Below are 72089 nucleotides of genomic sequence, written 5' to 3'. Positions count from 1 at the left end.
CATATCTATGGAATTTAGAAGGATGGTAACGATAACCCTGTATGCGAGAGAGGAAAGGAGACACAGATGTATTGAACAGTCTTTTGCACTCTGTGGTAGAGAGCGAGGGCAGGATGATATGGGAGAATGGCATTGAAACATGTAAATTATCATATGTGAAATGAATTGCCAGTCCAGGTTTGATGCATAATACAGGGTGCTCAGGGCTGGTGCACTGGGATGACCCAGTGGGATGAGATGGGGAGGAAGGTGGCAGGGGGTTCAGGATGGGGAACACATATACCCATGGTGGATACAAGTCAATGTATGGCAAAACCAATACAATATTGTAAAGTAAAGTAAATAAATTAATTTTAAAAAATTTAAAAAATAAAAATAAAGCATATGGGCTTCCTTAGCATTGGTATTAAAATCATATGTTGAGGAATAACATTTTAGTATTTGGTTATATATTACATTTTTCTAAGTAATCAGAAAAAGTAAAGGAAGTTTCAAAGAGGAACAGACCATACAGAATAGTCATAGGTAAAAAAGAAAGACTGAAAACCATACCAGGGACTGCTTGCTAGCCAACAAGATACACGGCGGATGGCTTCATATGAGATGAGGCAGGTGTCAGGAATAAAGTAAATGATGTAAACTTTAGGACTGAAGCAATTGATGCTGTATATGGAAAAAAAAATGTGGAATGGAATTGAGAACAGATGGCTTATTTTGAAATAATATGTCTCTGCAGGCCAAGGGAGGAAACTGCACCATCCAGAAATTCAATGGCTGCTTGAGATGGCTTCACTAATAGAAGAATTAAGTATTACAATTCAGTTGAATAACATATTGGCAAATTTTATGTATGAAGGTAAATGTGAGAGAGTCAGAGGGACTAGATCCAAATCTTTTGCTATTGCCTAAGATACTTTTCAGAGAAGGCAATGGCAACCCACTCCAGTACTCCTGCCTGGAAAATCCCATGGACAGAGGAGCCTGGTAGGCTGTAGTCCATGGGGTCACTAAGAGTCGGGCACGACTGAACGACTTCACTTTCACTTTTCACTTTCATGCATTGGAAAAGGAAATGGCAACCCACTCCAGAATTCTTGCCTGGAGAATCCCAGGGACAGAGGAGCCTTGTGGGCTGCAGTCTATGGGGTCGCACAGAGTCAGACACGACTGAAGTGACTTAGCAGCAGCAGCAGCAGCATACTTTTCTGGGGTAGTAGAGGCAGTTATATACCCATTATGAGTGAAAAATATATTATTTACTCAACACATTTATTGAGCACCTCAAGTTTGTTGCTATGTTGGCCCTAGAAAGCATCTAGTGAGATACACATATAGGTAAAATTTAAATATGCTGGGTAATTTGGTAAGGAAGGCAATCTTTGCTCTAGTTGCTCAGATTTAGAACCAGAAAGGCAGGAGAAAAAAAGAAAGTTTAGAAAGCAGAAACAATCAGCATAGCTTCTGATTATCTGTACAGACCCCTTTGCAAGGGAAAACAGCAGATAGACTATAAAATGGGAAAAAGACTCATCACATTGGTTAAGGATGAAAATGTGAGTTTGACAGAGTAACAGTGTGAGATAGAAGACACAATGTGATTGCAATTCAGAATGGTGGCAGGAGAAATGGAGAAAAAGAATTCGAGTGCAGGAGGAGGAGGAGGCAAATGCATGCCTGGGAACAGGTCAGGCTGTCTCCTACTCTAAAGGAGGGACTGTGGAGCGCCAGGTGACAGTTTCCAGGTTCTGGCTATTTGCCTAAAAGCAAAAAGTCCAAGGAAATGACCCATTCTACTCTCTCTTCACAATGAGGACTGTGTATGTGAAAGGCTGAATGAAATGTGAGATCCTAAACTTAGAAAGTCTGATGTTCCCACTAATTTGAGATAAAGACAAAATTGGAAAAAAATTAGAGGAAGTTTCATGACAGAGATTAAATGGAAAGAAAACAAATGAGCCAGAAGACTGGTTCATAAGGAACTTTGCCATCAAATGTGGATTTGTATATCATGGTCATTGGCCTTGATATTCAGTGATGGTCCCTATAACACTGCATTCTTTACTTTTTTCAGGGATTTTTTTTTTTTTTTTTATAAAACAAAGGTCAGTTGTTGAAAGAGGAAAGATAGGTAACTGTAGGGAATCAGATTAGGCACTATAAAGTCGATTTTGTGTGCTAAAGGGATTGGATTGGAGAACTTCTTCTCTTTCTCCAGGAAAGGATCTTGGTATATTTTTTATATTTTTCAAACAATAAAAAATAAGATCTCCAAGAATATTGGAAATAAAAGCAAAAATAAACAAATGGGACCTAATTAAACTTAAAAACTTCTGCACAACAAAGGAAACTATAAGCAAGGTGAAAAGACAGCCTTCAGAATGGGAGAAAATAATAGCAAATGAAGCAACCGACAAACAAATAATCTCAAAAATATACAAGCAACTCCTGCAGCTCAACTCCAGAAAAATAAACGACCCAAACAAAAAATGGGCCAAAGACCTAAATAGATATTTCTCCAAAGAAGACATACAGATGGCTAACAAACACATGAAAAGATGCTCAACATCACTCATTATCAGAGAAATGCAAATCAAAACCATAATGAGGTACCATTTCCCACCAGTCAGAATGGCTGCGATCCGAAAGTCTACAAGCAATGAATGCTGGAGAGGGTGTGGAGAAAAGGGAACCCTCTTACACTGTTGGTGGAAATGCAAACTAGTACAGCCACTATGGAGAACAGTGTGGAGATTCCTTAAAAAACTGGAAATAGAACAGCCTTGCTGCTGCTAAGTTGCTTCAGTCGTGTCCAACGCTGTGCGACCCCATAGACGGCAGCCCACCAGGCTCCCCCATCCCTGGGATTCTCCAGGCAATCCCACTGCTGGGCATACACACCGAGGAAACCAGAATTGAAAGAGACACGTGTACCCCAATGTTCATCATAGCACTGTTTATAATAGCCAGGACATGGAGGCAACTTAGATGTCCATCAGCAGATGAATGGATAAGAAAGCAGTGGTACATATACACAATGGAGTATTACTCAGCCATTAAAAGGAATTCATTTGAATCAGTTCTAATGAGGTGGATGAAACTGGAGCCTCTTATACAGAGTGAAGTAAGCCAGAAAGAAAAACACCAATACAGTATACTAACGCATATCTATAGAATTTAGAAAGATGGTAATGATAACCCTGTATGTGAGACAGCAAAAGAGACACTGATGTATAGAATAGTCTTTTGGACTCTGTGGGAGAGGGAGAGGGTGGGATGATTTGGGAGAATGGCATTGAAACATGTATAATATCATATATGAAACGAATCGCCAGTCCAGGTTCGATGCATGATACAGGGTGCTTGGGGCTGGTGCACTGGGATGACCCAGAGGGATGGTACGGTGAGGGAGGTGGGAGGGGGGTTCAGAATGGGGAACACGTGTACACCTGTGGTGGATTCATGTTGATGTATGGCAAAACCAATACAATATTGTAAAGTAATTAAGCTCCAATTAAAATAAATAAATTTATATTAAAAAAATAAGATCTCTAATGCTAATAATAATTCACATAAGAGGAAGGATAATTAAGAACAATTAAATTTTCTATTCCCAAAGTGAAAATCTACTTTAACACTAACTCTAGGTCTTTTTCTGTGCACTATAGTGTTAGGGATGTTCGGCGGGTAGATATTTATTTGTATTTGTTAAGAAAATAAAGATGGGGTAGAGTCTAGAATAAAAAAAAAATAGATGAATCATTTGGAAACATATATAAGGTGGTAGCAAATAATGCTGAGGTAAAGTCTGAAAGTAACATTTGCAGAATATTTGCTTTTCCTCCCAGTTATTGGTAATGAGAACATAAATTAGAAAGGATACATATAATAGATGAATTTGGTAGACTTTTCCAGATTAATTAGAGAAATTACATAAGGGTATGCTTTGAAACTAGAGATTAAGCTCTTCTAAAATTAACTAATTTGGCTGTGACTAAAATTCGAATACATATTAGCCTACAGATAATTTATTTAGCTTTAGATACACTGTAGCAAGAAGTTCAAGTGAATTGCATGATTATATGAAGAAACAAGATATAATTCAAAGTCAAGAAAAAATAACTCATAATAAATATAGGACAAATGGTTGATAGTTAACAAACCTGTACTTTAAGTTGCTGTATATGAAAATAATTTGTGAATTCTAAGCAATGTACTAAGAGAATATTGAATTCCTCTTTAGTGTCTAGATACTAGGATACAAAAATAAATAATATTTGGGTATTACCGGGAGCCAGCGTGAGGAACTCCGCCCATGGCAAAGGTCATGAGGAAGGAGGCTCGGCATACACAAAGGCGGGATAGAGCCTCAGGGGTCCCCCTGGAAATTCTTGAGCATCCACCCCCAAAACCAGAGTCTGCCTACTTTCTGCTTTGTGCTCTCACCTACACCTCTGACTTTACGGGGGGCTGTCCCCCACCACCTCTCTCTGAAAAAGAGTTAACTTACAGCTTCAGTTAACAAAGTTCCTGGGCGTGATAAGAGTGTTTAAACTGTCTAAATACAGATTCCTTTGTAACCTCAGATATGCAGATGACACCACCCTTATGGCAGAAAGTGAAGAGGAACTCAAAAGCCTCTTGATGAAAGTGAAAGTGGAGAGTGAAAAAGTTGGCTTAAAACTCAACATTCAGAAAACGAAGATCATGGCATCTGGTCCCACCACTTCATGGCAAATAGATGGGGAAACAGTGGAAACAGTGGCAGACTTTATTTTTCTGGGCTCCAAAATCACTGCAGATGGTGATTGTAGCCATGAAATTAAAAGACGCTTACTCCTTGGAAGGAAAGTTATGACCAACCTAGATAGCATATTGAAAAGCAGAGACATTACTTTGCCAACAAAGGTTCGTCTAGTCAAGGCTATGGTTTTTCCAGTAGTCATGTATGGATGTGAGAGTTGGACTGTGAAGAAGGCTGAGTGCCGAAGAATTGATGCTTTTGAACTGTGGTGTTGGAGAAGACTCTTGAGAGTCCCTTTGACTGCAGGGAGATCCAACCAGTCCATTCTGAAGGAGATCAGCCCTGGGATTTCTTTGGAAGGAATGATGCTAAAGCTGAACTCCAGTACTTTGGCCACCTCATGCGAAGAGTTGACTCATTGGAAAAGACTGTGATGCTGGGAGGGATTAGGGGCAGGAGTGGAAGGGGATGACAGAGGATGAGATGGTTGGATGGCATCACTGACTCGATGGACTCCGGGAGTTGGTGATGGACAGGGAGGCCTGCTCCGATTCATGGGATCACAAAGAGTTGGACATGACTGAGCGACTGATCTGATCTGATCTGATCTTGAGCAGTTAAAAGATTGATTAGAAATTGTATTGGTGAAGGGTTTTTCACTTGTTGGACCAATGTTTGCTGCTGTTTCCATATCCCTTACCTACTGTGTCCCTGGCAGTGTATTGATTAATATAATTGGTGTATAGGAATGTAAGTAGTAGCTTTAATGTTTGTAACCTTGGACCCTTGAATTAATTCTTTTTCTTGTTATAGCCCACCACACCTTTGCCCTGTAGGAATGCAACTTTATCTAATGCTTTTGGAGGGTGGCGCCTGAATAATCACCTTTAGAGAAAAATAAGTTTTCTGAAGGGTCTTAAAATGTTAACAGGCCTCTGGGCCAGAAGATGATGCAAATCACCTAAACTTTTGCATATGATTAAGTTTGCAGGAAGAAAGTCTGGCTTACTGCATGACTCTACCCCTTTCCCCATTATCCTCTATGCATAACTTAAGGTATAAAAACTACTTTGGAAAATAAAGTGTGGGCCTTGTTCACTGAAACTTGGTCTCCCCATGTCGTTCTTTCTCTCACCTTCTGGCTGAATTATTCAGCCTCTTTTCTCCACTGAATTTCCTCACTGAGCTATCCTTATTTAACCACTCTTTATATCCTTAATTAATGTTTAATTAAGCAATTGTTTCCTGATCCTCGGCGATGCCTTCCCTGCTTCGAATTCCCTGGATCCACCAGGGCTGGACCCTGGCAGGGTATCCCCTCAAGAATGTTATAATAACGTTGTTTCATTTTCCCAGAGTCTAGGTGTTACATTAAACGGAAACAAATTTTTGAGGCAGAAATATTTGACAGGGGCTTCCCTTGTGGCTCAGCAGTAAAGAATCCACCTGCCAATGCAGGAGATGCAGGAGACGCAGGTTCAATCCCTGGGTCGGGAAGATGCCCTGGAGAAGGGAATGCAACCCACACCAGTATTCTTGTCTGAGAAATTCCAAGGATAGAAGAGACTGGTGGGCTGCAGTCCATGGGGGTCACAAAAGAATTGCCCACAACTAAACAATAACAAAAATATCTGACAGAATGATAATCTGTAATTCAGTGTGTGCATGCTGAACTTAGTTTTATGCTTCAAATAGAGGGCTACATTACGTTAATGCTTCTCAAACATTGATGTGCTTATGAACCGTTTGGGGATCTTGTTAAAATGCAGATTCTGATTCAATAGGTCTGGGGCTAGGGCCTGATATTCTGCATTTCTAACCAGCTCCCAGGTGATGCTAGTGCTTCTAGTCTAAGGACCACAGTCTAAAAAGTAAGCTCTGATGTACCTTCTAAAGAAAGTAATTTGTTCCTATGAAGTTTCATTTATTCCAGTTACGGTACTTCACTACAAATAGTGGCAACATAACTCTGGTAATGTTAAGGGATTTATTAGAAGGGTGTCAATAACCTCAGATATGCAGATGACAACACCCTTATGGCAGAAAGCGAAGAGGAACTAAAAAGCCTCTTGATGAAAGTGAAAGAGGAGAGTGAAAAAGTTGGCTTAAAGCTCAACATTCAGAAAACGAAGATCATGGCATCCGGTCCCATCACTTCATGGCAAATAGATGGGGAAACAGTGGAAATAGTGTCAGACTTTATTTTTCTGGGCTCCAAAATCACTGTGGATGGTGATTGCAGTGATGAAATTAAAAGACGCTTACTCCTTGGAAGGAAAGTTATGACTAACCTAGATAGCATATTAAAAAGCAGAGACATTACTTTGTCAGCAAAGGTCTGTCTAGTCAAGGCCATGGTTTTTCCAGTGGTCATGTATGGATGTGAGAGTTGGACTGTGAAGAAAGCTGAGCACGAAGAATTGACGCTTTTGAACTGTGGTGTTGGAGAAGACTCTTGAGAGTCCCTTGGATTGCAAGGAGATCCAACCAGTCCATCCTAAAGGAGAAAGGTCCTGGGTGTTCATTGGAAGGACTGATGTTGAAGCTGAAACTCCAATACTTTGGCCACCTGATGTGAAGAGCTGACTCATTTGAAAAAGACCCTGATGCTGGGAAAGATTGAGGGCAGGAGGAGAAGGGGACGACAGAGGATGAGATGGCTGGATGGCATCACCGACTCAATGGACATGAGTTTGGGTGAACTCCAGGAGTTGGTGATGGACAGGGAGGCCTGGGGTGCTGCAGTTCATGGGGTCACAAAGAGTTGGACATGACTGAGTGACTGAACTGAACTGATCAGTGGAGATGCTAGGGAAATGTGTTCAAGAAAATGAGCAGGATTCAAAAAGGCACGGTCAAGATCATCTCAGGGACCATCTGCCCAGGACTGTGCTGCTAACACCAGCTCTGCTAGACTCTCCCCTTAGTGGTGTTGGATTCTTGGCTGTCATATATTGGGAAGATAACCTTTGGCTTTGAAACTTTGCCTTATTCTCTAAATAGGTTCAAAGTTGTAGGCTTGAGACATTGATTCACTGAGATAGGAATCCTTCCTCTTGTTGCTGAAAGTACCCTTCCTTCAAGGTTCTACTTGTCTTGGAATTCCCGACAACTAGGAGAGGTATTTGGATGTTGGTATTGGATAGTCCAAAATGGCAAGTGTCATTTACACTCTTAAGTCTTACATAGGTGATAGGCAACAAAAGGCCATATAGTTCAAAGATGCATCCTTGTGATAAATGAAAAATGTAAATTCCAGAGATGTTATTAAATTGGCTAAAGATTTCACATAAAGTTAGTGGGGAAAAAAATGTCTATTGTTTTCAGATTATTTCCAATTTCCACTGTGTCCCATCTCTAGAATCCCTTGAAGACTTTTCCTTCATTGACTTAATTCATGCTTTTTACAGATGTTTAAGTGAAAAGATGAACAGATGGTAGATTTTAAAAGCCAGTGCCATTTTATGGTTCATGTTATGGATGTGTGCATGCACTCAGTCACTCAGTTGTGTCTGACTCTTGGTGACCTCATGGACTGTAGACCCACCAGGCTCCTCAGTCTATAGAATTTCCCAGGCAAGAATACTGAATTGTGTTGCCATTTCCTATGCCAGAGGAATCTTCCTGACCCATGGATTGAACTCCTGTCTCTTGCATCTCTTGTATTAACTGGTGGTTTCTTTACACTGGGAAAGCCCACATTGTTAAGGATGCTATGCTATGCTAAGTCGCTTCAGTCGTGTCCGACTCTGTGTGACCCCATAGACGGCAGCCCACCAGGCTCCCCCCTCCCTGGGATTCTCCAGGCAAGAACACTGGAGTGGGTTGCCATTTCCTTCTCCAAAGCATGAAAGCGAAAAGTGAAACTGAAGTCGCTCAGTCGTGTCCGACTCTTAGCGACCTCATGGACTGCAGCCTTCCAGGCTCCTCCGTCCATGGATTTTTCAGGCAAGAGTACTGGAGTGGGGTGCCATTGCCTTCTCCAGTTGTTAAGGATACTACTAGATAAACAGTTTGTTTGTGTTACACAAAAGATAAGCTGTTGGCACAGAGCAGTGCGTTTAACTGCAAAAAAAGTAGCAATCTGTTTAATAAGTATATTTATGGAGAAGCTGGAAAAGAGAGAAATAGGTAAAGATATCACTATACTACACTGGATAGGTCAAGTATTTTAAATGAGTTCACCTTAATGGGGGTGAAATTTCAAGTTAAAAAGAACACAAATCAGAGGGAACATATTTTACAGTGTCTCTTTAAGAACTGTCAAATGAGTTTCTTTTTAAAGGTACATAAACACACACTCACACACAACTGTTTCCTTCATGCCTGTGTCTGAGAGATTCCAAGTTATTTTTGGTGCCAGATTTTAACCCAGAGGAAGTTTTATGGCTGAGTTAAAACCCCCTAAAAGCAAAGGTTACAATGGAAATGCTGACAGAGTCCGTGCCATGGCAACATTTGTGAGTCTAGTTTTATTAAAACAATAAACAACTTTTGTTCAAGTGCAAGTGAATGTAAAAACAACAGAAAAAGGGCCCCTTCCTGCGTCTAAGGCCTAATCTCTTTCTGTTATTTCCTTGCCAGGGCTCTGATCCTGAGCTTGCTGGGTCCCACATGCAATTAGTGGTCTGAAATCAACCTTTGCACCCCAGGTCCTTATAAAAAGACCAGTAAAACACCAGGAGAGGTAGCTTAGCTCTGTACTTGTTAAAGTGAATACCAACGTGTACACTCAAGCAGGGCATTGGGTATATTTAAAATGGGCACTGGAATCAGGTTTTTAATCTCCTAATTGACTTTGTATGTACTTCTGCGCCAGATTATTATCTAACATACGATATGTGTTTCCTCCTTTACTGCCAAGTATCACATCAAAGTCTAAATAATACCTCATGTGGTGTACTCTGTGCATGCTCAGATGGATGAAAACAGAGGGGCCAGAGGCTGACTTTCTTTCACAATGCTGTCCACACAACAGGCAGAGCTGGTTCATGCTTTTCATATTTGAAGTCTAGTGACCCTGGGAGGTGTGGGAAGGGGTGGGGGCCTGGAGAAAATAAGATTGCTCTGCTTCTTCTCCCCTTCTTCTCCCTAAAGCGATACTGTGCACAGTGTTAGCAAATGATCCGAATCTAGCAGAATAAGGACCGTCCAAGAAACACTTTTCAAAGAAAGAACACGAGGAAAAAACATATCAACGAAGCCAAACTAAAATGTGAAGGAAATCATATCAAATATGATGGTATTCTCCCCTAAGGCATGAAAAAGAACGTTTGCATGTACAGAAAGTTATTGGCTGTAACAAAAGGGAATGATATGTTTGAAAAGTAATGGCAGGCTGGAGGCAAAAGGGCAGTGGATTGGTGAGAAATTTTCCATTGCCCAGAGGACTGTTTGAACTCACCAGAACAAAGGAGTCTAAATTTGCTGTGCTAATTAAATTATAACGGGAAGCTCTGTGTTCACATCTTCCAGCTACCAAGTCCTATCAGTTTAGAACAGGCATTCTCAAGCCAAACTGAAGATGAGAACCACCTGGGGGTGAGGAGAGGTGGTTAAAAATCAAGGCACCTGATGGCCAGTGCACACCCCAGAACAATGAAATGCCAGCTTCGAGCGGCAGGGGGTGAGAGGTTAGCATTTTTTTTTTAAAGCTCCTAGGTGAATTCTGGGTACAGCTGGGACTCTGGACCATGGTCTTAGTGGAAGCTAGCAGCCCCAGAAATACTGACCTTTCAACTGAAGAAAAACTACAGATGTTTGTGGCAGGACATTTCCTCAAGGCAATTTATTGGGCCCCTTTGACTGTTAGCAGCATTCACAACTTAGTCCTCTGACTGGCAGCCCAACCAGTAAAATGTCTATAGCAGATGTCTGAATGATATTAACAAATAGAAGCTTCCACCCCTTTCCTTGTTTAACATGTAAACAGCAGGAACTTGTTTAAATAATACTCAGTGCCCGATCAAGTTTAATCCCCTTAAAAATTGCTACTTTTTCCTCTCTTCTATAAGCTAACTGCCTTCTGGAGGCACTAAGCCATTCACTGCAGACAGCAGCAAGTTGGTTTCAGAACTAACTGAGCTGTCAATAGAATTGCTATGCACCCCATCTTATTTAGTTATTAAGACTGAAATTATGGAAGGTGCTTGATTATTCCAGCGAATCAGGAGGAGTGTTCTAAACGAACTCAATTCTTTCTTCAGCAGTTATTCTCAGGGCCAAAACATTGAAGAGAAGGGATAACATTTGGAAAGTGGAATGGACACAGCCTTTTCTCATGTGCTTTTAATGTTTCACGTTTTAGTCACATTTTCATGATTATAAACTGTTATTTTGGGCAAAGAATTGTTTTTAAGTAGCCAATGAATTGCATATATATACACCGACTGGGTTACTCATTCATTTATGAGGAAACATCTCTCGGCCCACTAGCCTTTTGCTCCTCCCGCTGCTCCTAATTAGCATGTGTGCAGTGGAGGCATGCGCACTGGACACTGAGCCAGCCGCTGGCAGCCCTGGCTGCACCCTCGGTGTTTGGGCTGCTTGAGCCACCTTTGGAGGAATCGGAAGCAAAACCAAGAGCTCTTGAGGAGTGCTGGTGACCATTCGCCTGCAGCTGCACCATTGATACGTTGATCAGCAAATGCTGCTGTCTAGAGAAGAAGCTGTTCCTTTGCTGCTCTCCAGTCAAGACCTGGGGCTAATGAGACATAACCTTTTTAGTTTTCATTCTTCTTGGAGACAGCTCATAAAACTCAAACAGCTCCTCCCCTTTTCCTCTCCCTTCAGTCCCTTTAAAAGCTATCTATTTAACAATGTTCTCAGGGGAGAAGTTTTTAAAAACTGAAAATCCTGGTTTCCTTTTGAACTACTTTAATCTTTGAAGCATAATTTGACTGGAGCAATGGATGTGACAAGTCTATGTTTATCATGATTTATTGTTCTCAATATTTATTTTCTTGGGCTCCAAAATCACTGCAGATGGTGACTGCAGCCATGAAATTAAAAGACGCTTGCTCCTTGGAAGAAAAGCTAAGACAGCATGTTAAAAAGCAGACATTACTTTGTCAACAAAGGTCCATCTAGTCAAAGCTATGGTTTTTCCAGTAGTCATGTATGGATATGAGTTGGACTACAAAGAAAGCTGAGCACCAACGAATTGATGTTTTTGAACTGTGGTGTCAGAGAAGACACTTGAGTCCCTTGGACTGCAAGGAGAGCAAACCAGGCAATCCTAAAGGAAATCAGTCTTGAATATTCATTGGACGGACTGATGCTGAAGCTGAAACTCCAATACTTTAGCCACCTAATGCAAAGCACTGACTCATTGGAAAAGACCCTGGTGCTGGGAAGGATTGAAGGCAGGAGGAGAAGGGGATGACAGAGGATGAGATGGTTGGATGGCATCACTGACTGGATGGACATGAGTTTGAGCAAGCTCCTGGAATTGGTGAAGGACAGGGAAGACCGGTGTGCTGCAGTCCATGGGCTCGCAAAAAGTCAGACACGACTGAGCAACTGAACTGAATTGATTGTTCTCAAAGAATTTTATATATTATCATTTATTTCTCACAACTTGCTTTGTAAAGTTTCTGGAGCAGATTTTGCCAGTCCTTCTGTACAGATAGGAAACTGAGGCTTAGTGATATTAAGGGACTTGCCTTGGCAGTCAAATGCACTTTTAAATGTTTCACCAATTTTATGGAACTTTGTTATTAATATGTTTTGTTTTTAACAGCAGGAAACAGCTAGCATTGGGGATGTCAGGATACATTATCTTGTGCAAAAGAAGCCCAGGTAAAATATGACTTCATGACATGTAAATTCTTTACATAGTTATTTTTGAAGTTGAGTCTTCCTGTTTAGAAGCCTGGTTATAGCCCCTTGGCTAGTGGTTTTGATTGTATTTGTGCTATTATTCTGTGATCCCAAATCAGCCTCAGTCCTCAAAGATGTTCTAGTTATAACCTTTCAGGTTTTTTTTTTACAATGAGCCACCCATTCCTTGCTCCAGGGAATCTGGTGGGACAGGTCTCTAGATAGTTGGATGTTTTTAGGAACAGATTTTATGATCTCAATCCTTATATCTCCTCATATCTAAAGTGAAGTGAAGTCGCTCAGTCGTGTCTCACTCTTTGTGACCCCATGGACAGTAGCCTACCAGGCTCCGCCATCCATGGGATTTTCCAGGCAAGAATACTGGAGTGGGCTGCCATTTCCTTCTCCAGGGGATCTTCCCAACCCAGGGATCGAACCTGTGTCTCCTGCATCACAGACAGACGCTTTACTGTCTGAGCCATTTAGAGAAGCACTAAATCCCTTCAAGGTGACTTCCCTTCAGATCCTCACGACTAACAAAAACCTTTTGTAAAATGAGTATGTCATGGCACTGAACTCCCCCTTCACTAAAACCTTATATGTTGACTTTCCCCCACTGCTGCTTTGGAGCAGTCTCTCAGAGCTATCTGAGATGCTGCCTCCTAGGCTGCAGTCCTCATTTTGCTCCAAATAATACTTAACTCACAACTGTCAAGTTGTACATCTCTTTTTTAGTCAAGCTCTCAAATGAGGAGCTCGGTTTACATAGGGGTCCTAAGGGACTTCATTCACTTAAGCAAAAGGAAGCCAAGGTGGCAAACAGACAGTATCACACATACCCATGAGTGGGTAGTAAATATTGGCTAGTAGGTTTCCCCAAAAGCATGTGGTCAAATAGATCCTAAAAGAAAAATAAGCAAGGAAGCAGTACTAACAGGGGTGGTGAGGGAAGGCTCAGGGGAGAGGATCTGAGAGGGTTTTCTTGCTTGGCTCTAAGTTCTTAATATGTGTGAGCATAACATCTAATCTAGGGACCAAATATCATCTGTACCATCTAAAGAGATGCAAGTGCCGTGTGTCTTAGAAGGAAGAAAGTCAGCTGCAAAGGAATTCTAGAGAAGAGTAGGGTATAACTGGCAGTGGGTATCAGGTATCCCTTGTCATCTGGAATAGGGTGTTTCCAGGACTGGAAATAAGTAGGTAATCTCAAAGTTCCTCCTTAGGCTCTGCTTATAGCTGTCTACTTTAACTTATTTTGAACTAATCTACCTTAAAACATCTTAATTAAATTTATCCCCGGAGTTCCAGTAAAGGGGTGAAAAACATATTTTCATATTATCGGGGGATAATATGTACATATGTACAGTATGCTGTTGGAGGTGATATGCTATGGAACCATAAACATAACATTTTTGGTAATTATAAGACAAACAGATGAGAGAAATAATATTTTCAGTTATCTTGATAATTTGGAGAAGGCAATGGCACCCCATTCCAGTACTCTTGCCTGGAAAATCCCATGGACGGAGGAGCCTGGTAGGCTGCAGACCATGGGGTCACTAAAAGTCAGACACGACTAAGCGACTTCACTTTCACTTTCCTGCATTGGAGAAGGAAATGGAAATCCACTCCAGTGTTCTTGCCTGGAGAATCACAGGGATGGGGGAGCCTGGTGAGCTGCCGTCTATGGGGTCGCACAGAGTCAGACACGACTGAAGTGACTTAGCATTAGCATTAGCATTAGCATCTTGATAATTGTGTTAAGAAGTTCACTTTGGTGGGTTCTAGGCCTCCCAGATATTTATTTTAGTATTTAATATTTTTTCTTCTAATTCTTTGATAACATTTTCCTTGATTTAAATGAGAGAGATGACGAGGCATTAGAAACAAGAGGACATAAAATATATTTAGCCCAAACCCCTATTTTTCAGAGAGTAAACTGAGGATCAGAGAAGTTATGTGATTAGCTGAAAGTCCCATATCTAGAGTCAGATCTAGGACTTAAAGAAAATATGCAGTGGATTCTTATTCCTGTTTGTTCTCTTTTCTTGAGCATTTCCAAATAAACATGTTGAGTGGAAACCATTCATAAAGCAGGTAAAAAGTAAGACAGAAAATGGTGTTTGAAGTACAAGGTTTTCTCAGAATGCTAACTCAAAATCAATAATGGTCACCTCTGGCTGACCTTGATCTTCTCCAGATTTTCCTTTGGACATAATTTATAATCCTGGCTGCCATCTCTCTGATTTTTTTCATGCATCTTTAATTGTTAATTTAGAAATGTATGGACTGCTGCTGCTGCTGTTGTCGCTTCAGTCGTGTCCAACTCTGTGTGACCCCATGGACGACCCCCCACCAGGCTCCCCCATCCCTGGGATTCTCCAGGCAAGAATACTGGAGTGGGTTGCCATTTCCTCCTCCAGTGCACAAAAGTGAAAAGTGAAAGTGAAGTTCAGTCGTTTCCAACTCTCAGCGACCCCATGGTCTGCAGCCTACCAGGTTCCTCTGTCCATGGGATTTTCCAGGCAAGAGTACTGGAGTGGGGTGCCATTGTGCCATTGCCTTCTCCGAATGTATGGACTACCAATATTTAATCACTCATTCTTTTTCAGTAAAATTAAAACAGGAAATTCAGGGATTTAAAAATTCTATTTACTTGTTTGTGTCCCTATTATTCTGTAAAACTTCCTGAAGATAGAGTGAATTATTTTGTTCACTGTTGTATTTCTGGTTCTTGGCACATAGTAAGTCCTCAAGAAATGCTGGTGCACTTTACAGGCCTTTCTCTAACTATTTGCCTTGAAAACTAGTAAATCCTTAGGCGTGCATTTAAAATATCTGAACACATAAAACATTTTTCAGGTCTAGAATAAATACAGTTTAAATAATCTCCCTAGAGAGGCTAGCAAAAGCACTTCCTTTCTACATTTGTGTTAACAATTTGAGGCAACTTTTCTAGTGGTGAGAAAACTGTTCACTTTTAGGCATGATTTCACCTAGGACAAAGTTGTGTTTTTGCAATCATTCAGTAAACAATTGTTGGTTATATTTTTCAAAGTGGTTTTGCATGCAACCTCTTTTGATTTGTATAAAATCCCTATGAAATAGGTGAGACTGGTATTAGTATCATCATTGTTAGTTTATGTAGGTGGGAGGCACAGTGACAGACCATTTCCTGCCAAAGTTTAAAAAAAAATTCCAAAGTCATGCAGACCTTCTGACTCTAAATTCCATATACTTCCCCAAACCCCAGGCTTCCTTCCGGAGAGAATCTATGGTTTATGGCTTTGATAAATTACTCACGATAATGTGCTTCTTCACAAGGGGCATTGGGGATCATGGTCCTACTTCTGTGCCTCTCAACAGAGAAGGTCAAGTTGGTGATGTCATGGGGGTTTGCCCCTTCTCTATACAACCTACTCCTTTAATATAAAATCTAATGGCCTCCATTATATGTCTTGACGCCATCTATTCACCCAAAATTTCATAATCCTAAAAATCTCCAGATAACAGGCTATACATTGGTTTTGGGAAAATTTTATCACAACTAACTGCTGAGATAGTAATAGAGTTTGACAGTTCCTTTGAGTTTAGAGTCAGAAGATTTCAAGTCATTTTAACAAAACCATGAGCACTATATGATTAAAGTAGACTTTGCATTTACAAGCATAAGTAAGGCACCTTCTGTGTCTTTAGGAAATACACAGTTTTAGAAGAGAATGGCCTAAGTAATTAACTGCACAATTCAACAGTTGTTAAATGACAAGTATAATCTAAATGCTGTGAACTAGAGAGGAGGGATTAATTTTACTTGGCAGGATCAGGTTCATTTTACAGGTGACACACAATCTGGCCTTTAAAGGATGAATTAGATTTCGTCAAACAATAACCAGCATCCCAGGTGAAGGATATAGCATGAGTAAAGGCCCAGTGGCGTAGTGATACAAGACTTTTAGAGGAAATGGTAGAAAGCTGTTGTCATGAGATTATAAAACTCTTAGGAGGAAGTGAGAAATGAACATGGTGTACTTGACCAGTTTTAAGTCCTTGAATATCAGATCCTATCTATGTTTATGGCTCTTTTTGGTGGGAAATCTCGGGGTAGGGGCAGATGTAGTTATTAGGACTTAAGCATCTCACAAACAATGACTATGAATTGAAGCCTCGGGCTTGTGGAATATCTGTGATTAAGGCGCACCTATGTCATGTTGACAGTATGATTTTAATAGACTTTTACAGGGGACCAATCTATGGTACAAGGACTATGTGAACACTTAATTGAGTCGTACGTAATGGGTATTGTGAAAAAAATGGCCTAACTGAAGGGCTTCATGACTTGAATGTGCACGCAGATCATTTGGGGAGTTTGGTAGAATGCAGATTCTGATTCAGTGAGTCTGGATTGGGGCCTAAGGTTCTACATTTCTATTAAGCTCTCCGTCAAGCTTCTGGCCCATGGACTGTGCTTTGAGTAGCAAGGACTTTATGCACTGAGCAAAGGCTCAAGCTTTTGTAAGTTTGCATTTGTGTTAACACTTTTTGGCTTTTTGTGATACAGGGAAAATTATTTAACCTTGCTGAATATCCTGGATTTTAGGGAATTGTCATTTAAAGAATGTTGTCATTAACATAAAAAACTTGCTTAGCCTCAGATGATTATAGAAATTAACTCTATCAAGATCTTCCAGCAAATGATTATAAACTAACAGACTAAATGTAAGACAAGTGACATCATTTAAAATGAGATATTTTCTTTGGAAATGAACTTTTAGGCTCTGAAACAATGAAGGAACTTTGTTTTTAAACTATGTCTTACGTAGATGGAGGCTACCTGCCTAGGTCTCATAAAACAGTCAGAAAATGAACACTTTCAGTCTAAGATATTTAGATTTTGCCTGGGAAACCAGTTTTAATTTTATAATGACTTTTAATTGTGTCATTATTGGAAAAAGGTGTGGAACATCTCAATCTGATCACATCATTTCAGTCTCTATAAACACCTCACATTCTCTTGTATCACCAGCCAGCTGGTGTCCTCATACTCCCTGGATATCTCCAACTTATGTTTACTAAATTAGTTACAGGACAATGAGTGACTTTACTTATCCACACCACTATGATTCTTTGTTGTCCCGCTTTTTTTCCTCTCTTAAAAGGGATACACAATATTCCATTGTGGATTGAATTACTCAGAAAGATTGAGACTTTTGGAAATTGAAAACCAAGTCAAAGTTTTGTGTCTGAAAAATAGTTCTGGAAAAAGGTTCCCTGCTGAATCTCACAAAAACAAGATAATTCTATCTTTAAAATAGTTCTTGCCACAGGATATCTGCTGGAGAAGATAATTCACTTTTGATTCTAATCACTGAATGAAGAATTTTAGGCCAGGTCATTTTGTTGTACCACTGAGATTGATTTTTACTTTTTAAAGCTGTTATTTAGTTGGCTGCATCCTCCTAATGGATACTCCAGAAAGGCCATTAAAAAACAAAAACAAAGCCCCTAAACAAACAAACAGAACCTCCAATTGGTTTAGATTCTTAAGGGAATTTGAAGAAATAAAAAGACTGATTATTTTCTCTAAAGAAGAGTGTGTGTGTCAGATACAGATTAGGACACTGCTTATATGATTAAGATAGCAAATATGAGATTACTTGGAAGTCAAATAATCATATGTACAATTGAGAACACAGGTTAATCTTTCACAAAATGAAAAATTAATATTAGTTTTCCTTATTCATTTTAGAAACACACCCTATACATGACAAGCACTTTATCATGGGTAAGGCTTAGGAAATAAAACAATTTCAAGATTTTTCCAACAATAAAAAATATGGGAAATAATTATCTCAAACCTTAGAACACTTATTCCCAATTCAACGATCTTGATACTTCAGGATGCCAGCAGATTTGACAGGGGTTTTGAGATATTTTTAAAGTGTCCTAAAATTGTCCATGGGTGAATCATTAAATACCAGTTAACACAGGATAAGAACCACAGACATATAAGTTTTCATGAGGAAAAACGATGGATGGACAAGTTAAGGCCTGGATGAGAAATCCAAAAATTAAGATTAGAATCCAAGTTTATCACTTAACTGAATGATTGACTAGCTACCTATGCACCTACCTACTTATATATCGAAGTTACCCCAGTCAAGGTTTTCAGCTTCTCTGATCTTCAATTCCTCATATTTAGTATGTGAGTTATTCTATAAGCCCTGCCTTCTACCAAGGGCTGTTTGAGGGACCACACTAGAGCAGGAGGGTACAAATGCTTTGTGGATGTTGAAGTGCTGTACAAAAAGAAGGTAAGACTATAGTTTTTCTTCTATTGTACAGTCTAGGGAATACGCAGTAATTTCTGTTTGCAAAAGTTACTACATTTATTATAAGAGTTGCTGTAGGTAGGGCTCCATGAGAATCCCAACAGATTGTGAGGAGGAAATTAGCATGCTGGAGGTTTATTGGGGAGTGCTCTTGGGGTCATACCATGGAAAGGAAGGAAGCAGGACTAGGCTGAGGGAGGAGCTGACCAGTGAAACAGTCTCTATGGAGGCCTCAGATAACACAGTGAGGAGATTTGAAACTGGAGTGATTCTTTAGTTGTGTAAGGTGGGGTAAAGGGCTTTGCGTCAATCAGTCATTGGATATGGGCTCTCCTGGGAAGGAGGCATGACCTCGACCAAGGTGAACTGACAGGGGAAGGCCATCTGCCAACAGCATTCCCAGTGAAGATCTAAGTTATTCTTCCAAGCAGGGATTCTGTGTGTAAAGTGTGCTTTGGCTAAAAATACTAAGGCAGTCAAATGTTCTTTTATTTATTCTGCATCATATTAGTTTCTCATAGTGTTTTGCCAGGTTTCTACTTAAATAGGAAGTCACATTAAAATTTTTCCTTGAAAATAGAGTTAGAATAGTATTTCCTAAGAACTGATCTTTATAACTCCAGTAAACCATTTTTTGTTCTAAATTCTGTGATAAAAATTCACAAAATTACTATTTTCATCTGGCATTAGTTTAGCATACCGTGATAACAATAGTTAAATTGATGATTTAAGAATCTAACCATCTCACGCCAGTCAGAATGGCTGCTATCTAAAAATCTACAAAAAATAAATGCTGGAGAGGGTGAGGAGAAAAGGGAACCCTCTTACACTGTTGGTGGGAATGCAAACTAGTACAGCCACTATGGAGAACAGTGTAGAGATTCCTTAAAAAACTGGAAATAGAACTGCCATATGACCCAGCAATCCCACTGCTGGGCATACACACCGAGGAAACCAGAATTGAAAGAGACACGTGTACCCCAATGTTCATCGCAACACAGTTTATAATAGCCAGGACATGGAAGCAACCTAGATGTCCATCAGCAGATGAATGGATAAGAAAGCTGTGGTACATATATACAATAGAATATTACTCAGCCATTAAAAAGAATACATTTGAATCAGTTCTAATGAGGTGGATGAAACTGGAGCCTCTTATACAGAGTGAAGTAAGCCAGAAAGAAAAACACATATATATGTGTTAGTATACTGTATATATATGGAATTTAGTATATATATGGAATTTAGAAAGATGGTAATGATAACCCTGTCTTTTGCGAGACAGCAAAAGAGACACAGATGTATAGAAGAGTCTTTTGGATTCGGTGGGAGAAGGCAAGTGTGGGATGATCTGAGAGAATAGCATTGAAACATGTATATTATCATATATGAAACAGATCACCTGTCTAGGTTCGATGCATGAGACAGGATGCTCAGGGTTGGTGCACTGGGATGACCCTGAGGGATGGGATGGGGAGGGTGGTGGGATGGGGGTTCAGGATGGGGAACACATGTAAACCCATTGCTGATTCATATCAATGTATGGCAAAAACCACTACAATATTGTAAAGTAATTAGCCTCCAATTTGGCAAAACTAATACAATTATGTAAAGTTTAAAAATAAAATAAAATTAAAATTAAAAAAAATAAATAAATAAAATTAATTAATTAAAAAAAAAGAAATCTAACAGGGGCTCCCCTGGTGGCTCAGTGGTAAAGAATCCACCTTCCAATGCAGGAGACATGGCTTTGATCTCTGATCTGGGAAGATCCCACATGCCACGGAGCAACTAAGCCTGTGCGACACAACTATGAGTCTGTGCTCTAGAGCCTGGGAGCTGCAACTACTAAAGCCCATCCATTCTAGAGCCCATGCCCCACAACGAGAAGCCACTGCAATGACAGGCCTGAACACCACAAGAGCCTCCATGTCCTGCAATAGAGAAAAGCTTGTGCAGCAAGGAAGACTGAGCCCAGCCAAAACTAAATAAATAAAATTATTTTAAAAGAAGCTCGTGGGACCCACAGCTATTTTTCTGAAGAAAGGGTGAGCAGACACATGACTATGCTGTACATGTCATGACTGTGGTGTCCTCTTCCACACACAGAGCATCTCACTTGATACTCAGGACTGGAAAAGGTCAGCTTTCATTGCAATCCCAAAGAAAGGCAATGCCAAAGAATGCTCAAACTACCACACAATTGCACTCATCTCACACGCTAGTAAAGTAATACTCAAAATTCTCCAAGCCAGGCTCCAGCAATACGTGAACTGTGAACTTCCAGTTGTTCAAGCTGGTTTTAGAAAAGGCAGGGGAACCAGAGATCAAATTGCCAACATCCGCTGGATCATCGAGCAGCAAGAGAGTTCCAGAAAAACATCTATTTCTGCTTTATTGACTATGCCAAAGCCTTTGACTGTGTGGATCACAATAAAGTGTGGAAAATTCTGAAAGAGATGGGAATACCAGACCACCTGATCTGCCTCTTGAGAAATTTGTATGCAGGTCAGGAAGCAACAGTTAGAACTGGACATGGAACAACAGACTGGTTCCAAATAGGAAAAGGAGTATGTCAAGGCTGTATATTATCACCCTGCTTATTTAACTTATATGCAGAGTACATCATGAGAAACGCTGGGCTGGAAGAAACACAAGCTGGAATCAAGATTGCCGGGAGAAATATCAATAACCTCAGATATGCAGATGACACCACCCTTGTGGCAGAAAGTGAAGAGGAACTCAAAAGCCTCTTGATGAAAGTGAAAGTGGAGAGCGAAAAAGTTGTCTTAAAGTTCAACGTTCAGAAAATGAAGATCATGGCATGCGGTCCCATCACTTCATGGGAAATAGATGGGGAAACAGTGGAAACAGTGTCAGACTTTATTTTTCTGGGCTCCAAAATCACTACAGATGGCGACTTCAGCCATGAAATTAAAAGACGCTTACTCCTTGGAGGGAAAGTTATGACCAACCTAGATAGCATATTGAAAAGCAGAGACATTACTTTGCCAACAAAGGTTCGTCTAGTCAAGGCTATGGTTTTTCCTGTGGTCATGTATGGATGTGAGAGTTGGACTGTGAAGAAAGCTGAGCACCGAAGAATTGATGCTTTTGAACTGTGGTGTTGGAGAAGACTCTTGAGAGTCCCTTGGACTGCAAGGAGATCCAACCAGTCCATTCTAAAGGAGATCAGCCCTGGGATTTCTTTGGCAGGAATGATGCTAAAGCTGAACTCCAGTACTTTGGCCACCTCATGCGAAGAGTTGACTCATTGGAAAAGACTCTGATGCTGGGAGGGATTGGGGGCAGGAGGAGAAGGGGATGACAGAGGATGAGATGGCTGGATGGCATCACTGACTCGATGGACGTGAGTCTGAGTGAACTCCGGGAGTTGGTGATGGACAGGGAGGCCTGGTGTGCTGAGATTCATGGGGTCGCAAAGAGTCGGACAGGACTGAGTGACTGAACTGAACTGAACTGAATGTTTATCTCTCTATTCAATTGTAAATATTCCCTGTGTATTTATAAGGTGGCAGGCATTAGACAAGGCCCTGAGATACACACATAGACAAAATATAGCCCCTGCTCTCAAGATGATTAACACGTACTAATTCTGGCCTAACATTTACCTGGGGAAGTTTTGGAACATTGACAGAGAGGGTTTTCTTTCCACTGAGTTAGAAAAGAAGGGCTGGGTTATGTCAACTTTTGCTTTGAAATCTCAGATACACTTTTATTTGGTAATTGTGGTGGTGCATATGATACAGACCATCAGAGTGCACGAATGAGGTGTCCTACCTTGCCAGGCTCTCATACTTAAAAGGAGTGAGGTAAAAGACAGGAGAAAATAAAGACTTCTAGAATGTTCTAATTTTTTTTCTGAAAATTAAACAAAACTCCCAAATACCTAGCTGTATATTTACTGTAATTCAGTGAATGTCTTCCATATTCTTATCTTGAGAACATTTCTGCTCATAAGTTTCAAGTTACAGTTTGGACAACTTTCTCACTTTTAGTACCTGAATAATGATTACATAACCAAAATAAGAGGAAGGTTCTGGAGATGCTAAAAAATTATTGATTAGCTGAAATACTATCTCTGAGCAGTTTAAAAGTGAACACATTTTCAGTGTTTATTTATTTTGGAATTATATTTAGAAGTTGGCCAAAAAAAGTGTCAAATAGAACCATCTGTGCCACCTGTCATAGCTAGAGCTGGGCAAGGCCATTGACTGACTAAGGTAAGGATTGATGAGGGAGCCAGGCCTAGTAACAGTCTCTTGAAATTCTGTTTGCTTCATAGAGCCTAGACACTGAAATTTGCTCATTTTCCTATTTGTTGCTGGCTTATAATCAGTGATCAGGAGTGGACTCTTCTGATGAAGGGCTGTTACAATGTCTTTCCATGAACCAGGCTGCCTAAATGGTCATATTCTGATCTAATGCTTTTGGATATGGAAGAACTGGCCAACACATGATGTATTAGGTTGGCCTTTTTTTTTTTTTTTTGAGGATCAAATATATTAATAATTAAGGATGCCATCCTTTTTCTTTCCCACTCTACCTTTTATTTCAATTGAATACACTTAGCTTAGAAGTCTAGGTTTTTGCAGTGAAGAGTAAAAGGCACATAAAAGATGATGTAAATATTTCCTTGGTACAACAACTTGATTATCAGAGTGAACTTTTATACCATAGCCTATTCTGAAGATGTTAAAAGATAATCTCATAAATTATGGTGACTTCTTATTTCAGAAATAATTAGTAGATTCAAAGTTACATAAAAATAATAAGCCCTTTCTATTGTCATATCTCTAAGAGCAGGGAGCATTGACTGAACCATGGTTTATCACTCACATGCACAACTTCCTTTATGGTGACAACAGTTCTATTTGGAATAAAATTGACTTTTGTTGTTACTGGCTTGAGTAACTCAAGCCTTAGACTAGTAAGTTATGCTGATGTGACTATTTTAGTAAATGGATGTGTACTGTTGGAGGGAAAAATATTTTAGATCTATCAAAAAATACTGTTATTCAAAACTTTTCCAGCCCTTGAAGTTAGATTTAGATTATAGACAAATTCTACACTTACTGACTATAAATCAATTTATATTTTAAATATATTCAGAGAAGATAATATTAAGAAATTTTAATAGTTTAAAAAAACCAAAACTTTTTTTTGGCACGCAAATCTTTTGGAAGTTATTACTATTGGACTCTCTTATGGAGAAATTAGGTCATTTTTGGCCCATTTGGTTGTATTAAGAGAATAACCTGCTCTGGTTTTGTTTCTTCAAGGGGCTTGATTTTCTCCAAAGAGTCTACACACTATAAACAAGAAGCATAATTCTATCTGAAACACTAGCTTCAGATATACAGAAAGATGATGAGGCCAGAAATCTTACAGAATCTTTGAAGTTATTGTTTAATCACTAACATTTAAAAATGTGTGCTAACGCATATATATGGAATTTAGAAAGATGGTAACAATAACCCGGTGTACGAGACAGCAAAAGAGACACTGATGTATAGAACAGTCTTATGGACTCTGTGGGAGAGGGAGAGGGTGGGAAGATTGGGAGAATGACATTGAAACATGTAAAATATCATGTAAGAAACGAGTTGCCAGTCCAGGTTCGATGCACGATACTGGATGCTTGGGGCTAGTGCACTGGGACGACCCAGAGGGATGGTATGGGGAGGGAGGAGGGAGGAGGGTTCAGGATGGGGAACACATGTATACCTGTGGCGGATTCATTTTGATATTTGGCAAAACTAATACAATTATGTAAAGTTTAAAAATAAAATAAAATTAAAAAAAAATGTGTGCTATCTTGTAGAATAAATACTTTTTGAACACTACTATTTCCCCTCACCAAAATAGTGTAAATTAGTCAACAGCTTAAAAATGAACTGATCATTTGATTAATAGTGAACAAAGAGCAAAGAACTTATTTTCAGAGGCAAGGGAAACATCATGGGCTTCAACTTAAGTAAACAGATTAAATAAACATCTGTACTTCACCTGTTGTCTTAATCACACATTCCCAATAAGTATTTATTGATTTATTTAACAGAATGAGATAATTATAGATAATAGCACTGGCTAAATGGTAGCAGTTTGATTGATCTACCAACCAATTCATAGTTGTAGATTGAACAGAGGCACAAAATCAAGATGCTAGATGGGGTCCAAACCATTTGATTGCCTGTCTTCTAGATCGAAATAACAAAGAAACCAAATATTTCGGAGGTTTTCAATGAAATATGCTAATTAATTTCGTTAACAAAATAGTTGCTTAAAATTCTTGAATTATGTATGATGGGGGTGGGTAGGAAGAAAGGATGCATAGTTACTGCCCCCAAATCAAGAATGGAATAGGGAGATGTTTTCTGATGCTCATTGAAACTATTGAAACTATAATGTTATGCGGTTGGGTTCATACTTTATTTTCTTTTTTACCAACCCATCACCTTATACAATTCCCAATTTCTAGGCACTCAATAGATATTGTGGAAAGATTTTATATGGAGGACATTAGGAAGAAAGAAAGGGGGAGCATTAAGGAAGAAACATACTTTCTGAAGAGCCTGAAACCTCAAGATATTCAAAGGTTTGCTATTCATTCCCTATCATTCTTAATTTCTCTGAATCTCAGTTTCCTCAGCTGGCAAATGGGGTTGATAAGACAACTTGCTTCATTGGATGGTCAGTGGGAATAATGATGTAATATGTAGCAAGTTGCTGTGGCTGTTTAATTGCCCAGTAGTGTCCTACTCTTGCAACCCCATGGACTCCAGGGGATCTTCCCTGACCCAGGGATCCATCCTGCATCTCCTGCATTGCAGGCAGATTCTTTACCACTGAGCCACCAGGGAAGTCCTCATATGTAGCAAAGCTCTTTATAAAACAGAAAGTGCTATTCAGATGAAGATATAATTGGTGTTTTAAAAGTTATGGCAGTTGGGAAAATCTTGGTAGATGCTTCCTTCATAATATGCATGAAAGAGAGCTATTTTGGAGGATTATTTTAATAGCACCATTTAATGTACGTGTCATGTCAGACCATATCAATTGTGAATCTAGTTTTCTTAGGAAGAGATGTACTCTGTATATTATCTCATTCACTTAAGTAGTTAGGTAGACAGACAAGCTTCTGCTGAATACTGGAGACTGTTTATTTTATTTGATGCCTACATGGTTTAAATTCTCTGTATTTGGCTTCATTTTGACCTGTGCCAACTGCAAAACATTTTTTCCCCCTGCTCTCAAATTTGGCTTATTTATATAACAGGTATTAATTTGAAATAATGACTTAAATTATTATTTTCAGCAGGTTATCGAGAAATTCCAAAGAGAGAAAACCCTAGACCATTTAAGCTGGTGGGGATTTGTAAATAAACTAACCTACTCCCTCATTATATAGATGAGAAAGTTAGTCATAGAGGGGTCAAGGTACTTACACACATTTACACAGTTACTGAACAGACTTTGGAATAGAATACAGGTATACAGACTCCTAATTCATCATTCCATTAAACCAAGTTAATTCCCTAAAGGATAGAAACTTTGAAAGCTTGCACTTACTGGAAAAAAATTAGATAGTTGCTAGATATTTGGAAGAATATAATAGTTTCATGTTTATCTCTTTTTTTTTTTTTTAGTTCCAAGATGAGTGATGAAGTCCACAGCAAAGCAAAGCAACACAACACCTAATTGTGCTTCCTGGAAAGAGACTATGTACTAGTACCTTGATTTTAGTTAGTATTTTGATTATAATTTTACTCCTCCTGCTATTTATAATCATAGGACTAAATCTAAACATGAATGATTACCTCTGCCACTTGAAAGGGCATTAATGCATTTGGGTATTTGGTTGATGCTGACACTATACTCTCAAATTGCATTTTAATTCTGTATCTTTCAACTAGAAGATTAAATGCTTGTTTAACTTTGGAGTTTGAGGTCACCCATTGACCCTGATGGTAAAATATAGCTATCTCCAATTAACAGATAAACAAGACAGCAGTATATTAGGAATATTTGGCAAGCGACTTGTGCACTTGAAACAGCAGAAAAGGAGTTGGAATTTGCTGGAGAAAGTATATGCAAAGATCTTGCATCACAGTCTTGGCACCCATTGCTGGCTCAACAGCTTGTCTTAGTATGGGATCTGCTATGAGCAAACCAGTATTGGAGCCCTCACTCCTTTTTTTTGAAAAGCTACTTCAGTCTGGAAAACATTAAAGAAGCAAGGTAATTCTAAGGGAAAGAGGAAAAAGCAGAATGACTTCAAGTCAGCACCGTGTCTGAGACTTGATCTTTATAAGCACATTATAAAACATCAATGCCAAAACTGACTAAATGGAAAAATGTGGTACTTATGGTAATAGAAAAATAGATTCTACATATAAACTCTTCTCCTGCACATAATGATATTCAACTATTGTTCCTTTTATGGAGAGCAATTGATAAGTTATAGTGAGATAAAATGTATAGCAGTAGGAAAAATCCAGAAATGGGTCCTGAATGACTTATGGGAAAAAGTCATTTACACAAGGTTTTAATTACTGCCTGAAATCATGTTATTTACTTGATTTTTAAAAAGATGTTTGGTTTGAATGGAGCAGAAGAAATCCATTTTTCTCTGGAATATAAGTTTAATGAGGGCAGAATGGTTTCAATTTCCCAATTAGGAGATTTGAGACTAATTTTGGACAGTTATTTAAAATTAAAACTAGCAATCTATCACATCTTTTCAAAAACAATGCAGGGTACTTCACATATACTGTCTCATCTAATCCTCTCATAAGAATACAGTTAGGCAGGTACTGTCATCATATCATTTTACATGAGGAACTGAGTCTTGTAAAATAACACAGCTTAAATTCTCAAAATCGAGACCCAAATCCAAGATTCTAAACTCTGAATTTTCTTTCACTTCATTGTACAAATTCAATACACCCCTTCCCTTGCAGAAAGTCAGGAGTCCTATAATTTTCCGGAAGGTGCAAGGCCATTGTTTTACACACAAGGTTGTTGTAACCGAACTCCCACATAGTACCTGACTTCCCTCCACAGTAGAGATACGTGCATGACAACGGCAGTAAAGTTGTTTGCATGGTAGCCCATTTTATCCAACAGTTGTACTTTTTAGGAAGTTTGTTCTTAAACAAAGTAAAATTTACCAGCTGATTTCATCTAGTTCTGCTTTCTGGGTCAGTTTGACCAAAGCTCACCTACCCTTCCACATCACCATCCATAAAATCCTTGAAGACAATACTAAGTCCCTTCTCCCCTTTGAGCCTTTTCTGGGAGAATTTACTTTGTTCTCTAGCTCTTTTTACACATGATATAATTTTTCACACCCTTCCTTTTTCTTGCTATTCTCTTTATTTTGCTTGTTTCCCAGTTTCTCTTTAAAAATCTAATATCTAAAGTTTAGTCAACTACTCAGATGTGTCCTGACCAGTAAAAAGTATGATGGATTTTTTTTTTCTGCCAAGATTTTGAAACTTGACTTTTATTAATGTGGCCCAGGTTTACACATTGATTTTTTATTAAATTTAGGGTTCAATGAAAACCTCAAGTCTATTTTTCAAGTGAAATATTACCAAGTTTCCAAACATTTATCATTTAACAATATCTCTTGGGCTTCTGTTATTTTGGTCGCTTGAGATACTTCTGAATTCTGGTATTTCCAACCCAGCCTCCCAAACTAAGGAACTTTTTATTTGTTCCATATTTGATAAGCTGTTGTCAATGCCTTTATCTTAGGTTTTGATAACAAAGTTGAACAGAAGGGAGACAGGGTCAGGGCATTCTGCCACCATGAGAAGCCTGGAGAGTTAAGTAACACTGAGCCCTTCTCTGTTCTCTGGTACTTTTGTTCTCCAAATGTCTTTATGGAGACACCAAGAGTGATGGAAATCAATTAATGTTCATTCCTCTTGGCTCTCATTGTCACCTTTAGCAATTACCATGACCCTTTGACTGTGTGGATCACAATAAACTGTGGAAAATTCTGAAAGAGATGGGAATACCAGACCACCTGATCTGCCTCTTGAGAAATTTGTATGCAGGTCAGGAAGCAACAGTTAGAACTGGACATGGAACAACAGACTGGTTCCAAATAGGAAAAGGAGTACGTCAAGGCTGTATATTGTCACCCTGCTTATTTAACTTATATGCAGAGTACATCATGAGAAACGCTGGACTGGAAGAAACACAAGCTGGAATCAAGATTGCCGGGAGAAATATCAATAACCTCAGATATGCAGATGACACCAGCCTTATGGCAGAAAGTGAAGAGGAACTCAAAAGCCTCTTGATGAAAGTGAAAGTGGAGAGCGAAAAAGTTGGCTTAAAGCTCAACATTCAGAAAACAAAGATCATGGCATCTGGTCCCACCACTTCATGAGACATAGATGGGGAAACAGTGGAAACAGTGTCAGACTTTATTTTTCTGGGCTCCAAAATCACTACAGATGGTGACTGCAGCTATGAAATTAAAAGACGCTTACTCCTTGGAAGGAAAGTTATGACCAACCTAGACAGAATATTCAAAAGCAGAGACATTACTTTGCCAACAAAGGTTCGTCTAGTCAAGGCTATGGTTTTTCCAGTGGTCATGTATGGATGTGAGAGTTGGACTGTGAAGAAAGCTGAGCGCTGAAGAATTGATGCTTTTGAACTGTGGTGTTGGAGAAGACTCTTGAGAGTCCCTTGGACTACAAGGAGATCCAACCAGTCCATTCTGAAGGGGATCAGCCCTGGGATTTCTTTGGAAGGAATGATGCTAAAGCTGAAACTCCAGTACTTTGGCCACCTCATGCGAAGAGTTGACTCATTGGAAAAGACTGTGATGCTGGGAGGGATTGGGGGCAGGAGGAGAAGGGGAAGACAGAGGATGAGATGGCTGGATGGCATCACTGACTCGATGGACGTGAGTCTGAGTGAACTCTGGGAGTTGGAGATGGACAGGGATGCCTGGCGTGCTGCGATTCATGGGGTCGCAAAGAGTCGGACATGACTGAGCGACTAATCTGATGTGATCTGATCAGCTTGTGCCAGTTTTTATCATAGGCTAAAAGTACCTAACAGAGGACTGACACAGAGTGGGCATTAAATATTTGCATCTTTGATTTTTCTTATTTTCTATTTGTCTCCTGCTGTAATAAGAGATGGTGTGTTGGTGACTATCCTAGACTTCGCCACTGCAATCCACTTGTATGTTCATACTTGAAATAGAAGTTTCCAAAATTGAACTCATTATCTTCCTTTTGATCCCTTTCTGCTTTTTGGTCATCTGGGTTTATAACCTCACATTCTCTCTGACAGTCAGATTCTAACCCTTGCCATCATTTTAGACTGCTCTCTATTTCTCACATCTCCCCAGCAGCTGAATTCCTCAATTTATTTCTAAATATCTCCCAGGCTGAATCTTTACTCTTAATGTCTTTATCTTGCTCAGTTCTAAATTTCCTTTTTTTGGGATCATGACAAAATAGCTCTTATCTACACTGACATCTCTTTCTGTTCCCCACTGCTTCTTCCTAAGGACATGCTGATAATGTTATGCTATAATCACAGCCCATAGTAATTTCCCGTCAATGTATTCCTTTTTATAGTGACCCTCATGGTCCCTGTGATCTGAGTAGAACCTGCCTTTCTAGTCTCCTTCTCCATCATTTCCTCCACCTGCCTTTTATTATCTATCCTCTGCAGTGCTTTCTCAGTTCTATGGCCTTTGCCATTTTTTTCTCTTTGTTGAATGACTTTTCACTCTCATAAAGGTTTCATGCAAGACACGATACTTGGTTTTAAACATGAATTTGCACAAGTGAATGTTTATTTATTTATTTTATATTTATTATGGCTTGTGGCAGCATGGCATAGAGCTTGGGAGCATGGCCTTCAGAATCAGACCTGATTCTACCAGGCGGAGAAACTGATTTGTAGTTCTGCCCATGGTTGAATCCAGCCCTCAGCCTGCCTGAACAGGGAACCTAATTAGAGTCCCAGGGAAGCCGTGTACCCCATTCTATAGACCCACTCACAGTGGTGCTTGAGCAGAGAGTAAAGCTAGTGGTTCTCCCCATTTGCAGGATGAAATGAGTGGTCCCATCAGGCCAGGAAATTAGTGTGCTTTCAGTGTGCAGTTGTGATTTGAGTCCATAAACATGAGCCTTTCTGGCCTTGGGGATGTTTCTGCTGCCTCATGCAGGCACAGCTCTGCCTACTGCTGAGTGTAGTGCCCAGTTCTGACCATTGGTGAAGCCTGACCAGAGAATCTGGACAACAGTTGAACCCATACTGCAGCTTTGCTTAGGCAGGGAGCTAAGCCACCAGCCCCTTACAGCTGTTTCCAGCTAGTGCCACTCCCAGCCCATGGCAGAAGTCAGGCAGAGGCCTCACTCAAAACCAGAGCCTGTCATAGTGAGCTCAGTGTCCTTTCCAAGGACAGTGCCCACTGACCTCTGGAATCCAAAGCTGAGCTGACTGGTAAAGAACTGACTCTGCCCAAGCAAGCCTGTAAAGTCTGGAAGAGGAGACTGCTTGCTCAAAGGCACAGATATCAATGTAAGGAATCAAGGATTTGAAATCATACTGAGTGTACTTACAATGGTGTGTGTATGTGTGCTCAGTCGTGTCTGACTCTTTGCTACCCCATGGACTACAGTCCGCCAGGTTCCTCTGTCCAAGGGGATTATCCCAGCAAACACTGGAATGAGTTGCTATTTCCTCCTTCAGGGGATTTTCCTGACTCGGGGATCAAACCCGTCTCTTGCAGCTCCTTCTTTGGCAGGCAAATTCTTTACCACTGAGTCACCTCACCTGAGAAGCTCATTTATAGTGATGTGAAACTGGAATTCAACAACAGGAAGAAAGTTAGAATGTTCATAAATCCATGAAAATTAGATAGCACTCTTCTGATAAAAATGTGGATCAAAAAAAGAAATTAAAAGTGGACAGAAAAAGGTGTCTTGAGACAAGGGAAATTGGAAACAAGATCTACCAAAAATTATGAAATGCAGAGAAAGCTGTTTTAAGAGGGAATTTTAGAGCTCTAAATTAATACATTAAGAAATTAGAAATAATAAAAACCTAACTTTACACCTCAAGTAAGTAGGAAAAAACCTCCAAATTCAGAAGAAAGAAAATGATAAAGATTAGAACTAGAAATAAATGAAATAGAAAGCATGAAAACAAAGAAAATATTAACAGAATTAAGACTTGGTTCTCTGAAAAGATAATATTGACAATTAACTAGACTAACAAAGAAAAAAAAAAGGAAGTAGTCAAATCAATAAAACTATAAATGAAAGTGGAGACATTGCAAATGATACCCAAAGAATCTAAAATCTCCCAACAAAGAAAATCTCAGGAGCACATGGCTTTGCTGGTAAATTTTATCAACTATTTGAAGATAAATTAATGCCAGTCTCTCTTAAACTCATCAAAAAAAAAAAAAAATCAAAGAGGGGGGAACATTCCCAAACTTATTTTACAAGGATAGCATTACCCTAAATAATAAAGCCAGGTAAAGATACTACAAGAAATTTGTAGACCAATCAATATCCCTGATGAATATAGATGTAAAAATTCTCAACAAAATACTAGCACACTGAATTCAGCAGCACATTAAAAGGATCATATCTCATGGAAAAATTTCTGTTTGAGTAGTGTTTACCTAAGAGGGGACTAAGCCCTGGTGCCTGCAGTGCGGAAGACCTGGGTTCAGTCCCTGGTTTGGGAAGATCCCCTGGAGAAGGAAATGGTAACCCACTCCAGTATTCTTGCCTGGAGATTCCCAGGGACAGAGGAGCCTGGCAGGCTACAGTCCATGGGGTCACAAAGAGTAGGACATGACTGAGCAACTAACAAGATGGGACTAGTGGGTGGTTGTGGCAGGGTTATTGAAACTTTTAACATGGGCAGTGTGTACATGTTTATATGTACATATATGCTTTTAAAGACTTAGAGTATAAAAAGTTTAAAAGCAGAAATATCAATAATGATGATAATTGCTTAAACTATGATGAAATAAAAAGTATTCTAATACAAGCAATTAGATTTTTGATTAGTGATACAATCTTCTTACTAGTAATTGGTCTGTTCAGATTTTCTATTTCTACCTGATTCCATTTTGATAGGTTATGTGTTTCTAAGAACTTATTCATTTCTTTTTGTAGGCATACTAGCTGTTTATGATCCTTTTATTTCTTTGGGTATCATTTGCAATGTCTCCACTTTCATTTATAGTTTTATTGATTTGACTACTTCCTTTTTTTTTCTTTGTTAGTCTAGTTAATTGTCATCGAATATCTGATATTCAATGGGGATATAGTGTAGAGAAAATATTAACTGTAAACAGAAGAAAGGAAAGGTATTGTTCTAGTTACCAAATCCTTAGTTTCTTTATAAATTCTCACCTCTGGGTCTCTGCCTTATTCCTCTGTTCCCCCATTTCTCTTTCAAAGGTTTGCCTGTCATTCTGGCTCCTTTAAGATTGGAGCCATACATTGCTCTCCCCTAAGATACTGACAAACAATTAGATAGGCTAACATAGAAAACAAGGAGGTAGTCAAATCAATAGTATTATAAATGAAAGAGGAGACACTGCAACTCAGCCTGGCTCCATAGCTGGATCTTTAGCTTGGATTCTGGCTCCAAGCTAGAAGTGGAGGTCCTACCATCCCCCATGCATGCAAGATATTGCCAAATATAACCTCCAACCAGGACCTCAGACTTTAGGGAACCTTTAACATTCTGGCTTTGGCCATTTGTCAGGACCTTTATATTTCCCATGGACTGACAACTCAGATACCACCACCTGCTCTAGAGGCTACCCTTCCCCTATCTGCTCAGTGGATTTCCTGTTCTCAAAGCCTGAAGATTGATCTACTCCTAATAGCTAGTCCCAACCCAGTGGATGGATTGATGATTGATTTCAGTACTATGGTACAGTGAAAAGCAGCATGGGTTTGGGGACAAATAGACCTGAGTTTGAATGGCAGGGTACTTTATGAGTCCTGTGAAATTGGACTTCCTTTGTTTTCTATTTTCTCATCTGTCATTGATTCTCTCAACAAATATTATTAAGTGCATTGCTAAGCTCTATAGGTTTCATGGTGAAATAGAAATAACATTTTCCTCCATGGAGCTCATGATCTAGTGCAAGATACAGAGAAGTGAACATTGAAAATATAAAATGCACTGTGATCATAGAAGTTTGGGATATTCTTGAGAACACAGAAGTGGGTAATTACACTCAGACCTGAGATGGTTAGGAGAAAATGAAGACCCAGCTGAGCACTAAAGGCAGAGTAGGGATTAACACTTAATGGGGGATAATTAGGTTGAGGCAGGGAGAGGATGGTCTAGGTAGAGAGAATTACTTGAATGGTGATCTGGAGACAAAAAGAAGCACAGTGTTTTTAGGAACTGGTAGTCTATGGACCCCCGCATAAAGGCAGTGGGACTAACAAGCAGGGACCTAATCATCCAGGGCCATGCCAGCTACTTGAGGGGCTTCGAATCATCTTCAGAACAAACAAAAACCAGGAAGCATTTGAAGGAATTTAAGTAAGGGAGAGGGTCAGGTTTTTCTCTTAGAAATATTTCTCTGGTTGCAATATAGAAAATGTTTTGAAGGCGCAAGACTAGAAACAATGAGAACATGTTATAAGTGGTTGCAGTGTTCTAGGCAAGAGATGATGGTGGTTTGAATTAGGAAAGAGGTGTGCGTGCTCAGTCAGCTTAATCGTGTCTGACTCTTTGCAACCCCATGGACTGTAGCCCATCAGGCTCCTCTGTCCATAGGCTTTCCCAGGCAAGAATACTGGAGTGGGTTGCCATGTCCTCTTCCGGGGGATCTTCCCAACCTAGGGAATGAATCCAAGTCTCTTGTGTCTCCTGCATTTAAAAGTGGATTCTTTACCACTAGTGCCACCTGGGAGGCCCTTCAGAAAGAGGTAGTGAGAAGCAAAAAAAGAGGGTGAATTCATGGAGTCAGAATCTGCAGGAACTCAGAGAAAGTGACATTTCCATTCTTAGAGCAGTCATATCTGTAGCAGGAAATAATGATCTTGCTAATTCTTGATTATGTTCAGGCACCTCTGCAGGCTCAAGGATAATGAGTCTAAATGACCTGGAATTTTGAAAGACATAAATGCATTAGGTTGATTCAGTTCAGGACTCAGCACAGATATCAGAACTTTTATTGTAATTAGGTTGTCAATAATTGTATGTGCACTGAGTATGAAATAAAAACTTGTGACATATTAAACAATATGTGAAGAAAGTGAAAGTGTTAGTCACCCAGTGTGTCCAACTCTTTGTGACCTTATGGACTATTGCTTGCTAGGCTTCTCTGTCCATGGGATTTCCCCAGGTAAGAATACTGGAGTAGGTTGCCATTTCCTTCTCCAGGGCATCTTCTTGATACAGGGATCAAACCCAGGTCTCCTGCATTATCAGATCAGATCAGTCACTCAGTCGTGTCCGACTCTTTGAGACCCCATGAATCACAGCACGCCAGGCCTTCCTGTCCATCACCAACTCCCAGAGTTCACTCAGACTCAAGTCCATCGAGTCAGTGATGCCATCCAGCCATCTCATCCTCTGTCATCCCCTTCTTCTCCTGCCCACAATCCCTCCCAGCATCAGAGTCTTTTCCAATGAGTCAACTCTTCGCATGAGGTGGCCAAAGTACTGGAGTTTCAGCTTTAACATCATTCCTTCCAAAGAAATCCCAGGGCTGATCTCCTTCAGAATGGACTGGTTGGATCTCCTTGCAGTCAAAGGGACTCTCAAGAGTCTTCTCCAACACCACAGTTCAAAAGCATCAATTCTTCAGCACTCAGCCTTCTTCACAGTCCAACTCTCACATCCATACATGACCACAGGGAAAGCCATAGCCTTGACTAGATGAACCTTTGTTGGCAAAGTTAATGTCTCTGCTTTTGAATATGCTATCTATGTTGGTCATAACTTTCCTTCCAAGGAGTAAGCGTCTTTTAATTTCATGGCTGAAGTCACCATCTGCAGTGATTTTGGAGCCCAAAAACATAAAGTCTGACACTGTTTCCACTGTTTCCCCATCTATTTCCCATGAAGTGATGGGACCGCATGCCATGATCTTCGTTTTCTGAATGTTGAGCTTTAAGCCAACCTTTTCACTCTTCACTTTCACTTTCATCAAGAGGCTTTTTAGTTCCTCTTCACTTTCTGTCATAAGGGTCGCGTCATCTGCATTATAGGTGGATTCATTACCCTCTGAGCCACTAGGAAAACCCATGTTAAACAATGGAGGAATACAAACTAATGGTCTACAAGGCTGGCAAAAATTAAACAGTGGACATTTAGAATTAACACGTTGTGAGCAAATACTTCTCTTATGATATCCCTTTGTTCTAATTAATGATCAGTTTCTTTCCTTAGAATCTTTTTTGGTTAATTTGTATAAGGAACTCCCCCACCCCCTGCCCACTGCCCCCCATCATCTAGCAAACAGAGTGAAGTTACATTCTTTATGTGCCCAGCATGTACTGATATTCCTTAAAATGATGGATAATATTATAAAAAATTTCTTTTCTTTAGGTTTTTGCCTACTGGAGGAATCTGTGATGTATAGAGTGGGATAGGTATTTTCTGGTGTTAATTTTTATCAGCACTCTTAAAGACAGATGGTGGCAAATTGCCTTTCCATTAGAGAGGAGTACATGATTATTTTTGCTTAAAACTTTATTATCAAATAGTTTAAAGAATGAATTATTTTTGAGGCTCTGGGAGTGGAGTTAAGGTTCTTACCTCATGATTGATTAATCATGTGCATGAAGAAAGTGAATTAACTTTACATGCTGTAAAGAGTAGGACTAGTAACAATTTGTGGATCCTGAAGGGGCAGAGAGTGTTTATTTACAATGCATCTAACAATCATGGTCTAAGGAGGATGTGACTTATGGGTTCCTTTTTATCTTATCCTTGTAATCTTCACTATTTAAACATTAAGTTATTCAACGTGCATCATCACTGTATATTCGACTGTGAGATGTACTCTTCATAGGAGAGTTTGATCAAGGTGGTTGCTTCATTGACCAAGCAAGTTACCCTGGTTGAGAACTGTGACTGCTGGTCACTGTTCCACATGCTTAGGGTACATTAGTGGACAAAGGAGACTAAATTCTTGTGCTGAAGTGTAGGAAAATTGACAATAAGACATAATGGAGTTATTATTGTGTAGTGAAAAATAGACTGACTGTGCATGGCACCAAGGAGCAGACCTTGAAACCAGTATGGGAGTTAAGGCGAATCAAGTGCTCCAGTGGATGGCAGTATGAGTCAACAATCATAGCAGTCTGAGGCTATCTGAGTGGTGTAGTGAAGACTGAGAAGTTGATAACATGGCATTTATAGTCTATACTATCTATTGAGTGCCTAACACGTGCGAGAACCTGTGACATCCATTTTATATAGTTACACAGTTCTTATTGAATCCAGACTCAAAAGAGTCAACTTAATCTCTTCTCTCTTTGCCTTTTTCTCCCCACCTTGAGAAGGTTTTCTGCAGTAGTTCAGTTCTCATCTGTTCTTTTGCAGATGCTCGCTGCTTTCTCTACCTGTACAGTTGTCTTTGTAGTTGCTCAGTTGATGAAGGCAAAAATACTGCATTTACATTTGTCCTTTTAATTCCATTATTTTTAAACTCCTTTGGGGGAAAACTGAACCTTCACTTTCCGTTTTAACTCTCCCTTGTTCTTAGTACAGTGAATTCTTAAATGGCTGCTGACTTGTGGAATGAAACTAAATGAAGATCAAAAGAAGAGGGAGGAGAGAACTCTTCCCACTTACGTGCCCCGCCTTTTTTTAAACAGATGATACATTTGACTGAGGGCCTAGGTACCAGGTATAAGGTAACATGAACATAAATCACTTCTTTGGCTTTGCAAAGTGTCAGAGGGATTATTCCACTACATGTAGCGTCCTGTTATTACGAAAACATACATACATTATGTTACACCTTGTTTAGGAGGGTAGAAATCTGTCTGCTTCATTTTTCATGGTGTTGGATAATAGCCTGGCAGTGTTTCACTCTGGCATAATGCCTTCAAAAATTTAAATATTAAATCACATAGATTTACTGAATAGCTGCATCATATATACTTAACCTCATAAATAGACATTATATTTCCTACTTTCTCTGTGACTTTCCGTTGTTAATAATGGAAATAATCATCATCTTACCAATAGTTTATTCACCTTACTTTCAATACTTCCTGACCCAGTACATAGAGTAAAAATCACTGACGGGGAGAAAATTCTTTTCAAGGGTAAAAAGGACCAAAATGATGATGAAAGAGAAAGTGTATCTGACATAGTTCTTTCTTTTGTGCACTATCTATCTCAACTGACTGCCCTGTTCCCTTCATTTAACTACTTTCTCAAGTCTGTTTTCTTGGGTTGATTTAAGAAAGAGATAAGGTGTTTCATTACCTATGGCTCCAGAAGTTTCTGGCTTCAGGATAGTTCTTCATTCATTCATTTATTTTTCAAGCAAGCTATCTTCCTACTTCCAGGGAAGGAAAGGGGAGGGCAGTGGAAGAGGGTTTTTCCCTCTTATACTCCGAAGGTAAAACCAAGCAGGGCCCTGTGGGACACCCAAGAACAAACCTCTCTCTGTCTCCTATCTCTTCATTAGTGAAAAAAACTTTAGTCTCCTAGGCCTCTCTTGAGTTCCAAAGGACAAGTTCAACCTGTTAATCGTTTAATAAGAGAGAGAAATAGGAAAAAAGAGGCAATCCAACAAGAAAAGAGATAAAAAAGCAATAAGTCAAACTGTGGATAGGGTTGTAAGACCCCATTTCTTCTTGAGGAAAACAGATAACAGTGTCTGACATACATTCTGAACTTGTTTATGTGGGAACTAGATCCCAACCAAATACAAACTGCCCGCCTCAAACATGCAGGCCCTAGACTGATAGGAATCAGAAGATTGATGATCAAGATTCCTGAAATAGCACCCTGCTACCTCACCACTAACCAATCATAAAATTCTTCATGAGCTCCTCATGCATCCTACAACCTTGTCTTAACAGTATCTTAGAAAACCCATGTCTGGAAGCCATTGAGGAGTTCAGGTCTTTTGAGTGTGAGCTGCCCATTCTCCTTGCTTGGCATACTGCAATACACACTGTATTTTCTTCACCCAGTGTCAGTAGATTGGCTTTGCTATATGTCAGGTGAGCAGATCTGTGTTCAATTTGGAAACAAGGTCTCTTTGTGTTATTTTATCTCCAAAGGGAAATTATTCTCTTTTCAACGTGATAAACCTGGAAAATCCCATGGACAGAGGAGCCTGGTGGGCTGCAGTCCATGGGGTCACTAAGAGTGGGACAGGACTGAGTGACTTCACTTTCACTTTTCACTTTCCTGCATTGGAGAAGGAAATGGCAACCCACTCCAGTGTTCTTGCCTGGAGAATCCCAGGGACGGGGGAGCCTGGTGGGCTGCCATCTATGGAGTCGCACAGAGTTGGACACAACTGAAGCGACTTAGCAGCAGCAGCAGCAGCAAAAATGAATCCTAAAATTTTCTACTCAACAGATAGCTTTGGGCATTCTATCCTAATTGAAAAAGTCCCCTGTGTTATTCTAATTAGTTGATCCAAATTACAGAATAATGAATGTAAACTTCCTATGACATTTCTGACAGTAGGTTCCAGGCTGCCCTTGTGTTGATGAGCCAGAAAGTGTCTCTGGAGTTTTTTTTCTTTTTTTCCAAAACTGTTTTTAGTTAATTTAAGAGAAAGAAAAACATTTAAAGAAATAAATATATGCTGACTGGGCATCATAGTATATGCCCCTAAGCCACTTAAATATTTTTTCATCACTGCCTGTACATTGGGAATGACCACTCTGCACAACTCTATGGAAAGCTATAATATACTGATTAATCAAAGTAAACAAATCAGATGCTTTTCATCTACAATAAAGAGTAGAGCCATTTGCTCACTTTCCTCTGTCCATTTGATGTGTGGTTCTTGTTAGTAGGTCCCTAGATGCAATAACTATCAGGCTGGTTCATGAGGAACAAATCTCATGAATAAGCAGACTCAAAGTAACTTTTCAAATGTTATTTAAAATGTTTAGTTAACAAAATGGATCCATTTGAAAATAAAACAGAGAAATGTTTTGGCTTAGACTAAACCTGGTAGGCTGCAGTCCATGGGGTCGTGAAGAGTCGGACCCGACTGAGCGACTTCACTTTCACTTTTCACTTTCATGCATTGGAGAAGGAAATGGCAACCCACTCCAGTGTTCTTGCCTGGAAAATCCCAGAGATGGCGGAGCCTGGTGGGCTGCTGTCTATGGGGTCGCACAGAGTTGGACACAACTGAAGCGACTTAGCAGCAGCAGCAGCAAAGACTGATGAACTTGTAAATAAATGTTACCATTTCATTGCATCTTGTCCTAAACACCCACCACCATTTATTCTTCATATGAATGACTACTTTGAAGATTAAACATCTTCTTTTAAAATTCAGATTGGACACTTTCTTTCCTACAATTCAGTATTTCAAAGGATGCGTATAGTATTATTTTCAGGGTAGAGTAAAGCATGAGCAAGGAACTGAAGCATTTTCTTGGACATCATTTAGAAATAATCATAGTTATCTTCACCTTCATTTTTCACCTAGCTCTTCAGAAGCTACTGTTTATTCATTCATTGACAATAAGTGAATACAGATGCAGCCTGATTAGGCTGCTATAGCAAAATACCATAGACTGGGACTTAAACATAAAACAGTTATTTCTCACAATTCTAGAGAATGAAAAATCCAAGATCAAGATACCAGCCTATTAGAGTCCTGGTAAGGACCCTTTTCCTGGCTCACAGACAGCATTCTTCCTGTTGTATCCTCAATTGTGGAGAGAAGGAAGAGGGGAGAGGGTAGCAGGAAACTGATGTCTCATCTTCTTATAAAGACTCTAATCCTATCAGAGGACCCCACCCTCATGACCTCATACAAACCTGAATTACATCCCAAAGGTCCTACTTCCAAATACGATTTCATTAGGGGTTAAGGATTCAATTATATGAATGTTGGGGGGACACAGACATGTTATTACAAAATGTTTACTGAGCACTCACTAGATGCTGAATGTTGTGCAAAGTCTAGTACTCAGAGATGAACAGGGCCCCCTGCTTAAGAGTTTAGTGGGAAATAAAATAAACAACAGAAGATAGAGGATATGTGAGGTGTCCTTCACATTTAAAGCCACGTAGGAATGGGATAGTACCTAACCCACTTTGTGTACAAATTTATCTGTTATTTCAATCTCATTTCATTTATAAAAACATAATAAAACTATTACTATTTGCAGATGAAATGAAATTACATATAGAAAACTTTAAAGACCCCATCAAAAACTGTTAGAAATAATAAATTCAATAAAGTGGCAGGCTACAAGGTGAATACACAAAAATCTGTCATGTTACCATAAACTAAAAAACCTTCAGAAAGAGAAATCAAGAAAACAATCCCATTTATAACAGCATTCAAAAAATACCTAGAAATAAATTTAACCAAAGTGGTGAAACACTTGCATATTGAAAACTAAAAGACATTAATGATTGAAATTAAGCAAAATACAAATCAATAGATATTCAATTCTCACAGATTGGAAGAATCAATGTTGTTAAAATGTTCAATGTACTCAAAGCCATCTACAGATTTAATGCAATCTCCATCAAAATGCTAATGACACTTCAGAGAAGTAGAATTAAAAAAATTTATAAAATCTGCATTTGGATAGCAAGGAGATCAAACCAGTCAATCCTAAAGGAAATCAACCCTGAATATTCATTGGAAGGGGTGATGCTGAACCTGAAGCTCCAATACTTTGGCCACCTGATGCATAGAACCAGCTATTGGAAAAGACCCTGATGCTGGGAAAGATTGAGAGCAAGAGGAGAAGGGGGTGACAGAGGACTACATGGTTGGATGGCATCACTGACTTAATGGACATGAGTTTGAGCAAGCTCTGGTAGGTGGTGAAAGACAGGGAAGCCTGCTGTGCTGCAGTCCATGCAGGTTGTGAATAGTCAGACACAACGGAGCGGCTGAACAACAACATAGTAATTCAAACAGTATAGGACTGGCATAACACAGACATACAGATCAATGGAACAGAATAGAGAGCCCAGAAATAAGTCCACCCATATATTTCAATTAATTTATGGCAAAGGAGCCAATAATAAGTGGTGTTGGGAAAATTGGACAGCCACATGCAAAAGAATAAAACTGGACCATTCTACACCATACCTAAACATTAACTCAAGGTGGATTAAAGACTTGAGTGTAAAACCTGAAACCTTTAAATTTCTCAAAGAAAAAGGAAGCAGTAAACTCCTTGATGTAGGTTTTGATATTTGAATCTGATGCAAAAAAGAACAGCAAAAACAAATGAGTGGAACTACACCAAGCTAAAAACTTCTGCACAATGAAGGAAACCATCAACAAAATGAAAAAATATATTTTTCATCAATGAAAATAAAAATATATAATATATATTATATATTCAATATATATATTCAATTAATAAATTGAATAAAATATTCAATACATATCAGTTCAGTTCAGTTTCTCAGTTGTGTCTGCATCTTTGCAATCCCATGGACTGCAGCACACCAGGCCTCCCTGTCCATCACCAACTCCTGAAGCTTACTCAAACTCATGTCTGTTGAGTCGGTTATGACATCCAAACATCTCATCCTCTATCATCCCCTTCTTCTCCTGTCTTCAATCTTTCCCAGCATCAGGGTCTTTTCAAATGAGTCAGCCTTTCACATCAGGTGGCCAAAGTACTGGAGTTTCAGCTTCAGCATCAGTCCTTCCAATGAATATTCATGATTGATTTCTTTTGGGATGGACTGGTTGGATCTCCTTGCAGTCCAAGGGACTCTCAAGAGTCTTCTCCAACACCACAGTTCAAAAGCATCAATTCTTCAGTGCTCAGCTTTCTTGCCTGGAAACTCCCATGGACAGAGGAGCCTGGTGGGCTGCCATCTATGGGGTCGCACAGAATTGGACACGACTGACGTGACTTAGCAGCTAGCAGTTTTCTTTATAGTCCAACTCTCACATCCATACATGACTATTGGAAAAACCATAGCTTTGACTAGACAGAAATTTTTGGCAAAGTAATGTCTCTGCTTTTTAACAAGCTATCTAGGTTGGTCATACTTTCCCTCCAAGGAGCAAGCATCTTAATTTCATGGCTGCAATCACCATCTGCACTGATTTTGGAGCCCCCAAAATAAAGTCTGTCATTGTTCCTGCTGTTTCCCCATCTATTTCCCATGAAGTGATGGAACCAGATGCCCTGATCTTAGTTTTCTGAAGTTTAGTTTTAAGCTAACTTTTTCACTCTCCTCTTCACTTTCATCAAGAGGCTGTTTAGTTCTTCTTCACTTTCTGCCATAAGGGTGGTGTTATCTGCATATCTGAGGTTATTGATATTTCCCCAGCAATCTTGATTCCAGCTTGTGCTTCATCCAGTCCAGCATTTCTCATGATGTACTCTGCATATAAGTTAAATAAGCAGGGTGAAAATATACAGCCTTGACGTACTCTTTTTCCGAACCATTCTGTTGTTCCATGTCCCAGTTCTAACTGTTGGAACCAGTCTGTTGTTTCATGTCCCAGTTCTAACTGTTGCTTCTTGACCTGCATACAGATTTCTCAGGAGGCAGGTCAGGTGGTCTGGTATTCCCATCTCTTGAAGAATTTTCCACAGTTTGCTGTGATCCACACAGTCAAAGGCTTTGGCATAGTCAATAAAGCAGAAATAGATGTTTTTCTGGAACTCTCTTGCTTTTTCAGTGATCCAACAGATGTTGGCAACTTGATCTCTGGTTCCTGTGCCTTTTCTAAATCCAGCTTGAACATCTGGAAGTTCATGGTTCATGTAATGCTGAAGCCTGGCTTGGAGAATTTTGAGCATTACTTTGCTACCTTGTGTGATGAGTACAATTGTGCACTAGTCTAGCATTCTTTGCCATTGCCTTTCTTTGGGATTGGAATGAAACCTGACCTTTTATAGTCCTGTGGCCACTGCTGCATTTTCCAAATTTGCTGGCATATTGAGTGAAGCACTTTCACAGCATCATCTTTTAGCATTTGAAATAGCTCAACTGGGATTCCATCACCTCCACTAGCTTTGCTTGTAGTGATGCTTACTAAGGCCCACTTGACTTTGCATTCCAGGATGTCTGGCTCTAGGTGAGTGATCACACCATCATGATTATCTGGATTGTGAAGATCTTTTTTGTATAGATCTTTGTATTCTTGCCACCTCTTTTTTATATCTTCTGCTTCTGTTAGGTTCATATAATTTCTGTCCTTTATTGTGCCCATGATTGCATGAAAAGTTCCCTTGGTATCTTTTATTTTCTTGAAGAGATCTCTACTCTTTCCCATTCTATTTTTTTCCTCTATTTCTTTGCGTTGATCACTGAGGAAGGCTTTCTTATCTCTCCATGCTCTTCTTTGGAACTCTGCATTCAAATGGGTCTATCTTTCTTTTTCTCCTTTGCTTTTCGCTTCTCTTCTTTTCTCAGCTATTTGTAAGGCCTCCTCAGACAGCCATTTTGCCCTTTTGCATTTCTTTTTCTTGGGGATGGTCTTGATCCCTGCCTCATGTACAAAGTCACAAATCTCCATTCATAGTTCTTCAGGCACTCTGTCTATCAGATCTAATGCCTTGAATCTATTTGTCACTTCTAGTGTATAGTCATAAAGGATTTGATTTAGGTCATACCTGAATGGCCTAGTAGTTTCCCCTACTTTCTTCAATTTAAGTCTGAATTTGGCAATAAGGAGTTCATGATCTGAGCCACATTCAGCTCCCAGTCTTGTTTTTGCTGACTGTACAGAGCTTCTCCATCTTTGGCTGCAAACAATATAATCAATCTGATTTTGGTGTTGACCATCTGGGAATGTCCATGTGTAGTCTTTTCTCGTTTTGTTGGAAGAGCCTATTTGCAATGACCATTGTGTTCTCTTGGCCAAGCTGTTAGCCTTTGCCCTACTTCATTCTGTACTCCAAGACCAAATTTGCCCATCACTCCAGGTATTTCTTGACTTCCTACGATTGCATTCCAGTCCCCTAAAATGAAAAAGTGGTGCTGGAGCAGTGGCTGCATGGCATTGGAGCAACTTTGAGGAGATACCCCACGACCAAGGGCAGAGAAGCCCCAGCAAGATGGTAGGCGCTGGAGTGGTGGCTGTGTGGTGCTGGAGCGACTTTGAGGAGATATGCCACGTCCAAGGGCAAAGGAGAAGCCCCAGCAAGATGGTAGGAGGTGGGAAATAGCATTTGGAATCAAACCCCATACCCACCAGAGATGCTCAGAGGGCTCATACATACCTTATGCACACCAGGACCCAGAGACCCCACAGAGACCGAGACAGAACTGTGTCTGGACGTCTCCTGAGGGGGTACGTGTCAGCGGTGGACTGCTGCAGGGGCAGGGGCTCGGGTACAGTAGACCTGGGGGTGGCATAAGCCCTCTTAGAGGAGATCACCATTAACCCCTATAGAGCCACCAGAACTTACACAGGACCGGGGAAACAGACTCTGGGAGGGCACAAACAGAACCTTGTGCACCAGGTCCCAGGAGAAAGGAGCAGTGACCCCACAAGGGACTGACCCAGACTTGCCTGTGAGTGTCCAGGAGTCTCTGGTGGAGGCGTGGGTTGGCGGTGGCCTGCTGCAGGGTTGGGGGCACTGAGTGTAGCAGTGCATGCATAGGACATTTTGAAGGAGGTCATCACCATTATCTTCACTACCTCCACCGTAGTTTGGCCCCAGGTCAAATAACAGGGAGGGAACACAGCCCCGCCCTTCAACAGAAAATTGGATTAAAAATTTACTGAGCATGGCCCTGCCCATCAGAACAAGACCCTCAGTCTCCCCCATCAGGAAGCTTCCATATGCCTCTTATTCTTCTCCACCAGAGGGCAGACAGACTGAAAACCACAATCACAGAAAACTAACCAATCTGATCACAAGGACCACAGATTTGTTCAACTCAAGGAAACTATGAGCCATGCCGTATAGGTCCACCCAAGACGGACAGGTCATGGTGGAGATTTCTGCAAATGGTCCACTGGAGAAGGGAATGGCAAACCACTTCAGTATTTTTGCCTTGAGAACCCCATGAACAGTATGAAAAGACAAAAAGATAGGACACTGAAAGATGAACTCCCCAGGTCAGTAAGTGCCCAATATGCTACTGGAGATCAATGGAGAACTAACTCCAGAAAGAATGAAGAGATGGAGCCAAAACAAAAACAACACCCAGTTGTGGATGTAACTGGTGATGGAAATAAAATCTGATGCTGTAAAGAGCAATATTGCATAGGAACATTAAGTCCATGAATCAAGGTAAATTGGAAGTGGTCAAACAGGAGATGAAAAGTGTGAACATTGCGTTTTAGGAATTAGCGAACTAAAATGGACTGGAATGGATTTAATTCAGATGACCATTGTATCTCCCACTGTGGGCAAGAATCCCTTAGAAGAAATAAAGTAGCCATCATAGTCAACAAAAGAGTGTGAAACGCAGTACTTGGATGCAATCTCAAAAATGACAGAATGATCTCTGTTCATTTCCAAGGCAAACCATTCAATATCACAGTAATCCAAGTCTATGCCCTGACAAATAATGCTGAAGAAGCTGAAGCTGAACATTTCAATACATATAATATACAATAAAAATACTCTTTGGGATTTGTTTACATATTCTTAGGTATGCCCAGTACCTGGCATATAACCACAAAAAATTAAAAAAGAATTCCTAATAACTTTAGATCACAATATGATAATTCTTTTCCTAGGATTGTTCTAGGATTTCCTGCAGTATCAAATTTTACACTTTCACCCAAACAAAGCATCCCATTCTCCCTGCCTCTCTCACATGTGATGGATCTCTTCAAGAATGGAGTGAGAGTCAGATGTAAAAACAAACTTATGGGTACCAGGGGGGAAAGCGAGGGGAAGTAGGAGGGATAAACTGGGAGACTGGGACTGATGTACACTACTATGTATAAAATAGAGAACTAATAAGAACCTACTGTATAGTATAGGGAACTCTATTCAATACACTGTATGACCTATATTGGGAATAGAAACAGTGGCTATATGTGTAACTGACTCACTGCTGTACAGCAGAAACTAATACAATATTGTGTATCAACTATATTCTAAGTTAAAAAATGAACTAAATTAAAAAATGAATGAGGTGGGAGAGTGAAGACTGCTTGGGATCCCCTTCACCACTCCTGGGAGACAGTCTTTTATTTGTGAAGGAACTCTGAGGATATTCGTTGGTGGAAAGTGAAGTGAAAGTGAAAGTTGCTCAATCATGTCTGACTCTTTGCGACCCTGTGAACTATACAGTCCATGGAATTCTCCAGGCCAGAATACTGGAGTGGGGTAGCCTTTCCTTTCTCCAGGGGATCTTCCCAACCCAGGGATCGAACCCAGGTCTCCTGCATTGCAGGCGGATTCTTTACCAGCTAAGCCACAAGGGAAGCCCAAGAATACTGGAGTGGGTAGCTTTTCCCTTTTCCAGGTGATCTTCCTGACCCAGGAATCGAATCTGGGTCTCCTGCATTGCAGGCAGATTCTTTACGAACTGAGCTATCAGGGAAGCCCTGTTGGTGGAAATCAGTACCCTCTGACTGTTTTAGGAGGGTTCTTCAGCTCTGGTCTTCTCAGCTTGGTGAGAGGCACACACTGTGCCCTCCTTTTATCTCCAGGCTGGTAATCTTTGTCTTGGTGAATAATACAGAAACAATCTGGAGCTGAGAGTAAAGATATTTCGCTATAGGGATTGTGATATTTAAACATTGTTGGGGTAAAGTGAAAGAAGTTATTTTTTTTCATGTGAAGAAACGGCAATTATGATTGGGTGCTATGATAAATTTTGAGTTTATAAATTTCTACTAAAAATAAAACCATACCTATCGGTTTCTCCTATTATTAGCACCCATGGCATTCATTGATTGGACTATGGAAATAATCTTGCTTCCCTACTATTAATATTTCTGAATCCAGTGGGTTATCTTTGACCTCAAGGAAGGAAAATCTATGCCATCTGGTACTCCACTGCTAGCAAAGGGACTGATGTGAAAAGTAGATGTAATGAGCAAAGGTATGGCTTAGTTAAGTGGGCTAACTCTTGACTCAGCCTTTCTGTAATTCAAATCCTGATTTCATATTTGCTAAGTAAGTTGACCCCTTACTTAACCCAACTTCTCAGTTTTCTCATATGTAAAATGGAGCAATGGTAGTACCTACTCATTAAAACTGTTATGGTAACTTAAGAGGATTTTTTGAGACTTAAATGAGGTAATACATGTAAAACATGTAAAACAATGTCTAGCACATGATGAACATTCCATAAATATTGTTATACAAAGGAGTTCTAGAACCTCTGTAAACGTTTACCTGGGAATTAAGCTAAGTCTGGATTACTGAGGAGCCCTTGTCATTTCCTTTTATTAATTGGGGAACATTACACACTTTCTCATACTTCTTTAAGAGACCTAAATATTTATCTGGGGCTCTCTCTAAACTAACAGATTCTGCCCTAAGCCAGTGTATTAAGCAGGGAATATATCCAGAACTTCTTCAAATTACTTTCCAAAGAAAACAAAAGTCTCTGGACATGCAGTACTATTTGAAGCAGCATTTAATCTCTGGGAGGACTGTGTTAATTTGGAACTACAAGAGCCATCGAGGTATATATTTTGCGTCCAAGTGCCTCTGAGTGACCTCAGTGTACTCAGGCTCCATGTTATCAACTTGGTACATCAGATCACAGGTGAACTGGGGTGAGATCACATCCATTCATTCAAAGCACAGGGATGTTCCCTGTTCTGACAGCAGCAACACTTAACCATGGTGAACTCAAGGCAGGGCAGTAAAGAAGTCAGGAAAAAGAGAAAGCTTGTGACCGAATTGCCTACAACAATAAGTTAACAGTATAAATCACAATAAAAGATAGTCTTTATGTCATTAAAAGAGAAGAGTTCCCTTTAGATTTTCAGGCATCACTTATAAGCATTGCCTCAGGTGACTAGTAGGTGGTGGAGGGGATGGCCATACTGTCCTCTGCTTTCCCTAGGACTGTCAGCACAGAGTGCAGTCAGAGACAGAGTTGTCTTATCTCTGAGGCTGAAATCCTGGATGTTCTCAGGAGGACAATAATTGTGAAAAACAAGCTAGCAGCAAGTAAATAGCTGGCTCCCTGGGGTAATTCCTCAAAGCCTACTGATGAGGCAAGCTTACAGGATCCACTCTCCCCAAGCCAACATCTGACACCAATACCTCTGGCAGAGAGAAGCCTGAATGTAACTTACAAGTGTAGGCCAGAAGGGCGGGTCAGGAAGGCTTGATGTGGTTTATCTCATAAGGGAAACAGAAGAGAGTTATGACCTCACCCTTAGCTTGGAGGCTTTACAGTGTTTTGGCAATCGTAGACATTGGCCTTGGGGTTAAGCTTGCAGAAAGCCCACGTCAACAGAGGGAAATTCTGTGGCCACCTGTGTACTTTGGCTGTAATAGTGTGTATGCAACAAGTGCATACAGAGGCCTGGGAAAAGCACAGGGAAGCAGAAGTCGGGGTGTTGTTGTTGTCATTGTCGTTGCTAAGTCATGTCTGACTTTTTGCGACCCCTTGGACTATAGCCCCTCTAGGCACCTCTATCCATGGGATTTCCCAGGCAATATTGGAGTGGGTTGCCATTTTCTTCTCCAGGGGATCTTCCTGACCCAAGAAAAGAACTGCATGTCTCTTACATTGGCAGGTGAATTTTTTTTTTTTTCTTTAACCACTGAGCTAACTGGGAAACCCAGAAGTTGGGGTACGTGAGACTGAATAAGATGAGTTTTCTCATGAAAACCATGAGCACCACTTAGCAACACCATTCATGTAGCTTGGCTGACCTGCTTAGGTTCACTCCCAAGTCTGTTGTCATCTGGAAGGAAGGCAGTTGCCAACTGGCGTGTGCTATGGAGGGATTCTGAGGTCAGAACTGACCTGGACCGGTGATCTAGGTAAAAAATGGGGAAAAGAATCTGAAGTGTAATTGAGGATGGGTGTCCAGGAGGACTGAAGGTCAAATTGAAAGTGAAACTGTGAAGATGAGTATTGAGCTTGAATCAGGGAGGTCTCAGATGGTTTTAGACTGATGCTGTGAACACAGAAGGTGCTTCTGATTTTAGTCCCTTCTAAAGTGGAGATGTTTATGTGGCAAATAGGGGACTGAGAGACAGGAATGGAGGCTTAAACAAGGTGTGCAGGCAACATCAACTCAGAAACCAAAATTTCCTATCTGTACATTCAAGAGTATTATTACAACTGACTTCAGTTAGGCAGTAACTTAAAGTGTGGATTAGAATTAACTACTCCATTACCATTCAATTCAGCTATACTTTGATGAAGTGGAAAGGAAATCTGACTTTAAAAATCTTTTCCACTGATGTGAAAAAACAGACTTGCCCAGCCATAATCACTCTAGTTTGTGTTGTTCTTGGGTAGTACAACAGGACTGTTCTGTAGTCCTTAACTTTTGACAGGTACACAGATTATATTGCTTTTGGGTTAACCAATAATAATAATAATGCCATTCATTTGTAGAGTGCTTTACAGAGGATTAAAATGTTCTCACTTCCATGACCTCATTTTTTCCTAGTAAGACTGTGAACTATTATTATCAATCTGTTTTAATAGATGGGGCTTATTTTATGGATGAAATCACTGGGCTAATAAATAATAGACATAGGACTAGAATCCAGTACTTCATTTTGATTACAATAAAGAAAATGTATTGTTTTCTGAATTTTAAGACAACCTCCTTACAATATCTTGGCTTGTCTTATATACTTATTTTAGTTGTCCCTTCTCTCCCTTTTTTACTATACTTCAAAAAGATGTTTGTGAGAGAAAGTGAAAAAAGAACCTAAATATTATAATTTTTCAGTGAGAACAGATTATCAAGCAGAATCCTCAGCCTGTAGTTCCTTAGCCTACTTCCTACAGAGTTGGAAATTTCTTAGAGTCAAGTAGTGATTTAAAGTCCTTTGAAAGCATTTGGTTAACATTTAATTCACATTGTGATGTGTGGCAGAGGCCAACATGATATTGTAGAGGAATTATCCTCCAATAATTTTATTTTGTTCTATACTTCTCAATACTTCACAATTATAATCTTTAATAATTGTTTAAAAAAACATTTTATTCCCTGGTCAATGTATCGTTATATACCAAGGGCTCACCTGAGGCTCTGAAAGAATGAATGAGCTTACACCAGTTTATGTCCATGGTTGACTGATTTGGGTTCCTGCACTTTTAAGACTACTGTCACCAATATTGTTATTATTATTAGTAGTAGTATTAAAAGTGCAGGGAACCAATATGGGACTTCTCAGGTGGTGCTAGTGGTAAAGAACCCACCTGCCAATGCAGGTCATGTAAGAGACTTGGCTTTGAACCCTGGGTTGGGAAGAACCCCTGGAGGAGGGCACGGCAACCCACTCCAGTATTCTTGCCTGGAGAATCCCTTGGACAAAGGAGCCTGGCGGGCTATAGTCCATGGGGTTGCAAAGACATGACTGAAGTGACTTAGCACAGCACACACCAATATTGGTTTCAGTTTATTATGTATCTTGAGGAGCGTCATTTACTTGAGACATGCAGTCAGAGCCCAAGGATTCTGAGCTGTCAAGAGTTTGCTGTTATGGGAGGATGTGGATTCTCTTTTGGCAGTATAGAATGAACATGTGGGTGCACTGGGGGAAGGCCAGAAGTAAAAGCAATGACTTCATTGCATTTATCACAGTGGCATATCTGAGCGCTGAGAAAATAACTTAAATCATATCTCTAGTAATTTCATTAAAAAAATTAGATATATGCTTTTAGGCCTGATACCAGACATAGAGAATTTTGAGAGGGCAGAGATGTCCCTGGAACTACAAATGGAAAAAGTGATTTTAAACTGTTATTACCAGGTGGCAATAGAGATAAGTTTGGGTTTAACTAATCTCAGTTAGCCTTCTTCATAGTGGCTGTAACAAGGTAAAAGAGATCAGGGATCTGGGGATATCTAGGGTTTCCCAGGTGGCTCTAGTGATAAAGAACTCACCTGCCAAAGCAGGAGACGTAAGAGACACAGGTCCAATCTATGGATCAAGAAGATCCTGAGGAGAAGTTACAGCAACCCACTCCACTATTCTTGCCTGGGAAATCCCATGGACAGAGGAGCCTGGCAGGCTACAGTCCATAGGGTTGCAAAGAGTCAAATAAGACAGAGGCAACTTAGCACACACATGGGCATATCAGAAGCTGAATTCCAAGCTCTAGACTGCTTAGTCTTGCTGGACTGTTGGATAAGGCAGGCTGCAAATGAATCACTGAGGTTGATCTCAGAACCACATACTAAAGATTCTTTGTTTCCCCAAATACATCTCTACTTTATTAAAACTTAGCATCCTTTTTCTTTCTTTGGGATGTTTAATGGGAAGGCTGAATTTTATTATTTTCTTAATGTGTAGCTAACTTGGAGAATGGTAGCTAGTTATCATTTTTGAAGAAATTAGTTTATCTGAATGTTTTATAGACACCCACCTAATAGAATTAAGGACCTTGAAGATACATCTTGGGAAAATTATTCTGTGGAAGTTGGAAGTTTTGAAGTGGGACATCATTTGGAGGTAAGAACAGGTTCTGAGAAAAAACTAAGAGTCATGAAAAGACAGGAAATCCATAGGTTCAAAAGGAGGGGGCTGGGGAAAGATGCAAGATGAAGTGGTGCAGATGAGAGTGACATTTGGGTAGAGAAAAGGGGCTTTTGGGTATCTTGAATATTATGTGTTTTAGGTGGTACATCAAATTATGTTTGTCTAAAATGCTCCCTGGAAAAGTGAGCCCTGAATTCTGGAGAGAAAGACATACTAAGTAGCTACCACAGGTACAAAGCGGCAGCTAAGGTCAGGAAAGAAGTTGAGGCATTCAAGAAATTCCTGAGGGATAAACATGAGTAACAGCAGCACTTTCCAGGTGAGTAAAGGAAGTGGTATCAGACACAAAGCATTTCCAGGGCATGAAGACAATCAAAATTTACAGTTTTAAAGAGGAGAAAGTGATAAACAATGCTAAATACCATGAGGAACTTAAGACAATGGATGAGAAGAATTATTTTTGATTTGAAAGTGAGATCCTATGTTTCTGCCAGATAAATTTCAGTAGAGTTTTGAGGGCAAAATCTGCAATCTGGTGGTGGTGGTGGTGCTGCTGCTAAGTCACTTCAGTTGTGTCCGACTTTGTGAGACCCCATAGATGGCAGCCCACCAGGCTCCTCTGTCCCTGGGATTCTCCAGGCAAGAACACTGGAGTGGGTTGCCATTTCCTTCTCCCAATCTGGTGGTACATGTGCAAATAATTAAGTGGGGAAGGAGAGGAGTGGTATATAAGGGTTTTGAGTATAGATTTAAAAACCAGAATGCTTAGATTTGAATCTCTGCCCTGCATTTGGTAGCTGTGTCCTTGGGCAAGTTATTAACCACTTTGAACTTCAAATTTCACATCTGGAAAATGGCAGTAGTCATGATTATGAGGAATAATGTGTTATTTTGTATGTAAAACAGAATTGTACCTGGCCTGTAGTTAAGTGTTGCATGTAAAAATGTTAGCAGTTTTCATGATTACATTTTAAACCTGGAGAGTTGAGAGGTGTATTAGTTTTTAATCACCACACTTATTATCTCACAGTTCTGAAAGTCAGGCGGCCAGGTGGAGCTTGAATGAGTTTTCTACTCTATTTCTTTCAATTATGAATCAGGGCATTGGCTGGGTTGCATTTCTTTCTGGATGCTCTGGAGAAGGATCTACTTCTAAGGTCACTCAGGTTGTCAGAATTGATGTCCTCGTGGTTGAAGCACTAAGGTTCTTCTTGTCTTGTTGGCTATCAGGCAGGGGCCACTCTTAGCTCCTAGCTATGTGGTCTTCTCCATCTTCAGAGCCAGTAATAGAGAATTCATACATTAGAACTCTCTCACTTCAAATCCCTTTTTCATGGAAGAGCTCCCTTAATTTGAAAAGCTCATCTGATTAGGTCATGCCCACCAAGGATAATCTCCCTTTCTTAAAGTCAACTGTATAACATAAATGGATCCTAGGTCCACAGGTCACAGGTCTCTTCCATACACAGATGGGAGGTTGTATAGAAAGCTTGGGACATTAGAGTTCATCTTAGAAATTCTGCCTGTCACAGTCTAGAAGTTTAAGTTTTGTGTGGGTTAGGTTGCTATGTTTGAAGGTTAAGGAGAAAATAACCAGTGGAGAAGGAGACATTACAGACAATAGAAAACAAAGATGATTTTTTTTTCTAGTGTAATGGCTTGAAAAGAAATGGTTACACATGGGACTGAGGACAGAGCTGGATGGGTTAACACTGGGGAGGAGCAGAGACATTTCTAAGACAGTAGAAAAGGTGGTTAGAACATATATTCACTATATTACTTGATGTTTAGCAAACAGCCTCAAAACTTGTGGTGCATTAAAAAAAAAAAATTATTTTTCATGCAGCTGCAGGGTCCAGCTGGTTTTGGCCTGGCTCCCTCCTGCATCTGTGGCTCAGTTGGCCCAGTCACGTGTCTGCGGTTGGCTCTCCTCCACACTTGTCTTGTTTTCTTCCCGGTAGTAGGAAAGCCCAGGCAAGTCCTCCTCATGGTGACGTAGTAGAGGCACGTGAGCACAAACAAGATACACAGGCAGTGGCACACTGCCGCTTCTACCTTATTCTACTGCCCCCAGATGGGCCACATGTCTAGCCCCGTATCAGAGACAAGGGCACCACAGAGATGTGGAGGTGATGAAGAACTGACCCCATCAATACAACATACCAAAATGATGGGCAAGTTTGGAAGCAGAGCTATTAGGTTGTAATGAAATCCACATCTAATGGCATCTAAGTTTCTGGTGATACGGAAAGATGATGGAATTTGATTTTAAAATTTGAACATAAGGAGAAAAGCCACAGAGGGGGAAAAAACCCTCAATATTTGGAGAAGATTGTTTGTCTTCATTAAAGAAAGTATTAAGGGGATCAATGGTGGATAAAGTAAAATGGCTAGATCAGAATGCCATCGATATTAAGATAATGTACTGGATATTTTCCCTCCAAATCCTCATTCTACTTTTGTTTATTCTTTGCCCCAGGAAGCTGCAGTGTATGGATTGTTCTGTTTTGGTCTCTGGGTTCTATTTGGGTTCAGCCAACAGGAAGCACAGGGGGTGATGGGCATGGGGGAGGGAGCGATGTCAGGGGTTTATTCTCTGGGTTCCTTCCCTACAGGTTGAGTCTCTCCACAAAAGGTCACATGTAAAGCAGCCCTTTGTACATGTTACTAAGTCTAGGTTCTGGTAATTTCTCCTTCCTCTTGCCTTTTCAGGATTAGAAACAGTGAGGTTTTCCATTCTTGCTAGGTTTAAGTTCCTACATTACACTTGGTTGGTGTCCTTATATTCCTTCCACACTTAGCAAAATTTTTTAGAACTCTCCTCAGTTTGTGTCATATATTTCCTGCTGGGACTCTGACTAATGCAGTTAAGGACTTGGGATTTCATTTATTAGGCAACAAAAAAAGTGTCAGGAGAGGGCTGTGAACTAAACTGTTGTAGGAAGACTAGAATGGGAGGCATATATAGACTGTTTTAGAGGAGGCATGAGACCATAAGGAGACTCCACAACCACCCTGGGAAAAGCTGTAGGCAAGCCTGTGGGAAGGAAAGGGGAAATAGGAGTAAAAGCAGTTGTGCATGCAGAATAGATCAGTGTCATGGTGTTTAGTAAGCATTTAGATGGTCAGAATGAAAGAGCATGGTATTTCCAAAATTTTTAGCCTTGGGAACCAGGAGATCAGTAATATCATTAAGAGGAACTAGGGATTACAAGAGAATAAAATGTTCTGTTTTGACATTTAGAATTTTCCATGTGATGTTCAGTGTCCTGTTGACTTAACCAAAGTTGAGCTTGAGAGACAGATCAGGGTTGAGAGTAATTTGAAATTGTCCACATAGACTAAACAATCAAAGTCATTAAAATAGATAAGATTGACTAGAACTAGAATATACAGAAAGAAGATAGCAACAGAAAAAAATAAAATAAAATAATGACACCGATGAACTTCCCTGGCAGACCAGTGGTTAAGGCTCTGCGCTTCCAATGCAGGGGGTGTGGGTTGGATCCCTGGTCCAGGAACTAAGATCCCACATGCCCTGTGGCATGTGCACCCTCCCCTGCAAAAAAAGAAAATAATGACACTGAGGAATGAGAAGAATAAGAGAAGCCAGAGATAAAAGGGTGCTTAAAATTTAGGTTGAGAAACAAGAGGATTTAGTTCTGGAGAGTCTCAAGAAGAAGGGTGTTGATGTTTTTAATGTAGTGTTACTTTTGAAGGGTTGTCATGGAAACCAGGGCACAGTGGGTGGAAGACTGATGAGAGGCACAGAAGCAGGACCAGTGTCTAGACTACTCTTTCAGGATGCTTGATTTCTAAGGGCTCAAGACTGTCCTGGGAAGGACTAGATAGAAAATATTTCAGACCTTGTGGGCTACAAAGTCCTTGCTGAAACTATTCAACCCTGCCATTGTTGTGTGAAATAAGCCATAGAAAATCCATGAACCAACAGCCCAGCCTGTGTTTCTGTAAGACTTCATGTACAAAGAGATAGAAGGTAGAATTTAGGCTACTGGTCATTGTTTATTGATCTCTGGATAAAGGTAAAAAGAATGTTCAGCAATTACAAAGGAAATACAGTAGTTATGAAGATAAATCAGTGTCTGGGGAAGAGTTTTATGATTTTATGTATGAGAGGTGGTAATTAAGTTGAGGTACCACAGAAGAATCTGATAGAAAGACGAAGGGCACACAGTACATGGTCTAGGCTTCATTTGGAAAAATAGTTTTTAAGACTGAAGGGAAGGGAAGGAAGAGAGAAACTGATATACAGACTACTAATTTTATTTCAGCTTAGTATTTATTTCAGACTCTTTTTTTGGATATACTTTTTAAGAAACTAACATTTTAGGGATAAGTGGATTTTGGGTGTTTTTGTTTTATTTTAAAGGCCAAGCATCCTAGCACGGATTTTGGTTTCTCTCAGGAAGATCATGGGTCTGGCTGGGGTGCCACTTATTTAAGGAAATTCTTAAGTGCAAATATTTTTTTCTTATTTTGTTTTTAGATTTATTATCTAAGCTGTCTCAACTGAGAGATCTTTTTGTTTTTAGTTTGGGCTGTGCTGGGTCTTTGTTGCTGCACATGGGCTTTCTCTAGTTGCAGTGAGAGGGGCTTCTCACTGGGGTGTCTTCTCCTGTTACAGAGCTCAGGATCTAGGCACATGACTTCTGTAGTTGTGGGTACATGGGCTTATTACTCCATGGCATGTGGGATCTTCTCACACCAGGGATTGAACCTATCTGGCATGCATATTCTTAATCTCTGAATCACCAGGGAAGGCCCACAGATGAGAAATTTTTTGAGTAGGTATTTTTTTCTTTGTAATATGCTTTCATACTTGGGGTAGATAAATGACAGAAACATATGGGAGCACTAGCAATTCATGTCCATAAAATTTTTGCTATCTTCTAAATTGTTGCTGTTATTCTTGTTTCTTTGCTCATATTCTCTACGGATTTCATGTTATTCAATGAGTATATTCCTATACCAAAAAACCTAAGTCAATGGAACTTTGTGCTTAAATCTACTAGAGGAATAGTAATTTAAGGATTAATTCTTCAGAAAATTCACTTGTTGGGGGAGAGGAGGGAGGCTCAAGAAAGAGGTGATATATGTATAATTATGGCTGAATTGCATTGTTGTACAGCAGAAAGTAATACAACATTGTAAAGCAATTCTCCTCCAATCAAAATATTTAAAAGAGTAAAAAAGAAAATTCACTTGGGAAGTAAATCAAGCCCTCTAGTTTACCTATTTTGAATGTTTCCCATCTATAGACCTTTTTTGAATTGGATATTCTTCAGTTGAGGCATACCTATCCACTCTTTTTGCTTTTTACTTTTTCTCTTTCCCATTATCAGTTGCATGTCTTAGGGTGAGGTTTAAGCAGAGAAAACATTTAAAAGGAGAAAATAACAAATGAACCCTTTCATATTAAGTTTTCTAATTTGTGCTTAAAATAATTTTCAGCCTTAAATTTCAGAAAACTAAACACTTCTGATAATCTTGGGTTGTTAGTTGGGAATTTACCTCTAAACACAAATCTACAGTATATTACTTGGATCAGCAACTCTCAGATTTGTTCTTTATCTCTTCATTTTCATGGGCCAAATTATACCAGGTTCCAGGGAGAAAGTTGTCACAAAGAAACTTTTTTCTTTCAAAGTAGTTTGCTAATGATCCTCTCTCTGTGTACCCACCACAATCAGTTAAGGTCAGTATGGCATACGTTTATTTGGGTGAAGCACAGTTTAACTTCCACTTATATAATGAAATGGTTTTCATATGTTGAGACATTTCTTTTCTGATTTATTACTTTCTAAAACAAATCTTCATTACTCAAGACACAGTCTTTGGTCAAAGCTTGAGCTCTGATTCAGGAATATGAACTTTGTTCATTTTGTGCTGGGTCTGTTAATAAATCTAACAACCATGTCTTGGGATCTCTTTTCTCTTATACGGCACATGGAATTCAACCTAGAGTGGAAACAAAGGAACCATCTGTTGCAAATTCTAAACAAACCAAAAGTCAAAACAAAGCAGATGAAGCATTTTGGGTTGGAGTACACATCCTTCACATATATGAGATAATGTAGCATGCAAAGTTACATGGAGATTAATTCATGGACATGTGACTGGTTGGAACCTGCAAAGCTTACCTTAAATGTAGGATTAAAAGGCATGTTTACAGATCCAAATGTATGTAGGAGATGATATACAGCCAGCTGTGTCCAAACCATTTGCAATGAAAAGAAATACAATTTTAAAAAGTATGTAACCCTTCAATGAGAGGTGATTTAGAACAATGAGAAACAATTTGTGTGTGTGTTAGAGAGAGGGAGGGAGGGAGTGTGCATTGGGATAAATGCAAAATGCTTCATATTAATTCTGGGACCTTGGACAGGAGATAACACTTTGAGCCTTCATTTCTTTAACTGTCAACATGAAAAGTATCTTTCCTAGTTACCTGTATTACAGGTCAAAATGTGATGATGTGTTTGACAAATCATGATGTTATATATATATATATATTTTTTTTTTTCACCCAGTAGCATTTGTAGAACATCTATGAAGCACTGTGCTAGTATTAACAGACTTAGTATAAACAAATGTAAATAATATATCTGCCTTCTAAAAGTTTACGATTTTATATGGTCTGTGTATACGGAAATAAACATGTAAAAAGCAACCTACTGCAAATGTGTGTGAAAAGGATACAATTGACCATAGAGGCATTAAGTGATCATTCAGTTGTAGACTACAGGAAAGAATTTCTACAGAAAGTGATCTGAGTAGGTGTTGTTACCAGACAGAAGGAAATGAAGGTGGTATTGACAGAGATTCTTCTACAAGAATAATCTTACAAACAAAGGTGTATATGCATGAAATGACATAGTTCATTAGAAGAAGTACAAAACTGCACATGTAGGTTTTCTGTTCTTGACTAATTTGTATCAGATACAAAACTAAGCCATGCTGTGTGGGGCCACCCAAGACGAATGGGTCATGGTGGAGAGGTCTGATAGAATGTGGTCCACTGGAGAAGGGAATGGCAAACCACTTCAGTATTCTTGTTTCGAGAACCCCATGAACAGTATGAAAAGGCAAAAGATAGGACACTGAAAGATGAACTCCCCAGGTCAGTAGGTGCCCAATGAAAAGATACTGATGCATTTTGATATTTGGCAAAACTAATACAATTATGTAAAGTTTAAAAATTAAATAAAAATTAAAAAAAAAAAAAAAAAAGATACTGATGCTGGGAAAGATTGAGGGTTGGAGGAGAAGGGGATGACAGAGGATGAGATGGTTGGATGGCATCACCGATTCAATGGACATGGGTTTGGGTGGACTCTGGGAGTTGGTGATGGACAGGGGGGCCTGGCGTGCTGTGGTTCATGGAGTCTCAAAGAGTCAGACACGACTGAGCGACTGAACTGAACTGAATAAACAGATGAAAAGTGAAAAGTGAAAGTGTTAGTCACTCAGTCATGTCCGACTCTCTGAGATCCCACGGACTGTACCCTATCAGGCTCCTCTGTCCATACCATTTTCCAGCAAAAATACTGGAGTGGGTAGCTGCTCCCTTCTCCAAGGGATCTTCCTGATCCAGGGATTGAACCCAGGGCTCCTACATTGCAGGCAGATTCTTTACTGTCTGAGCCATTGGGAAAGCTCCTATAGATTTAGTGACAATATTAAGGAAAAAAATCTGTAGGTAATGAATTCTTTATGAGCACACATAAAGTATACTGATTTTAAGTTAACTTCAGAAAGAAAAACACCAATACAGTATACTAACGCATATATATGGAATTTGGAAAGATGGTAACCACAACACTGTATGCAAGACAGCAAAAGAGACACAGATGTATAGAACAATCTTTTGGATTCTGTGGGAGAGGGAGGGAGGATGATTTGGGAGAATGGCATTAAAACATGTATAATATCATATAACAAATGAATCACCAGTCCAGGTTCGATGCAGGATACAGGAAGCTTGGGGCTGGTGTACTGAGATGACCCAGAGGGATGGTATGGGGAGGGAGGTGGGAGGGGTTTCAGGTTGGGGAACATGTATACACCCATGGTGGATGCATGTTGATGTATGGCAAAACCAATACAATATTGTAAAGTAAAAAAAATAAAAAAATAAAAAGTTAAAAAAAAAAGAACTAAAAAAAAATAAGTTAACTTCTCTGGATATATTCTGAATGGCAACCAATAGTGTAAAGAGTGAGATTTGGGATAAATTTCATGATATGGTAAGAAGTTATGGGTAGGGTCTCTTAAGACTGCTTTGATGAATAAAAGATATAATGCTCAAAATTCCCCAAGCCAGGCTTCAGCAGTATGTGAACCGTGAACTTCCAGATGTTCAAGCTGGTTTTAGAAAAGGCAGAGGAACCAGAGATCAAATTGCCAACATCCACTGGATCATTGAAAAAGCAACAGAGTTCCAGAAAATCATCTATTTCTGCTTTATTGACCTGCCTCTTGAGAAACCTGTATGCAGGTCAGGAAGCAACAGTTAGAACTGGACATGCAACAGACTGGTTCCAAATAGGAAAAGGAGTACGTCAAGGATGTATATTGTCACTCTGCTTATTTAACTTATATGCAGAGTACCTTATGAGAAATGGTGGGCTGGAAGAAACACAAGCTGGAATCAAGATTGCTGGGAGAAATGTCAATAACATCAGATATACAGATAACACCACCCTTATGGCAGAAAGTGAAGAGGAACTAAGAAGCCTCTTGATGAAAGTGAAAGAGGAGAATGAAAAAGTTGGCTTAAAGCTCAACATTCAGAAAACTAAGATCATGGCATCTGGTCCCGTCACTTCATGGCAAATAGATGGGGAAACAGTGGAAACAGGCAGTGGCTGACTTTATTTTTGGAGGTTCCAAAATAACTGCTGATGGTGATTGTAGCCATGAAATTAAAAGACACTTACTCCTTGGAAGGAAAGTTATGACCAATCTAGACAGCATATTAAAAAGCAGAGACATTAGTTTGCCAACAAAGGTCCATCTAGTTAAAGCTATGGTTTTTCCAGTAGTCATGTATGGATGTGAGAGTTGGACTATAAAGAAAGCTGAGCACCTAAAAATTGATGTTTTTGAACTGTGGTGTTGGAGAAGACTCTTGAGAGTCCCTTGGACTGCAAGGAGATCCAACCGGTCCATCCTAAAGGAGATCAGTCCTGGGTGTTCATTGGAAGGACTGATGTTGAAGCTGAAGCTCCAATACTTTGGCCACCTGATGCAAAGAGCTGACTCTTGAAAAGACCCTGATGCTGAGAAAGATTGAGGGTGGGAGGAAAATGGGATATCAGAGGATGAGATGGTTGGATGGCATCAATGACTCAATGAACATGGGTTTGGGTAGACTCTGGGGGTTGGTGATGGACAGGGATGCCTGGCATGCTGTGGTTCATGGGGTTGCAAAGAGTTGGACATGACTGAGTGACTGAACTGAGATGAACTAAAATTATTTTTAAGTTATTAATTTTCCATAGATATATATGTGAAAGGGCTTCCCTGGTGGCTCAGATGGTAAAGAATCTGCCTGAAACGTGGGATACCTGGGTTTGGTCCTTGGGTTGGGAAGATCCCCTGGAGGAGGGCATGGCAGCCCACTCCAGTATTCCTACCTGGAGAATCCCATCAACAGAGTAGTCTGGCTACACTCTATGGGTTGCAAAGATTCAGACGCAACTGAGCAACTAAGAACACAGCACATGTATATGAAAACTATAGACTTTTCAGAAAAAATACTTAAATTACAAAAAATGAATTTCAACTACTATGGAGAATGCTTTCTCCTTGTGCGGCTGCTCACAGTAGCTCCCATGAAACAGTTCAAATAGAATGTCTTTACTTGATGTCTGAAAAAAGTCCTATGAAATCTTGTTAAGCTGCATCATGTATCTAACAGGTGGCAGACATTGTACTTAAAATCCCTGCCTGTGTTGACTGTATAATTCCTATTCTACTAATTTTCCCCCTCAAGTCTCAGAAGATACTATATATTAAACCGGAGTCCATTTCTCAAAGAAACAAGACCATCTTGTCTACCATCTGTGATTTTGATTTTCTTTTCCAGAAAAATATTCATTCTAATTTGTCCCCCGAGTTTTGAATATTCCCTAAGAATTCTCCATTCCCTCCTTATGATCACATATCCACCTACTTATGCTTCCATTCTATTACTGCTAGCTCTCTCAGCTCATTCCTTCTGTTTTTTTTCCCATGGCTTTCTACTTGTTTGGGTCACTTTGTCATGTGTCCAATATTCATCTAACTTGGACTTTAGTCACTTAGAATTGAGTCACTAAGTTACGTCCTTTCCTTAAATATCATATTGAAAACAGAACCATCATTAGAAAAACTAATTGAGAGAGGAAATGTGTCATTTTCCTATCTGGTAAGGTCAAGTTCTCACTAAGGATTTAGTCTTTCAAATTTTATTACTTTATTTTGTTAGCCTTTTGGAGATAAAGATACCTATCTTTAAAAAGTAAAGTACCTCAAAAATGAGGATTTTGTTAAGTGGTAATTACAGTTTCTCTAATTATATTAAAATCTATTTCTACTCTTCTTTGGAAATTAATTTTTGAAAATTATTTTAGAACTTTAAAATATTATATTTTATTATAATATATAACATAATCAAAGTTCTTATATATATATATATATATATAATTTTGATATATTTGCCACACTGAACTTCTTGTAAATCACAGAAATTTGTTCAGATTGGCTTAAACATTTTTTTTTTTAATTGAGGGAAGAGGCAAAGATTTATCCATGAGAACGACCTCATCAGACTCAAGAAAGACCATCTGTTTCGCAAGGGATTGGCATTAGGAACTGGAAGCTGTCAAGAATCAAAGTTACTTTCTCTGTGACATGATTATTTATAACTGCTCTTCTCTACTTTTTTTGCCTCAATTTCTTTTACCCTTCAGTCAGTCTGGGTTTTACAATTGTCTGTGTACATTACAGAAAATGTCTGCTCCAGCCTGTCATGATTTCCCATGCCAGGCATACAGAGCTAATTATGTTATTCTGTGAAAAATTCCAATGATAAAATACTGTAGATAATCTAGAATTTAGGTATGAAAGAGTAAGCTTCATGAGAGACACCACTTCACATCTGTTAAATGGCTGTCATCAAAAGACAAGGATAACAAATGCTGAGGATGTGAAAAAAAGGAACATTTGTTCATTGTTGGTGTGAATGTAAATTGGTACAGCTACTATGGAGGATAAAATGGAGGTTCCTAAAATATTAAAAATAGAACTACCATATGATACAGCAATTTCATTCCTGAGAATATATTTGGAGGAAATAAAATCTCTGTCCCAAATATCTGCACCTCTAAGTTCACTGCACCAGTATTTATAGTACCCAAGACATACAATCCTAAGTGTTCACCAATGGATGAATGGTTAAAGAAAATGTGATATACATCTATTCATAAAAAGAAGGAAGTCCTGCTACACAGGTGGACCTTGAGGCAATTATGCATAGTCAAAAAAGTCAGACAGAGAAAAGCAAGTACTGTATGATCTTATTTACATGTGAAATCTAAAATCTATATCATAAAACAGAGCTCAGATGTGTGGTTGAAGGAGGTAGCGGAATTTGGTGAAGGTCGTCAAAAGGTACAATCTTCCATGTGTAAGAAATAAGCTCTGGGGGTGTAATGTACAATATGGCAATAGTTAACACTCCTGTATTGTATATGTGAAAGTTTCTAGTTCTGATTCAAGATGGAAATGTAGAAAAATCCTGAACTTACATCCTCTCACAGACAGACTGAATCTATAGCTGTGAATGGAACAGTATCTTCTGAAGGAACCTAAGAATTGTCATAGAACCCCTTCACACTGGGCAGTTGAGAGGGAAACCACATACAGTGGCTAGGCAGGACTAGGACACAGCCATAAACCCAACTCCTGATGCAGTAACCCACAATCTAGAAGAAACTCAAAATCAGAGCTTCTCCCCAAGAAGTGAGGGCTACCTCACATTAGCCACCACTACTTTTAAACTGGCACTCAAGGATGAGCCTCTAACACATCTGCCTTAAAGATCAATGGAACTTCTGCCCACGAGAACTGCAAACTGTGCAATCTGAGAACTCTTTAAAGGACTTGTTTGTAGACTCACCCACCCTAGGGCCCTGCTAGAAACAGCCTTTTGAAAAGTGCCCAGACTTTTCAGGAAAGAGACTCATTTGTTAATTTTAAGGTGTTGAGTGGCAGAGGCCTGCTGGGATAATCTCTGCAATGGAAGCTGGTGGGCACCATCATCCTGATCTCCCTCTCCCTTCCTGAAGCTGGCAGGTACTTTTGTTTCCTTCTCTGGCAGGTACTATTTTTTTATGTTCCAGTCAGCAGGCACAATCTTCTATACTTTTCCTCTGACTTGCTAAGCTGATGCATGCTGCCTTATTCTTTCTCTTTTTCATTTATTTTTCTTCTATTCTTTTTCAGTGTAGGTAGGGAAAAGAAAACTCCCCTGTATTGTTGGTGGCATAAAATATTAATAAACAGAAATTTAAATTAAATAGCATTGGGAGATCAGAAGGGGGAGCTTTCATGCCCTGTGATAAGACAAGCTTCTCTTCTCCTGACAAGGACTCAGCCAATGATAAGCCATGGACTCTTTATTTAGTATAACTCTCCCAACATCCTATTCCTCTCTATAAAAATTCTCTGCTTCTTTTTGCATGTGGGGATGTGGCCATTGTTGCAGACCCTGAATTACAATTCTCTGCTGATTCCCAGTAAACCCTTCTTTGCTGGATAAATATCTGGCAATCTATTTGTTTCAGATCAACACTGGGAATGTAAATTGGTGCAATTACCACTGAAAACAGTATGGAGTTTCCTCAAAAAATTAAAAACAGCTACTACATGATTCAGCAATTCCACTGTTGGGTATCTACCTGAAGAAAATGAAAACACTTCTTTAAAAAAGATATATGCACCTCAATGTTCATTTAGCATTATTTACAATAGCCAAGATATGGACAAAATCCAAAGTGTCCATCAATGGATGAATAGATAAAGGTGTAATATATATCCATACACATGCACACAAACACACACAAAATGGAGAATTACTCAGCCATAAAAAGAATGAAATATTGCCTTTTGAAGCAACATGGGTGGATCTAGAGATGATCATACTGAGTGAAGTCAATCAGAGAGAGAAAAATATTATGTGTATCACTTATACGTGGAATCTTAAAAAAATAATACAAATAAACTTATTTTAAATAAGAAACAGACTTAGAAAGCAAAATTATAGTTATCAAAAGGGAAGGGGGGAGGGATAAATTAGGAATCTGGGAATAACATGTATATACTACTATAAATAAAATAGATAAGCAACAAAGACCTAATGTACAGCACAGGGAACTATACTCAGTATTTTGTAACAACTTATATGGGAAAAGAATCTGAAAAAATATATATAAAATATGTATAAATGAATCACTTTGCTATACACCAGAACTAACACAGCATTGTAAATTAACCATACTTCAATTAACATTCCCAGAAACGAAAGTCCAGAACCAGATGGCATCACTGGTGAGTTCCACCAAACACTCAGTGAAGAATAAATATCAATCCATCTCTAACTCTTCCAAAAACTGAAAAGAAGAAACACTTCCAAACTCACCTACCAGGCCAGCATTACCTTTATATCAAAACCAGATAGGCCTCCACAACAAAAAGAAATTACAGACCAATATCCCTGATGAACATAGATGCAAAAATCCTCTGTAAAATATTACCAAACTGAATTCAACAATACATTAATAAGATCATAAAACATGATCAAGTGAGATTTACTCCAGGGATGTAAGAATGGTTCAATATCTCCAAATCAGTAAATGTGATACACCACATTACCAAAATGAAAGCAAAAATTTTAAGATTATTTCGATAGATGAAGAAAAAGCTTTTGACAAAGTTCAACATCTATCTATAACAAAAACTCTCAACAAAGTGAGTATCGATTGAATGTACTTCAACATAGTAAAAGCCAGATATGATAATCCCACAGATAACATCATACTCAACGGTGAAAAATTGTTCCAGAACAAGACAGAAATGTCCACTCTCATCACTTTTATCCAACATACTATTGAAAGTCTTAGCCAGAGCACCTGGGCAAGAAAAAGAAAAAAAAGGGCATCCAAATTGGAAAGGAATAAGTAAAACTGTCATTATTTTTAGATGACAAGATATTATCATGTCAGATAATATCTGATATTATTATCATGTCATGATAGTATGTCAGATAATATCTGATATTATATCATGATAATATAATACCTGATAATTATCTGTTTGATAGATAAGAATCTATCAAAAACTTTTAGAACTTATAAATGAATTCAGCAAAGTTACAGGATACAATCTCAATACCCAGAAATCTCTCACATTTCTATACACTAATAACAAACTATCAGAGAGAGAAATTAAGAAAAAACCATTTTTAATTGCAACAGAAGAATAGCATATGTAGAAGTGAATTTAATCAAGGAGGTAAAAATGATCTCCATATTGAAAACTGTAAGACATTAATGATGGAAATTAAAGAATACATAAATGGAAAGATGTTTCATGCTTATGAACTGGGAAGATTCATATTGTTCAAATGCCTATACTAACCAAAGCAATCTACTGATAAAATCAATAAAAATCTCTGTCTAAATTCCAACAGCATTTTTCACAGAAATAGAACAACCCAAAAATTTGTATGGAAATACAAAAGATCCCCAATAGCCAAAGTAATCTCGAGAAAGAACAACAAGGCTGGAGGTATCACATTCCCTGATTTCCGACTGTATTACAGAGCTACAGTAACCAAAGCATTATGGCATTTGCATAAAAACAGATAAATGAAACAGAATAGAAGGCTCAGAAAGAAACACATGAATATATTGCCAATTAACTTATGACAAAGGAGGCAAGAATATACAATGGAGAAAGGGTGGGCTCTTCCATAAGTAGAGAAACTGGATAACTACATACAAAAGAATGATACTGGAAACTTAATTAACTGAAAGTGGATTAAAAGTTTGAATTTAAGGCCTGAAACCATAAAACTTTTAGAAGAAAACATAGGCAGTAAGCTTGTTGGAATCATTGGCTGTAATTTTTGATGATGATGATATATATATATATATATAAATTTTTGGGGGGTATCTGACATCAAAAACAAAGGTAACAAAAACAAAAATGAACAGCTGAGACTACATCAGAACAAAGTATTTCTTTACAGCAAAGCAAATCATTAACAAAATGAAAAGGCAATCTACTTAATGGGAGAAAATATTTGCAAAGCATTTATCTGGTAAGTGGTTAATATCCAAAATATATAAAGAACTCATAGGACTTAATAGCAAAACAAAACAAAACAATCCTCTGCCTCCACAATCCAATTAAAAATGAACAGAGTGTCTGAGGGGACATTTTTGCACACAGATGTAACTGTACATGAATAGATACCCAAAATCACCAATCATCAGTAAAATGCAAATCAAAACCATAATGACGTAGCACCACACAACTGTGAAAATGGCTAGCATCAAAGAGACAAGGGGTAACGAGAGTTGGGGAGGATGTGGAGTAAGGAAACTCTTGAGCTTTATTGGTGGAAATGTGAATTCATACAGTCATTAAGGAAAACAGTATGGAAGCACTTCAAAAAATAAAAAAACAGGAGGATCATATGATCCAGCAGCTCCACTTTTGAGTATTTTTCTGAAAAGATGAAAATACTAACTTGACAAGATATCTATAACACCTCCCTCCATGTTCATTGTAGCTTTATTTACAATAGCCAAGCCTTGGAAGCAACTTGCGTCCATAGAGGGATGAACAAAAATGTGGGGTGTGTGTACACATATACATACACATGTAATAGAATATTATCAAATATTCCATTTGATATTTGGAATATCAAAAAAAGACAATCCTATCATGACAACGTGGATGGACCTTGAGGACATTATGCTAAGTGAAAAAAGTCTGATAAAGAAAGACAAATAAACAATCTCAATATCTGGAGTAAAAAAAAACAAAAAACCCAACAGTCAACAAGCTCATAGGCACGGAGAAGAAACTGGTGGTTTCTAGAGGCAGGGGGTGCTTCCCAGGTAATGCTCGTGATAAAGAACCCACTTGCCAATGTAGGAGAATATGAGAGATGTGGGTTAGATCCTTGAGTTGGGAAGATGCCCTGGAGGAGGGCATGGCAACCCACTGCAGTATTCTTGCATGTAGCCTGACAGGCTATGGTCCATGGGGTTGTGAAGAATTGGACATGACTGAAGTGACTTAGCAATCAGGCACAAGAGGCAAGGCGATGTGGTATGAGTGAAATGAGTAAAGGAAGTGTGAAGGTACAAACTTCCAGTTATAAAATAATAAAGTCCTGGGGATGTCATTTGCAGCATGGTGACTGATAGGGCCTAGATAGGGGCTCATAGTAGAAATGGCTCATTATGTTGACCTGCAAACAAAGAATAAAATCACAGTGATCCTTGAGACTGACCAAATTGCCCAAACAACATTGTTTTCTCACTGGTGCCTACCTTCTCAAGGCTACGAGACCACCAGATTCCAGACCTCCAGCTACATGATGGCAGGACTCAACTACAGGCTAAAAAGTAACCATCTCTTCAGAGAACTTGAAAAACCTGTATGCAGGTCAGGAAGCAACAGTTAGAACTGGACATGGAACAACAGACTGGTTCCAAATAGGAAAAGGAGTACGTCAAGGCTGTATGTTGTCACCCTGCTTATTTAACTTTTATTTAGAATACATCATGAGAAAGGCTGGGTTGGGAGAAGCACAAGCTGGAATCAAGATTGCTGAGAGAAATATCAATAACCTCAGATATGCAGATGATACCACCCTTATGGCAGAAAGTGAAGAGGAACTAAAAAGCCTCTTGATGAAAGTGAAAGAGGAGAATGAAAAAGTTGGCTTAAAGCTCAACATTCAGAAAACGAAGATCATGGCATCTGGTCCCATCACTTCACGGGAAAGAGATGGGGAAACAGTGGAAACAGTGTCAGACTTTATTTTGGGGACTCCAAAATCACTGTAGATGGTGATTGTAGCCATGAAATGAAAAGATGCTTGCTCCTTGGAAGGAAAGTTATGACCAACCTAGACAGCATATTCAAAAGCAGAGACATTAGTTTGCCAACAAAAGTCCATCTAGTCAAGGCTATGGTTTTTCCAGTAGTCATGTATGGATGTGAGAGTTGGACTCTGAAGAAAGCTGAGCGCCGAAGAATTGATGCTTTTGAACTGTGGTGTTGGAGAAGACTCTTGAGAGTCCCTTGGACTGCAAGGAGATCCAACCAGTCCATTCTAAAGGAGATCAGTCCTGGGTGTTCATTGGGAGGACTGATGTTGAAGCTGAAACTCCAGTATTTTGGCCACCTGATGAGAAGAGCTGACTCATTTGAAAAGACCCTGATGCTGGGAAAGGTTGAGAGCAGGAGGAGAAGGGGATGACAGAGGATGAGGTGGTTGGATGGCATCACCAGCTCAATGGACATGAGTTTGGGTGAGCTCCAGGAGTTGGTGTTGGACAGGGAGGCCTAGCATGCTGCAACTGATGGGGTCACAAACAGTCAGACACAACTGAGTGACTGAACTGAACTGAACTCAGAGAACTTTTCATTGGCAGGTACAAGAGAGATCCCTGTCAGAAAGGGAGGACACTGGTTCTCCTTAAGGGCCAGTCACCCTCGCATTTCCTTCTAATAAATTTCTTTTTTTACCTGACTGCCTGGCTTGCTCTCTTTTACTCTGCACTTGCCTTACAGTAACAATATCATGTTGCATGTGAAAGAAGGTAGATCTTAAAAGTTCTCATCACAAGAAAAAAAAATTCCCTAACTCTGTGTTATGACAGATGTTAGCTAGACTTACTTTGGTGATCATTTCACAATATATAAATATAAAAAAATTAAAGTACAGGGGTGTAAAAAGAAATCATCTAACATTACACAGCTAGTTAATATAGAAACTAGAAACTGGAAGTAGAACCTAGGTTACTTTCTGTGTTCCCTAAGATTTCATCTTTACTCAGCTGATTTTCAGTACCAACTTGAATACTTGAAGGTGATATCATTAATCTAGGCAGGTGAAAGTGAAAGTCACTCAGTCGTGTCCAACTCTTTGTGACCCAATGGACTACACAGTCCATGAATTTCTCCAGGCCAGAATAGTGGAGTGGGTAGCCTTTCCCTTCTCCAAGGGATCTTCGAAACCCAGGGATCGCACCCAAGTCTCCTGCATTGCAGCAGATCCTTTACCAGCTGAGCCACAAGGGAAGCCCAATGTAGGCAGGTGGCCTCCATGTTTTGTCTGTAGCTTTCTGTAGACATACTCTTGAGGGGTCTTGGTTCACTGCTAATCAGAGATGGGAACTACAGGACAGATACAGTTATGTTGTCTGGCCCTTTTCATAATCAGAGTAGTAGAGCATTGTACTAGGAAGGAGGATGCAGCCCCATGGGAGAGGACCACTACATTTTTCTCCAGAGTGGGACCTCAGAGTCCATTGCTTTCATGTTCTAGTAGGCAGAATAAGAAGATCCTGTGGCCAGGATCTTGTCCCTGCCATGGCCATGCTGACCCTGCATTTTCTGAATCCCTCCACTTAATACTTAGCAGTCTGGTAGGGTGATCTTTTCCAATGATGGAACAATGTTTAGCCTTGTTACTGGGAAATTTCTAACTTGACTTCTATTTCTATTTCTTGTTTCAGATTTAAGGCTCGGTTCAGTTCAGTTCAGTTGCTCAGTCGTGTCCAACTCTTTGCGACCCCATGAATCGCAGCACGCCAGGTCCAGGCCTGATCAAAATATCAGAATACTTGCTAGACTAGCTGTTGTTCCTTTTGTATTCAGCCTCAAGACCCTCTTCAATTCCCTCAGCCTCCGTAGTAACAGGCCCAACCTCAATATGGGTGGGGCCCAGGGCAAAATCACAAGTGGAGGGAGCTTCAGTCTCTGAATGTCTAAATAGTAAGAAGCAATAAATCAAATCAAATCAAACAAACTGTAAAATAAAACATGTTCTGTCTTCCTACTTTGATACATTTATCTAATGAAATTTTAAAATACGGCTACAGTCCATAGTGTCGCAACGAGTCAGACGTGACTGAAGTGACTTAGCATGCACAAAGCTGATTTTTATATGACTGCAAATCAAAATATCAAAGACACAAATATTATTATGGAGGGTCCATTTGGTTGATGGCATAGCAGAGTGTAGTTTTCCCTAGTGGTTCAGATGGTAAAGAATTTGCCTGCAAT

This window comes from Bos mutus, chromosome 14, assembly GCF_027580195.1.
Source record: "Bos mutus isolate GX-2022 chromosome 14, NWIPB_WYAK_1.1, whole genome shotgun sequence".
NCBI classification, from domain to species: domain Eukaryota; kingdom Metazoa; phylum Chordata; class Mammalia; order Artiodactyla; family Bovidae; genus Bos; species Bos mutus.
Note: the sequence above shows the minus strand (reverse complement) of the source record.